Below are 60,948 nucleotides of genomic sequence, written 5' to 3' on the forward strand. Positions count from 1 at the left end.
GGTGTGTTAGTTTCTGCTTTATAACAAAGTGAATCAGTTATACATATACCTATGTTCCCATATCTCTTCCCTCTTGCGTCTCCCTCCCTCCCACCCTCCCTATCCCAACCCTCTAGGTGGTCACAAAGCACCGAGGTGATCTCCCTGTTCTATGCGGCTGCTTCCCACTAGCTATCTATTTTACGTTTGGTAGTGTATATATGTCCATGCCACTCTCTCACTTCGTCACAGCTTACCCTTCCCCCTCCCCATATCCTCAAGTCCATTGTCTAGTAGGTCTGTGTCTTTATTCCTGTCTTATCCCTAGGTTCTTCATGACATTTTTTTTCTGAAATTCCATATATATGTGTTAGCATATGGTATTTGTCTTTCTCTTTCTGACTTACTTCACTCTGTATGATAGACCCTAGGTCCATCCACCTCATTACAAATAGCTCCATTTCGTTTCTTTTTATGGCTGAGTAATATTCCATTGTATATATGTGCCACATCTTCCTTATCCATTCATCCGATGATGGACACTTAGGTTGTTTGCATCTCTGGGCTATTGTAAATAGAGCTGCAATGAACATTTTGGTACATGACTCTTTTTTTTTTTGCTTTATAACAAATTTAATCAGTTATACATATACATATGTTCCCATATCCCCTCCCTTTTGCGTCTCCCTCCCACCCTCCCTATCTCACCCCTCCAGGCGGTCACAAAGCACCGAGCTGATCTCCCTGTGCTATGCGGCTGCTTCCCACTAGCTATCTACCTTACGTTTGGTAGTGTATACATGTCCATGCCGCTCTTTCACTTTGTCACAGCTTACCCTTCCCCCTCCCCATATCCTCAAGTCCATTCTCTAGTAGGTCTGTGTCTTTATTCCTGTCTTACCCCTATGTTCTTCATGACATTTTTTTTTCTTAAATTCCATATATATGTGTCAGCATACAGTATTTACCTTTCTCTTTCTGACTTATTTCACTCTGTGTGACAGACTCTAGGTCCATCCACCTCATTACAAATAGCTCAATTTCATTTCTTTTTATGGCTGAGTAATATTCCATTGTATATATGTGCCACATCTTCTTTACCCATTCATCTGATGATGGACACTTAGGTTGTTTCCATCTCCGGGCTATTGTAAATAGGGCTGCTATGAACATTTTGGTACATGTCTCTTTTTGAATTATGGTTTTCTCAGGGTATATGCCCAGTAGTGGGATTGCTGGGTCATATGGTAGTTCTATTTGTAGTTTTTTTTTTTTTTTTTTTTTTTTTTTTTTCCATTTTTTTTTAAGTTTATTTATTTATTTTTTTAATTAGTTTCTGCTTTATAACAAAGTGAATCAGTCATACATATACATCTGTTCCCACATCCCTTCCCTCATGCATCTCCCTCCCTCCCACCCTCCCCATCCCACCCCTCCAGGCGGTCACAAAGCACCGAGCTGATCTCCCTGTGCTCTGCGGCTGCTTCCCACTATCTATCTACCTTACGTTTGGTAGTGTATACACGTCCATGCCTCTCTTTCGCCTTGTCACAGCCCACCCTTCCCCCTCCCCATATCCTCAAGTCCATTCTCAAGTAGGTCTGCGTCTTCATTCCCGTTTTGCCCCTAGGTTCTTCATGACATTTTTTTTTTAAATTCCGTATATATGTGTTAGCATACGGTATTTGTCTTTCTCTTTCTGACTAACTTCACTCTGTATGACAGACTCTAGGTCTATCCACCTCATTACAAATAGCTCAGTTTCGTTTCTTTTTATGGCTGAGTAATATTCCATTGTATATATGTGCCACATCTTCTTTATCCATTCATCCGATGATGGACACTTAGGTTGTTTCCAGCTCCGGGCTATTGTGAATAGAGCTGCAATGAACATTTTGGTACATGTCTCTTTTTGAATTATGGTTTTCTCAGGGTATATGCCCAGTAGTGGGATTGCTGGGTCATATGGTAGTTCTATTTGTAGTTTTTTAAGGAACCTCCATACCGTTCTCCATAGTGGCTGTACCAATTCACATTCCCACCAGCAGTGCAAGAGTGTCCCTTTTTTTCCACACCCTCTCCAGCATTTATTGTTTCTAGATTTTTTGATGATGGCCATTCTGACTGGTGTGAGATGATATCTCATTGTAGTTTTGATTTGCATGTCTCTAATGAGCAAAGATGTTGAGCATCCTTTCATGTGTTTGTTGGCAGTCTGTATATCTTCTATGGAGAAATGTCTATTTAGGTCTTCTGTCCATTTTTGGATTGGGTTGTTTGTTTTTTTGTTATTGAGCTGCATGAGCTGCTTATAAATTTTGGAGATCAATCCTTTGTCAGTTGCTTCATTTACAAATATTTTCTCCCATTCTGAGGGTTGTCTTTTGGTCTTGTTTATGGTTTCCTTTGCTGTGCAAAAGCTTTGAAGTTTCATTAGGTCCCATTTGTTTATTTTTGTTTTTATTTCCATTTCTCTAGGATGTGGGTCAAAAAGGATCTTGCTGTGATTTATGTCATAGAGTGTTCTGCCTATGTTTTCCTCTAAGAGTTTGATAGTGTCTGGCCTTACATTTAGGTCTTTAATCCATTTTGAGCTTATTTTTGTGTATGGTGTTAGGGAGTGATCTAATCTCATACTTTTACATGTCCCTATCCAGTTTTCCCAGCACCACTTATTGAAGAGACTGTCCTTTCTCCACTGTACATTCCTGCCTCCTTTATCAAAGATAAGGTGACCATATGTCCGTGGGTTTATCTCTGGGCTTTCTATCCTGTTCCATTGATCTATCTTTCCGTTTTTGTGCCAGTACCATACTCTCTTGATTACTGTAGCTTTGTAGTATAGTCTGAGGTCAGGGAGCCTGATTCCTCCAGCTCCATTTTTCGTTCTCAAGACTGCTTTGGCTATTCAGGGTCTTTTGTGTTTCCATACAAATTGTGAACTTTTTTGCTCTAGTTCTGTGAAAAATGCCAGTGGTAGTTTGATAGGGATTGCATTGAATCTGTAGATTGCTTTGGGTAGTAGAGTCATTTTCACAATGTTGATTCTTCCAATCCAAGAACATGGTACATCTCTCCATCTATTTGTATCATCTTTAATTTCTTTCATCAGTGTCTTATAATTTTCTGCATACAGGTATTTTGTCTCCTTAGGTAGGTTTATTCCTAGATATTTTATTCTTTTTGTTGCAATGGTAAATGGGAGTGTTTTCTTGATTTCACTTCCAGATTTTTCATCATTAGTGTATAGGAATGCCAGAGATTTCTGTGCATTAATTTTGTATCCTGCTACTTTACCAAATTCATTGATTAGCTCTAGTAGTTTTCTGGTAGCATCTTTAGGATTCTCTATGTATAGTATCATGTCATCTGCAAACAGTGACAGCTTTACTTCTTCTTTTCCGATTTGGATTTCTTTTATTTCCTTTTCTTCTCTGATTGCTGTGGCTAAAACTTCCAAAACTATGTTGATTAAGAGTGGTGAGAGTGGGCAACCTTGTCTTGTTCCTGATCTTAGTGGAAATGCTTTCAGTTTTTCACCATTGAGGACATTGTTGGCTGTGGGTTTGTCATATATGGCCTTTATTATGTTGAGGAAAGTTCCCTCTATGCCTACTTTCTGGAGGGTTGTTATCATAAATGTGTGTTGAATATTGTCAAAAGCTTTCTCTGCATCTATTGAGATGACCAATGGTTTTCTACTTCAATTTTTTAATATGGTGTATTACGTTGATTGATTTGCGTGTATTGAAGAATCCTTGCATTCCTGGAATAAACCCCACTTGATCATGGTGTATGATCCTTTTAATGTGCTGTTGGATTCTGTTTGCTAGTATTTTGTTGAGGATTTTTGCATCTATGTTCATCAGTGATATTGGCCTGTAGTTTTCTTTCTTTGTGACATCCTTGTCTGGTTTTGGTATCAGGGTGATGGTGGCCTCCTAGAATGAGTTTGGGAGTGTTCCTCCCTCTGCTTTATTTTGGGAGAGTTTGAGAAGGTTAGGTGTTAGCTCTTCTCTAAATGTTTGATAGAATTCACCTGTGAAGCCATCTGGTCCTGGGCTTTTGTTTGTTGGAAGATTTTTTTTTTTTTTTTTTTTTTTTTTTTTTACTTTTTATTTTATATTGGAGTATAGCCGATTAACAATGTTGTGATAGTTTCAGATGCACAGCAAAGGGACTCGGCTATACATATGCATGTACCCATTCTCCCCCAAACTCCCCTCACTATACAGACTGAATTTCAAGGTAAACCAATAGCTGATAGGGGAAAGTTTTTTTTTTTACTTTTTATTTTATATTGGAGTATAGCCGATTAACAATGTTGTGATAGTTTCAGATGCACAGCAAAGGGACTCGGCTATACATATGCATGTACCCATTCTCCCCCAAACTCCCCTCCCGTCCAGGCTGCCACATAACATTGAGCAGAGTCCCCTGTGCTATATAGTAGGTCCACTGGTTATCCTTTTTTTTTTAAGTTTATTTATTTATTTTTTTAATTAGTTTCTGCTTTATAACAAAGTGAATCAGTCATACATATACATCTGTTCCCACATCCCTTCCCTCATGCATCTCCCTCCCTCCCACCCTCCCCATCCCACCCCTCCAGGCGGTCACAAAGCACCGAGCTGATCTCCCTGTGCTCTGCGGCTGCTTCCCACTATCTATCTACCTTACGTTTGGTAGTGTATACACGTCCATGCCTCTCTTTCGCCTTGTCACAGCCCACCCTTCCCCCTCCCCATATCCTCAAGTCCATTCTCAAGTAGGTCTGCGTCTTCATTCCCGTTTTGCCCCTAGGTTCTTCATGACATTTTTTTTTTAAATTCCGTATATATGTGTTAGCATACGGTATTTGTCTTTCTCTTTCTGACTAACTTCACTCTGTATGACAGACTCTAGGTCTATCCACCTCATTACAAATAGCTCAGTTTCGTTTCTTTTTATGGCTGAGTAATATTCCATTGTATATATGTGCCACATCTTCTTTATCCATTCATCCGATGATGGACACTTAGGTTGTTTCCAGCTCCGGGCTATTGTGAATAGAGCTGCAATGAACATTTTGGTACATGTCTCTTTTTGAATTATGGTTTTCTCAGGGTATATGCCCAGTAGTGGGATTGCTGGGTCATATGGTAGTTCTATTTGTAGTTTTTTAAGGAACCTCCATACCGTTCTCCATAGTGGCTGTACCAATTCACATTCCCACCAGCAGTGCAAGAGTGTTCCCTTTTCTCCACACCCTCTCCAGCATTTATTGTTTCTAGATTTCTCTTTTTTTTTTTTTTAAATTAGTTTCTGCTTTATAACAAAGTGAATCAGTCATACATATACATCTGTTCCCACATCCCTTCCCTCATGCATCTCCCTCCCTCCCACCCTCCCCATCCCACCCCTCCAGGCGGTCACAAAGCACCGAGCTGATCTCCCTGTGCTCTGCGGCTGCTTCCCACTATCTATCTACCTTACGTTTGGTAGTGTATATATGTCCATGCCTCTCTTTCGCTTTGTCACAGCTTACCCTTCCCCCTCCCCATATCCTCAAGTCCATTCTCAAGTAGGTCTGTGTCTTTATTCTCGTTTTGCCCCTAGGTTCTTCATGACATTTTTTTTTTAAATTCCGTATATATGTGTTAGCATACGGTATTTGTCTTTCTCTTTCTGACTAACTTCACTCTGTATGACAGACTCTAGGTCTATCCACCTCATTACAAATAGCTCAGTTTCGTTTCTTTTTATGGCTGAGTAATATTCCATTGTATATATGTGCCACATCTTCTTTATCCATTCATCCGATGATGGACACTTAGGTTGTTTCCAGCTCCGGGCTATTGTGAATAGAGCTGCAATGAACATTTTGGTACATGTCTCTTTTGGAATTATGGTTTTCTCAGGGTATATGCCCAGTAGTGGGATTGCTGGGTCATATGGTAGTTCTATTTGTAGTTTTTTAAGGAACCTCCATACCGTTCTCCATAGTGGCTGTACCAATTCACATTCCCACCAGCAGTGCAAGAGTGTTCCCTTTTCTCCACACCCTCTCCAGCATTTATTGTTTCTAGATTCCTTGATGATGGCCATTCTGACTGGTGTGAGATGATATCTCATTGTAGTTTTGATTTGCATTTCTCTAATGATTAATGATGTTGAGCATTCTTTCATGTGTTTGTTGGCAGTCTGTATATCTTCTTTGGAGAAATGCCTATTTAAGTCTTCTGCCCATTTTTGGATTGGGTTGTCTGTTTTTTTGCTATTGAGCTGCATGAGCTGTTTATAAATTTTGGAGATTAATCCTTTGTCAGTTGCTTCATTTGCAAATATTTTCTCCCATTCTGAGGGTTGTCTTTTGGTCTTCTTTATGGTTTCCTTTGCTGTGCAAAAGCTTTGAAGTTTCATTAGGTCCCATTTGTTTATCTTTGTTTTTATTTCCATTTCTCTAGGAGGTGGGTCCAAAAGGATCTTGCTGTGATTTATGTCATAGAGTGTTCTACCTATGTTTTCCTCTAAGAGTTTGATAGTTTCTGGCCTTACATTTAAGTCTTTAATCCATTTTGAGCTTATTTTTGTGTATGGTGCTAGGGAATGATCTAATCTCAAACTTTTACATGTCCCTGTCCAGTTTTCCCAGCACCACTTATTGAAGAGGCTGTCCTTTCTCCACTGTACATTCCTGCCTCCTTTATCAAAGATAAGTTGGCCATATGTCCGTGGGTTTATCTCTGGGCTTTCTATCCTGATCCACTGATCTATCTTTCTGTTTTTATGCCAGTACCAGACTGTCTTAATTACTGTAGCTTTGTAGTATAGTCTGAAGTCAGGGAGCCTGATTCCTCCAGCTCCGTTTTTCGTTCTCAAGATTGCTTTAGCTATTCGGGGCCTTTTGTTTTTCCAAACAAATTTTGAAATTTTTTGTTCTAGTTCTGTGAAAAATGCCATTGGTAGTTTGATAGGGATTGCATTGAATCTGTAGATTGCTTTCGGTAGTAGAGTCATTTTCACAATATTGATTCTTCCAATCCAGGAGCATGGTATATCTCTCCATCTATTTGTATCATCTTTAATTTCTTTCATCAGTGTCTTATAGTTTTCTGCATACAGGTCTTTTGTCTCCTTAGGTAGGTTTATTCCTAGATATTTTATTCTTTTTGTTGCGATGGTAAATGGGAGTGTTTTCTTGATTTCATTTTCAGATTTTTCATCATTAGTGTATAGGAATGCCAGAGATTTCTGTACATTAATTTTATATCCTGCTACTTTACCAAATTCATTGATTAGCTCTAGTAGTTTTTCGGTAGCATCTTTAGGATTCTCTATGTATAGTATCATGTCATCTGCAAACAGTGACAGCTTTACTTCTTCTTTTCCGATTTGGATTTCTTTTATTTCCTTTTCTTCTCTGATTGCTGTGGCTAAAACTTCCAAAACTATGTTGATTAAGAGTGGTGAGAGTGGGCAACCTTGTCTTGTTCCTGATCTTAGTGGAAATGCTTTCAGTTTTTCACCATTGAGGACATTGTTGGCTGTGGGTTTGTCATATATGGCCTTTATTATGTTGAGGAAAGTTCCCTCTATGCCTACTTTCTGGAGGGTTGTTATCATAAATGTGTGTTGAATATTGTCAAAAGCTTTCTCTGCATCTATTGAGATGACCAATGGTTTTCTACTTCAATTTTTTAATATGGTGTATTACGTTGATTGATTTGCGTGTATTGAAGAATCCTTGCATTCCTGGAATAAACCCCACTTGATCATGGTGTATGATCCTTTTAATGTGCTGTTGGATTCTGTTTGCTAGTATTTTGTTGAGGATTTTTGCATCTATGTTCATCAGTGATATTGGCCTGTAGTTTTCTTTCTTTGTGACATCCTTGTCTGGTTTTGGTATCAGGGTGATGGTGGCCTCCTAGAATGAGTTTGGGAGTGTTCCTCCCTCTGCTTTATTTTGGGAGAGTTTGAGAAGGTTAGGTGTTAGCTCTTCTCTAAATGTTTGATAGAATTCACCTGTGAAGCCATCTGGTCCTGGGCTTTTGTTTGTTGGAAGATTTTTAATCACAGTTTCAATTCAGTGCTTTTGATTGGTCTGCTCATATTTTCTTTTTCTTCCTGATTCAGTCTTGGCAGGTTGTGCATTTCTATGAAGTTGTCCATTTTTTCCAGGTTGTCCATTTTATGGGCATAGAATTGCTTGTAGTAATCTCTCATGATCTTTTGTATTTCTGCAGTGTCAGTTGTTACTTCTCCTTTTTCATTTCTAATTCTATTGATTTGAGCCTTCTCCCTTTTTTTCTTGATGAGTCTGGCTAATGGTTTATCAATTTTGTTTATCTTCTCAAAGAACCAGCTTTTAGTTTTATTGATCTTTGCTATCGTTTCCTTCATTTCTTTTTCATTTATTTCTGATCTGATCTCTATGATTTCTTTCCTTCTGCTACCTTTGGGGGGTTTTTTGTTCTTCTTTCTCTAATTGCTTTAGGTGCAAAGTTAGGTTGTTTATTCGAGATGTTTCCTGTTTCTTAAGGTAGGATTGTATTGCTATAAACTTCCCTCTTAGAACTGCTTTTGCTGCATCCCATAGGTTTTGGGTCGTCGTGTTTCCATTGTCATTTGTTTCTAGGTATTTTTTGATTTCCTCTTTGATTTCTTCAGTGATCACTTCATTATTAAGTAGTGTATTGTTTAGCCTCCATGTGTTTGTATTTTTTACAGATCTTTCCCTGTAATTGATATCTAGTCTCATAGCATTGTGGTCGGAAAAGATACTTGATACAATTTCAATTTTCTTAAATTTACCAAGACTTGATTTGTGACCCAAGATATCATCTATCCTGGAGAATGTTCCATGAGCACTTGAGAAAAATGTGTATTCTGTTGTTTCTGGATGGAGTGTCCTATAAATATCAATTAAGTCCATCTTGTTTAATGTATTATTTAAAGCTTGTGTTTCCTTATTTATTTTCATTGTGGATGATCTGTCCATTGGTGAAAGTGGGGTGTTAAAGTCCACTACTATGATTGTGTTACTGTCGATGTCCCCTTTTATGGCTGTTAGTATTTGCCTTATGTATTGAGGTGCTCCTATGTTGGGTGCATAAATATTTACAATTGTTATATCTGCTTCTTGGATCGATCCCTTGATCATTATGTTGTGTCCTTCTTTGTCTCTTCTAATAGTCTTTATTTTAAAGTCTATTTTGTCTGATATGAGAATTGCTACTCCAGCTTTCTTTTGGTTTCCATTTGCATGGAATATCTTTTTCCATCCCCTTACTTTCAGTCTGTATGTGTCTCTAGGTCTGAAGTGGGTCTCTTGTAGACAGCATATATATGGGTCTTGTTTTTGTATCCATTCAGGCAGTCTATGTCTTTTGGTGGGAGCATTTAATCCATTTGCATTTAAGGTAATTATTGATAAGCATGTTTCTATCCCATTTTCTTAACTCTTTTGTGTTTGTTATTATAGGTCTTTTCCTTCTCTTGTGTTTCTTTCCTAGAGAAGATCCTTTAGCATTTGTTGTAAAGCTGGTTTGGTGGTGCTGAACTCTCAGCTTTTGCTTGTCTGTAAAGGTTTTAATTTCTCCATCAAATCTGAATGAGATCCTTGCTGGGTAGTATAATCTTGGTTGTAGGTTTTTCTCCTTCATCACTTTAAATATGTCCTGTCAGTCCCTTCTGGCTTGCAGAGTTTCTGCTGAAAGATCAGCTGTTAACCTTATGGGGATTCCCTTCTATGTTATTAGTTGTTCTTCTCTTGCTGCTTTTAATTTGTTTTCTTTGTGTTTAAGTTTTGAGAGTTTGATTAATATGTTTCTTGGCGTGTTTCTCCTTGGATTTATCTTGTATGGGACTCTCTGTGCTTCCTGGACTTGATTAACTATTTCCTTTCCCATATTAGGGAAGTTTTCAACTATAATCTTTTCAAATATTTTCTCAGTTCCTTTCTTTTTCTCTTCTTCTTCTGGAACCCCTATAATTCGAATGTTGGTGCATTTACTGTTGTCCCAAAGGTCTCTGAGACTGTCTCAGTTCTTCTCATTCTTTTTTCTTTATTCTGCTCTGCAGTAGTTATTTCCACTATTTTATCTTCCAGGTCACTTATCCGTTCTTCTGCCTCAGTTATTCTGCTATTGATCCCTTCTAGAGTATTTTTAATTTCATTTATTGTGTTGTTCATCATTGCTTGTTTCATCTTTAGTTCTTCTAGGTCCTTGTCAAATGTTTCTTGCATTTTCTCTATTCAATTTCCAAGATTTTGGATCATCTTTACTATCATTATTCTGAATTCTTTTTCAGGTAGACTGCCTATTTCCTCTTCATTTGTTAGGTCTGCTGGGTTTTTGTCTTGCTCCTTCACCTGCTGTGTGTTTTTCTGTCTTCTCATTTTGCTTACCTTACTGTGTTTTGGGTCTCATTTTTGCAGGCTGCAGGTTCGTAGTTCCCGTTGTTTTTGGTGTCTGTCCCCAGTGGCTAAAATTGGTTCAGTGGGTTGTGTAGCCTTCCTGGTGGAGGGGACTGGTGCCTGTGTTCTGGTGGATGAGGCTGGATCTTGTCTTTCTGGTGGGCAGATCCACGTCTGGTGGTGTGTTTTGGGGTGTCTGTGGACTTATTATGATTTTAGACATCCTCTCTGCTAATGGGTGGGGTTGTGTTCCTGTGTTTCTAGTTGTTTGGCATAGGGTGTCTAGCACTGTAGCTTGCTGGTCGTTGAGTGAAGCTGGGTGTTGGTGTTGAGATGGAGATCTCTGGGAGATTTTCACCGTTTGATATTACTGGAGCTGGGAGATCTCTTGTGGACCAGTGTTCTGAAGTTGGCTCTCACACCTCAGAGGCACAGCACTGACTCTTGGCTGCAGCACCAAGAGCCTTTCATCCACATGGCTCAGAATAAACGGGAGAAAAAGTAGAAAGAAAGAAAGAAAGAGGATAAAAGGAAATAAAATAAACTAAGGTAAAATAAAATAAAGTTATTAAAATAAAAAAATAATTATTAAGAAAAAAAAAATTTAAGCACAAAAACAAACAAAACAAAACAAAAAAACAGACGGATAGAACCCTAGGACAAATGGTGAAAACAAAGCTATACAGACAAAATCTCACACAGAAGCATACACATACACACTCACAAAAAGAGGAAAAGGGGAAAAGATCATAAATCTTGCTCTCAAAGTCCACCTCCTCATATTGGGATGATTCATTGTCTATTCAGGTATTCCACAGAAGCAGGGTACATCAAGTTGATTGTGGAGATTTAATCCGCTGCTCCTGAGGCTGCTGGGAGAGATTTCCCTTTCTCTTCTTTGTTTGCACAGCTCCCGTGTCTCAGCTTTGGATTTGGCCCCGCCTCTGCATGTAGGTCGCTGGAGGGCGTCTGTTCTTTGCTCAGTCAGGACGGGGTTAAAGGAGCTGCTGATTTGGGGGCTCTGGTTCACTCAGGCTGGGGGGGAGGGAGGTGTATGGAGTGCCGGGCGAGCCTGCGGCGGCAGAGGCCGGCGTGACGTTGCACCAGCCCAAGGCATGCCGTGCGTTCTCTCGGGGAAGTTGTCCCTGGATCACGGGACCCTGGCAGTGGCGCGCTTCACAGGCTCCCCAGAAGGGAGGTGTGGAGAGTGACCTGTGCTCACACACAGGCTTCTTGGTGGTGGCAGCAGCGGCCTTAGCATCTCATGCTCGTTTCTGGGTTCCGTGCTGTTAGCCGTGGCTCGCGCCCGTCTCTGGAGCTCCTTTAAGCAGTGCTCTGAATCCCCTCTCTTCGCGCACCAGGAAAGAAAGAGGGAAGAAAAAGTCTCTTGCCTCTTCCGCAGGTCCAGACTTTTTCCCGGACTCCCTCCCGGCTAGCCGTTGTACACTAACCCCTTCAGGCTGTGTTCACGCTGCAAACCCCAGTCCTCTCCCTGCGCTCCGACTGAAGCCCGAGCCTCAGCACCGGCGCGTGAGCAGACAAGCCTCTCGGGCTGGTGAGTGCTGGCCAGCACCGATCCTCTGTGCGGGAATCTCTCCGCTTTGCCCTCCGCACCCCTGTTGCTGTGCTCTCCTCCATGGCTCCAAAGCTTCCCCCCTCCGCCACCCCCAGCCTACGCCCGCGAAGGGGCTTCTAGTGTGTGGAAACCCTTCCTCCTTCACAGCTCTCTCCCACTGGTGCAGGTCCCGTCCCTATTCTTTTGTCTCTGTTTATTCTTTTTTCTTTTGCCCTACCCAGGTACGTGGGGAGTTTCTTGCCTTTTGGGAGGTCTGAGTTCTTCTGCCAGTGTTCAGTAGGTGTTCTGTAGGAGTTGTTCCACGTGTAGATGTATTTCTGATGTATCTGTGGGGAGGAAGGTGATCTCTGTGTCTTACTCTTCCGCCATGTTCCCCCTCTCCTGAATTGTGGGGTTTTATAGCATATGTAGCTTTAATGCATATAACAAATATGCCCAGAGAGGATAAGAATGGTGGAGATGTAAGTAAGGGCCAGATTTTGACAGATTTTCTGTGTACTGAAACAAGGTTGGAATTAGCGTGAAGACCAGGGAGAGTCCCTGCAGGGTCTTGATCTTGGGTCAGGTTTGATTTGCCCTTAGAGGGATCACTCTGGGTCCAATCCAGATGTGACTCTCTGAAATATACCAGTACGTGGCCCACTTTTCCTTTGAAGAGCATCAGAGAATAGAATGAGGATGTACAGCACAGGGAACTCTGCTCAATATTCTGTAATAACCGGCTAGTGTTGGAGGGTCTCCTGCAGAGGAGGGTGTGGCTGTGTCTCACCGTGAGGACAAGGACACTGGCAGCAGAAGTTCTGTGAAGCACTCCTTGGCATGAGCCTTCCCACATTCCGCCATTAGCCCCACCAAAAAAAAAGCTGGATCTTTTTTTGTATCCATTCAGCCAGTCTATGTCTTTTGGTTGTAGCATTTAATCCATTTACATTTAAGGTAATTATTGATACATATGTTCTTATTGCCATCTTGTTAATTGTTTTGGTAGGCCTTTTTTCTTCCCTTCCTCTTTTGTTCTCTTGTGTTTTGATGACTATGTTTAGTGTTGTGTTTGGATTGCTTTTCCTTTTCTATGCGTGTATCTATTGTAGTTTTTCATTTGTCGTTCCAGTGAGGTTTTGATACAGCCAGCCATATATATATACTTATTTATTTACTTATATACTGGTCTCTTAATTTCAAATGCATTTCCAATATACTGCATTTGTACTCTCCTCTTCTCATGATTGTTGGTTTTGATATCATATTTGTGTGTGGATGATTTCCTACCTTTGCTGTATGTTTGCCTTTACTGGTGAGCTTTCCCATTTGTAATTTTCTTGTTTCCAGTTGTGGCCTTTACTTTTCCATCTAGAAAAGTTCCTTTAGCATTTGTTGGAAAGCTGGTTTTGGTGGTGCTGAATTCCCTTAGCTTTTGCTTGTCTGTGAAGTTTTGATTTCTCCATCAAATCTGAATGAGAGCATCGTTGGCTAGAGTATTCTTGGTTGTAGGTTTTTCCCTTTCATCAGTTTAAATATGTCATGCCACTCCCTTCTGGTCTGCAGAATTTCTGTGGAAAAATCAAAAGATAACCTTATGGGGATTCCCTTGTATGTTATTTGTTGCTTTTCCCTTGTTGCTTTTAATATTTTCTCTGTATTTAATTTTTGTTAATTTGATTAATATGTGTTTTTGTGTATTCCGCCTGAGGCTTATCTTGTATGGGACTGTCTGTGCTTCCTGAGCTTGAGTATTTCCTTTCCCATGTTAGGGAAGTTTTTGGCTATTATCTCTTTAAATATTTTCTTAGTTCCTTTCTCTCTCTTCTTCTGGGACCAGTATAATGTGAATGTTGGCTTCTTAGACTGTCTTCATCTCTTTTGATTCTTCTTTCTTTATTCTGTTCTGCAACAGTGATTTCCACCAGTCTGTCTTCCGTCTCACTTATTCATTCTGTTGCCTTATTTATTCTGTTATTGATCCCTTCTAGTGTATTTTTTATTTCAGTTACTGTATTGTATTTTTCAGTTATTGTATTGTATTGCATTATTCATCTCTGTTCTTTAAAGCTTCTAGACCTTTACTAAACATTACTTGTATCCTCTCTGTCTGTGCCTCCATTCTTTTTCCTATATCTTGGATCATCTTTACTCTCATTACCCTGAAATGTTTTTAAGTTAGATAACCTATCTTCACTTCACTTGGTTGTTCTTCTTGGGTTTTATCTTGTTCCTTTGTCTGGATCGTATTTCTCTGCCATCTCATTTTGTCTAACTCTCTGTGTTTGTGGTCTCTGTTTCTCAGGCTGCAGGATGGTAATTCCTTTTGGTTCTGGTGTCTGCCCACTGGTGGGTGAGGTTGGTCTAGAAGATTGTGCAGGCTTTCTGGTAGGCGGGACTGTTGCCTGCCCACTGGAGGGTGGAGCTGGGTTTTGTCCCTCTGGTGGGCAGGGCCATGTCAAGGCGTGTGTTTATAGGCAGATCTTGGCTCAGGATGACTTTAGGCAACCTGTCTGCTGATGGGTGGGACTGTGTTTCCACCCTTTGGTTGTTTGGCCTGAGGTGTCCCAGGACTGGATTCTGCAGGCTGTTGGGTAGGGCCAGGTCTCTGTGCCAAAATGACAACCTCTGGGAGATCTCACACCAATGAGTCCCTGGGGTATCTGCCACCAGTGTCCTTGCCCCCACAGTGAGCCACAGCTGATCTCTGCCTACCCAGGAGACCTTCCAGTACCCACAGGTAGGTCTGACCCAGGCTCTTATGGAGTCAGTGTTTTGTCCTGGGTCCTAGTGCATGTGCAACCTTGCATGTGTACTCCAAGAGTGAAGTCTCTGTTTCCCCTAGTCCTGTGGAATTCCTTCATTCAAGCCCCCCATCCTTCAAAGTCTATTGCTCTCAGGGCTCCTCCTCCTGATGGCAGACACCCAGGATGGGGATGCTGATGTGGGGCTCAGAAGTCTCACTCCTGTGGGAGAATCTCTGAAATATAATTATTTTCCTGTTTGTGGGTTGCCCATCTGGTGTATGGGGTTTGATTATATTGTGTAAGTGCCCCCTCCTGCCATCTCATTGCAGCTTCTATTTGTCTTTCTGTGTTGAATATTATTTTTGGTAGGTTCGCGTCTTTTTTGTCAATCATTGTTCAGCAGTTAGTTGTGATTTTGGTGTTTTCTTTTGAGGAGGTAAGATCAAGTCCTTTTACTCCACCATCTTGTCTCTTGTCCTACACGAGTTTTTTTTCAATAGTAAATACTACCATACTACACTATCCATGGTTGATTGTATAAGTGAATGCAAAACTGCAAAATGGGAGGGCTGAATATAAGTTTTACTTGAATTTTCCACTGGGTGGAGGGTTGATCCCCTTAACCCCTACACTGTTCAAGGGTCAAGTGTCAATAATGAGTCAAAATCTAAAGCATAATGGAAAAAAATGAGTTCCAAATGATTACTAATGTTACAAATAATTTGTAGTAAAATTTGTCGAGTATGTATGAATAAAAATAAAATGACCATTTAACACTATACCTCAAATTAATTAATTTAAAGAAAAAAACTTTTAGAAGATAGGAGAATTTCTTTATAAACTTGACATTGGGAAAATATTTAAGATATAAAAAGTACTAACCTTCAGTAATTACAAAGTAAAAATGGGTAAATTGATCTATATAAAAAATTTGTTGGGTAAATATGAATAGAGGTGAAATTCTGATTATCAAAGATACTATTAAGATAGTGGAAAGGAAAGCCACAGGGTGGGAGAAGATATTTGCAGTAACTGAGAAAGGGTTTCTATCTAGGAGATATGTGTGTATATGTATAAATCATATCTATGTTATCTTATATGTCATTGGGAAGGCAATAATTTGAAAATATACATTAAATTGACAAATCCCTAAAAATATAAATTAATGAAATGTATCCAAGAAGTTTGAATTTTGCTATAAACAAATAAACTGATTCAGTTTTCAAAAACATTTCATCAAGGAGAGCCCCACGCTCATAAAGCTTCACTGAACATCTCTACAAAATAGTCAAAGAACATTATATAATGTCTTCTGGAGAGTAGACACTACTGATCTCTTTTATGGAACTAGCAAAACCTCGATGCCAAACCCAGTGAAGACAATTTGGGAAAGGAATATTTCAGGCTAATATCACGAATATTGAGGTAAGTCAAATCATTCATAAGGAAAAATATTATCTCAGGGCTAATTTGGGTTTAGGAGTAGGTGGCATTTTATTCAAAACCCAATTGCTATAACACAATACATTGATTGATGAAATGATTATTCAATTAAAGCAAAACAGAATAAGCAATTTCTGACGTTCACCCTCATTAATTAAAATTCTAGCAAACTAGAAATAAACAAAGAATGTCTTTAATTTGATAAAATGTCTCCATAAAAATCCCCAAGCAGAGGCTTCCCTGGTGGCACAGTGGTTGGGAGTCCGCGTGCCGATGCAGCGGACACGAGTTCGTGCCCTGGTCTGGGGGGATCCCACGTGCCGCGGAGTGGCTGGGCCCATGAGCCATGGCCACTGGGCCTGTGCGTCTGGAGCCTGTGCTCCACAACAGGAGAGGCCACAGCAGTGAGAGGCCCGCGTACTGAAAAAAAAAAAAAAAATCCCCAAGCAATCATTATATGCTGAAACACACAATGTTTTTGTTTGAGAACAAAAAAATACAAGGACACATGGATAGCCATAATCACCATTTGTCTTCAGTATTATACTAGAGATTTTACCCAGTGCAGTTAAGCAGGACTCAGAAGTGAAAGGCATAAGGTCAGGAAAAGAGGAAATAAAACTTTGAATATATGAGATATTATAGTGTACACAGAGAATGCTCAAGAACCTGCAGATCAATTATTACAATTAATTAGTTTGACAAATTTGCTGGGCACAAAATCAACTTAAACTTTAATCATATTTCAATATATACTGTAATACTGTTGGAAAATGAAATTTGAAAAGGTTAAAATTTAAAGCATGAAAATTACCAAGTAACTAAATATAAATCTTAAAAAAGATGTGCAAGACCTCTTTGGTGAAAATTATAGAATTATATTAAGAAGACCTAAGCTTAGAGATAGTCTATGTTCATGTTTGGAAGAGAAAATATTTTAAAAATGTCAGTTCTCCAAAAAGTGATCTATAGATTCATTGCACCCAAGAGGTATTTCATAGAACTTAATTGATTCTAAATAGATGTGGAAAAATCAATGGCCCACATTAGCCAGGACAGTCTTGAAGAATGAGAATAAGATGGGAGGTCTTGCTTTAGCAAATGAAGTCATAGTAATGACAATAGTGTGCTGTTGATGAGGGCAGAGAGACATAGAATAAGGGACAAGAAATAGAGATCCAACACAGATATGGACACTGATACACACATATTGAACACTTGGTTTATGATGGAGGTTTTATGGCAGAGAGTGTGGGAAAGACTATTTTCTTTTTTTCTCATCAATAAGTGGTGCTAGGACAATAAATATCTCTATGGTGTCCTATAAGAACACATATTTATACATGAAGAAAAACCCTGACCCTTATTTCACACCATGCTCAATAATCCATTTTAGGTGGATTATAGATCCAACTGTGAATAAGTATTTGAAAATATAATGCAACAATATCTTCATGATAGGTAAATATTTTAAATACATTACATAAAAGTATTAATCATCAATAAAAGTATTGATGACTTTGACATTAAAATAGAGAGAAACAAAAGCCAGAGGTTAGGGATTAGAGAGAACATTTGGGTGGAGAGGGGATATATGACAGTAGAGAGAGGTATATATGCTTTTATTTTCTGTTTTTTTTTTTTTTTAATAACAAATTTAATCAGTTATACATATACATATGTTTCCATATCCCCTCCCTTTTGCGTCTCCCTCCCACCCTCCCTATCCCACCCCTCCAGGCTGTCACAAAGCACCGAGCTGATCTCCCTGTGCTATGCGGCTGCTTCCCACTAGCTATCTACCTTACGTTTGGTAGTGTATATATGTCCATGCCGCTCTTTCACTTTGTCACAGCTTACCCTTCCCCCTCCCCATATCCTCAAGTCCATTGTCTAGTAGGTCTGTGTCTTTATTCCTGTCTTACCCCTATGTTCTTCATGACATTTTTTTTCTTAAATTCCATATATATGTGTTAGCATACAGTATTTGTCTTTCTCTTTCTGACTTACTTCACTCTGTATGACAGACTCTAGGTCTATCCACCTCATTACAAATAGCTCAATTTCATTTCTTTTTATGGCTGAGTAATATTCCATTGTATATATGTGCCACATCTTCTTTATCCATTCATCCGATGATGGACACTTAGGTTGTTTCCATCTCCGGGCTATTGTAAATAGGGCTGCTATGAACATTTTGGTACATGTCTCTTTTTGAATTATGGTTTTCTCAGGGTATATGCCCAGTAGTGGGATTGCTGGGTCATATGGTAGTTCTATTTGTAGTTTTTTAAGGAACCTCCATACCGTTCTCCATAGCGGCTGTACCAATTCACATTCCCACCAGCAGTGCAAGAGTGTTCCCTTTTTTCCACACCCTCTCCAGCATTTATTGTTTCTAGATTTTTTGATGATGGCCATTCTGACTGGTGTGAGATGATATCTCATTGTAGTTTTGATTTGCATTTCTCTAATGAGTAAAGATGTTGAGCATCCTTTCATGTGTTTGTTGGCAGTCTGTATATCTTCTATGGAGAAATGTCTATTTAGGTCTTCTGCCCATTTTTGGATTGGGTTGTTTGTTTTTTTGTTATTGAGCTGCATGAGCTGCTTATAAATTTTGGAGATTAATCCTTTGTCAGTTGCTTCATTTGCAAATATTTTCTCCCATTCTGAGGGTTGTCTTTTGGTCTTGTTTATGGTTTCCTTTGCTGTGCAAAAGCTTTTAAGTTTCATTAGGTCCCATGTGTTTATTTTTGTCTTTATTTCCATTTCTCTAGGAGGTGGGTCAAAAAGGATCTTGCTGTGATTTATGTCATAGAGTGTTCTGCCTATGTTTTCCTCTAAGAGTTTGATAGTGTCTGGCCTTACATTTAGGTCTTTAATCCATTTTGAGCTTATTTTTGTGTATGGTGTTAGGGAGTGATCTAATCTCATACTTTTACATGTCCCTATCCAGTTTTCCCAGCACCACTTATTGAAGAGACTGTCCTTTCTCCACTGTACATTCCTGCCTCCTTTATCAAAGATAAGGTGACCATATGTCCGTGGGTTTAACTCTGGGCTTTCTATCCTGTTCCATTGATCTATCTTTCTGTTTTTGTGCCGGTACCACACTGTCTTGATTACTGTAGCTTTGTAGTATAGTCTGAAGTCAGGGAGCCTGATTCCTCCAGCTCCATTTTTCGTTCTCAAGATTGCTTTGGCTATTCAGGGTCTTTTGTGTTTCCATACAAATTGTGAAATTTTTTGTTCTAGTTCTGTGAAAAAAGCCAGTGGTAGTTTGATAGGGATTGCATTGAATCTGTAGATTGCTTTGGGTAGTAGAGTCATTTTCACAATGTTGATTCTTCCAATCCAAGAACATGGTACATCTCTCCATCTATTTGTATCATCTTTAATTTCTTTCATCAGTGTCTTATAATTTTCTGCATACAGGTATTTTGTCTCCTTAGGTAGGCTTATTCCTAGATATTTTATTCTTTTTGTTGCAATGGTAAATGGGAGTGTTTCCTTGATTTCACTTTCAGATTTTTCATCATTAGTATATAGGAATGCCAGAGATTTCTGTGCATTAATTTTGTATCCTGCAACTTTACCAAATCCATTGATTAACTCTAGTAGTTTTCTGGTAGCATCTTTAGGATTCTCTATGTATAGTATCATGTCATCTGCAAACAGTGACAGCTTTACTTCTTCTTTTCCGATTTGGATTCCTTTTATTTCCTTTTCTTCTCTGATTGCTGTGGCTAAAACTTCCAAAACTAGGTTGAATAAGAGTGGTGAGAGTGGGCAACCTTGTCTTGTTCCTGATCTTAGTGGAAATGGTTTCAGTTTTTCACCATTGAGGACGATGCTGGCTGTGGGTATGATATTTGAACAAATAAGACTGTGATACATTTCACAATATCCATAGCTACTTACATCTACTTTGGACTGTTTTATTACATTTCCATAAGTTACAATTTTTTTCTTCTCTGTGATGTTGGGACATTAGATAGGGTGTTTCCCATATCTTCCCTGCGCTCCAGATACCACCAACAATCCAAATATTCTGGGCAGGCAGTTGTCAGATGGTGCTGGATCACTTCCCCTTCCCTCTTTTGCTGCTTCTTTGGTCAGAAATCAACATAGTTGGTCTTGGCTTTCTAGGAGACCAGTGTACTCCTGAGGCATTCTGGACATCATCAGGGCTGTTTTAACATCACTCTAAGAAGGACATTTTGGAAGCTCCTTGGGGAACTTCTACTGATGAGCTTGCGTTGCCACGACCATTGTCTTTTCACCGCACGTGTAAAGAAAGACAAATGAAATGGAAACACAACACTCCAAAATCTATAAGATGCAGCAAAAGCAGTCCTAAGAGGGAATTTAATGCAATACAGGCATTCCTCAAGAAACAAGAATCATCTCAAATAAGCAAAGTAACCTATCATCAGAAACATCTCAAATAAGCAAAGTAACCTATCATCTAAAGGCATTAAAAAAAAAAGCCCAAAGTCAGCAGAAGGAAGGAAATAATAAAGATCAGAGAGGAAATAAATAAAATGGAGACAACAAATAATGGGAAAAAAATCTATGAAACCAAGAGCTGATTTTTTTGAAGGGATAAACAAAATTAATAAACCTTTAGCCATGCTCACCAAGAAGAAAAGAGAGAGGCCCCAAGTAAACAAAACAAGAAATTAAAGAGGAGAAATAACAACTGACATCACAGAGATACAAAAAATCATAAGAGAATACTACAAACATATATGTGTCAACACGTTGGTTAACCTAGAAGAAATGGACAAATTTCTAGAAAGTCACAACCTGCTAAGACCAATTCAAGAAGAAACAGATAATTAGAACAGACTGATCACTAGTAGTGAAATTGAATGTCTAATTAACAAAACTCCCAGCAAACAAAAGTCCAGGGCCAGATGACTTCATAGGGGAATTCTACCAAACATATAAGTAAGAGCTTATACCTATCCATCTCAAACTATACCAAAAAATTAAAGAGGAAGATACACTCCCAAATTCATTGTATGATGGCACCATTACCCTGATACCAAAACCATACAAAGGCACTACAAAAATAATTATAGGCCAATATCTTTGAAGAATATAGATGTAAAAATCCTCAACAAAATATTAGCAGACCAAATCCAACAATATATAAGAAGCATCATACAATGTGATCAAGTTGGATTTATTCCAGGACACAAGGATCATTCAACATTCACAAACCAATCCATGTGATACACCACATTAAAAAAGAACAGGTAAAAATCAAATGATCATTTCAATAGACGCAAAAAAAGCACTTGACAAAATTCAACATCCACTCATGACAAAAACTCCTAGCAAAGTGGGTATACAGGGAATACATCTCAACATAATAAAGGCCATTTATGACAAACTCACAGTCAAGGGTGCCCATATATGGGGATATATGTATACTTATAGCTGATTCACTTTGTTGTACAGCAGAAACTAACACAACATTGTAAAGCAATTATACTCCAATAAAGATATAAAAAAATAAAGGTGTATCAGAAAGAATAAAATTAAGGAATAAACTTAACCAAGGAGGTAAAAGACCTATAGAAAACTGTAAAACATTGATGAGGAAATTGGAGATGATACAAAGAAATGGAAAGGTATCTGGCACTCTTAGACTGGAAGAATTAATATTGTTAAAATGACCTTACTACCCAAAGCAATCTACAGGCTAATGCAATCCCTATCAAAATACCCATGACATTTTTCAAATAACTAGAAAAAATAGTCCTAAAATTCATATGGAACCACAAGAGACCCCAAATTGCCAAAGCAATCTTGAGAAAAAAGAACAAAGCTGGAGTTGTCACTCTCTCTGACTTCAGACTGTACTACAAAGCTACAGTAATCCAAACAGCATGGTACTGGCATACAAACAGGTACATAGAAGAATGGAATAGAATATACAGGCCATGCACCTACAGTCCATTTAACCTAGGAAATAAACTCATGCACCTATGGTCCATTAATCTACAACAAAAGAGACAAGAGTCTACAATGGAGAAAGACACTCTCTTCAACAAGTGGTGCTGGGAAAACTGGACAGCTACATGTAAAACAATTAGATTAGACACTTCCTCACACCATAAACAAAAATAACTCAAAATGGTTTAAAGACCTAAATGTAAGACCTGAAACCATAAAACTCCTAGAAGAGAACATAGCCAGAACACTGCCTATTGCAACAATTTTTTTTGGGTTTATCTCCTAAGGCAAAAGAAATAGAAGCAAAAATAAACAAATGGTACCTAATTAAATGTAAAAGCTTTTGCATAGCAGAGGAAACAAAAGAAACTAAAGAAAGGGCAACCTATGGGATGGAAGAAAATATTTGCAAATGATATGACTGACATGGGGTTAATACCTAAAATATATAAACAGCTCATACAGCTCAATACCAAAAAACAAACAACTGAATCAATAAATGGGCAGAAGACCTGAATAGACATTTTTTTCCAAAGAAGACATACAAATGGCTAACTGGCACATGAAAAGATGCTCAACATGCAAATCAAAACAACAATGAGATATAACCTCACACCTGTCAGAATGGCTATCAACAAAAGGAACACAAATAACAAATGTTGGAGAGGATGTGGAGAAAAGGGGACCCTCCTACACTGCTGGTGGGAATGTAAGCTGGTGCAGCCACTATGGAAAACAGTATGGAGTTTCCTCAAAAAGCTAAATATAGAACTTCCATATGACCCCGTGATTCCATTCCTGGGTATATATCCAGAAAAATAAACAAAAACACTAATTGAAAAAATACATGCACCCCAGTGTTCATAATAGCACTATTTACAATAGCCAAGATACGGAAGCAACCCAAGTGCCAATTAAGCAAATGGATAAAGAAGATATGGTATGCATGTACAGTGGAATATTACTTGGCCATTAAAAAGAATGAAATTCTGCCATTTGCAGCAGTGTGGATGGACCTAGAGAATATTATGATTAGTGAAATAAGTTAGAAGACAAATACTATATGACATTTATATGTGGAATCTAAAGAATAGTACAAATGTATGTATATGGAAAGTAGAAACACACTCACAGATACAGAAAACAAACTAGTGGTTACCAAAGGAGAGAGGGAAGCTGGGGGTGGCATTTAAGGGTATGTGATTCAGAGGTACAAACTACTGTGTATAAAATAGATAAGCAACAAGGATATACTGTACAGCACAGGGAATTATAGCCGTTATCTTGTAATAACTTTTAATGGAATATAATCTGTAAAATACTGAATCACTATGCAGTATACCTAAAACAAATATAATAATGTAAATCAACTATACTTCAATAAAAAGACATAAATAAAAAAATCTAAAAGCAAAAACAAATAAATGAAAATGTATCTAATTAAATCTGATTTTTCTATAAAAAAATAAGCAGAAAAAAATCTTAGGGCCCATGATCCTTTTAAACAACAAACAGTATTAAGCGCTGTGGTAGAGAAGATCTGGCAGCTTAGCAAAACCAATTTTCTTTTCTTCCAGGGGACATAGGTGAACTCCACTGGCCAGTCTACCTTGAGGGTAGGTGTGACTCTGTCACTGTTGCAGGAAATGTGATATGAATGAAATGCTGTGAGCCTCTTCCAGAGCTGGGCTGTAAACTCCCATGCCTGACCATCTAGTTTCTTCCCTTTCCAGGATTTGACACAGATGAACAGAGGGAACTTGGAAGCATCTTTAGGGAACTGAGACTGTGTCTCATAATCTTGGGCTGACCATGTAATTTATTACCCAACTGGGACACTTGAGAGTGGAAGGGGGCACTGCTCAGCAGGAATACTCACTTTGGACTGTGCCTGAGCAAGAAATAGACCGCGCCTGAGCAAGAAATATACTTCTATTGTGCTAGCCACGAAATGCTAAAGTTGATCTGTTAGAATTGTCAGGGTTATCTTAACTAACAAGTGCCAACTTACTTAAGCCAGCCTTTTTCTAACATGGAATGTTTTAAAAAATAAAATTGTTTTACTAATGATAAATTTTAAATAGTGAATAAATTAAAAACAGAAAGAAGAAAAATGTCAGCCTTAATCTCACCATCCAACTGACCACTGTTAACGGATGTATTTCCATCCAAATTTTTTACATGTGTATTTTTTTTTTTTTTTTTTTTTTTTTTTTTTTTTTGCGGTACGCGGGCCTCTCACTGTTGTGGCCTCTCCCGTTGCAGAGCACAGGCTCCGGACGCTCAGGCTCAGCGGCCATGGCTCACGGGCCCAGCCGCTCCGCGGCATGTGGAATCTTCCCGGACCGGGGCACGAACCCGTGTCCCCTGCATCGGCAGGCGGACTCTCAACCACTGCGCCACCAGGGAAGCCCTACATGTGTATTTTTAATAGATGTGATTACAGTATATTCAGTTTTGAATCCTATAGTTCATTCAACAAACATTTTCCTCATCTTATTAAAAAATCTATTAGCGAAGATCATTTTAGAATCTCTTCATATTTAATAAACAGGCATTTAAGTTATCTAAATCATATATAAATGTTGTAGAAAAATTAGATAAGTGGATGTGCAGGAAGAAAGAAAGGCCTAAAAGGAAAATGTATGTATAAACAAAAATTGACTGCAGTATATGCTGCTCTTAACCTGCTTTTGACTTAAATCTAATGAACATTCTTTCATGTGGCAATTGTAATTCTATATCATGACTTTAAAGTTTCCATAGTGTTCAAAGCTATGAAACTTCTAAAAAGCAAAACCCCAGTTAGTGTTGGACTACTTAGTATTTCTAAGATTTGACTTGTGTAACTTTTTTAGGCATTACCTTCTCCACTTTTCTCGGTGTGGTTGATGGTTAGTTACATCAGGCACCTTTTTTCCTTTTTTTTTTTTTTAAAGATATTTGTGTACAAGGTGTGATAGTGCATTTTCTCAATGTCCATTCTGCATCTCATTATTATCATTTTTGTCAATCCTTCTCAATTACATAAACAAAAATTATTAATATTTTAATTTGCATTAATTAGTGAGCTTTCACTTTTCCCCAAGTGTTTATTCAGTATTTTTATGATTTGCCTATTAATGTTCTTAGCCTAGTTAACTTTCTTTTGTTTTCTCAGCTTAGTTTTTTTTTTTTTTTTACGGTACACGGGCCTCTCACTGTTGTGGCCTCTCCCGTTGCGGAGCACAGGCTCCGAACGTGCAGGCCCAGCGGCCATGGCTCACGGGCCCAGCCGCTCCGTGGCATGTGGGATCTACCCGGACCGGGGCACGAACCCGTGTCCCCTGCATTGGCACGCGGACTCTCAACCACTGCGCCACCAGGGAAGCCCCTCAACTTAGTTTTTGTTCTTTTGTTTTTCTAGCCTAGTTTTCTAGAGCGGTGGATAATGTAGATGGTAATGGCTACATAATATATAATGTGAATGTGCCATATTTTACCATGTCCCTATTTTGGACATTAATACTGATTCTAATTTGAGATCTATGATTAAATAATGGTCTGATGAACATTGATATGAATAACCCCCATAAACACACACACACACACTCTTTAGCTCTTATGTAGGTTAAAGTCGTAGAAATAAAAATCACTAGATCAAAGAGAGAAATAATGTAAATATATCTAGATATCATTTTAAGGAAACACATACCATTAAGGGCAGTCCTGGGTTCATGATGCTACAGTCATCATAAGGTAATAGTTTTTCTTCCTAATGTATCTCGTACTATGGCAAGTGCTTCTATCAGGTGTAAGGGGGAAGTGTGACCCATCAGACACTGTCCCTCAAGGCCACACACCCTTGCCTGCGGTGGTGGATCTGCCGCTGGCTCAGGCTTACACCGTGGGGTTCCATGGAGCTCTTCATGGCTGACTTTCTGGGCTCTCTACATTCCTTTTGTATGACGGCTTCTCCTAAGAGTGTCATCATTTACTGCTGTGACCTGAAGTTGTCCCTTGGCTCATGCCCATCTTACCGTTCTCTTGCTCTCCTCCATGCATGTATTCAGCTCTTTTGTCATCTGTGCTCTGCCAGCTCCAGGGAAGACTTGGCAGATGGATGTAGGGACTGTCTTGTGTAAAAAATAAGTTTTTATTTGCTTTTCACCTTAGTTTTCAATGTGCTGAGTTCTGCTTTTCACATTCATGCTATTTGGTTTTCTTTTCAGTGAAATTCCTTCTATTTACGACGTTGATCTCACTTTATTCAGTGTCTGTCCAGTTATCGTGAATTGGTTGTGTTCTGTCACATCCAATGCACTGGTGGTGGTGTTTGAGGGATACAGGACATCTGGGTCACAGTGAACTGTGTTACCCTCTAAACGTGGCATTTCGTGGATTTGTGGACTGAGGTTCATGCCTCCACATGTAATATAACTAAAGATCAGGCTGTTCTGGTTGCCTCTTTCCTTCTTCCCTCCCTCCCCTCCAGACATGGACTCCACAGAGCACAGATTGGAAACCCCAGGACCTGTGGGTCACCAAGCCTCTTCCAATTTCACGTTGCCCTTGTGGAATCAAACAAGATCATGCCTGTGAAACTCTAATGTGCAATCCAGCTAAAATACAGAGAATTTAATTATTTTCAAGACAAGATTTCTTCCAGATTCCAAATACAGGTCCATCTGTGTCAAACTGAACTTCGAGTGGAAGGAGAGGAACCAGCAGAATTTAGAGGAAATTTCTCATCACTGTACGTTTCCCAATGGCAGAGACAGAGCCTGTTATGTGCTGGTACAGAGAGAGGTCAACATTTGATCTACTGATGGATGGCAAAGTGGTACTTTCCCACCCAGCAGCCCTGGGTCCCTCTGGCTCACAAGGCTGCCATAATCTGGTTGTCAGCAGGGAGAGTCAGGGGTCCAAGGCCAGGCCAGGCTGAAAAGGGCTTAGGCTGCTGAGTGACTACACAGGCCTTGGAGGTGGCTGAGCCCCTGGGGGATGCTGGGTTGGATCCAGGGCCTGAACTGGCCCCACCCAGGTGGGAGATGGGTACTGGCTCCTCTGATAAGCAGCAGGTATTGGCTGGCAAGTGAGGTTTGGAGGGGACAGGCAAAGGAGGAGAAGTCACGTGGGGCCCTGGGAGCTCTGTTAGGGAGGTGAGAGGGAGGCTGGCTCAAAACAGCATGAGGTGGAAGGGAAAGGAGCTGGTGGCCAGGGCACTCAGATAGAAAACAGGGGCTGGTGTGGGACGGTAGGGAGCAAGGTTGACTGAGTCCCGTGTTGGGCCCAGGGCAGAGTGGGAAGATGGGACCCCAGTGAGGCTGAGGGCCATCATGGGAACATCTCAGTCTCCTAAGCTCTAGACGGTCCTGGTTACGGGAGAAGCCTGCCCTCACTGGAGAGAGAGGCCCTGGAAACAGGAAACTGAGTGTCCATGGCATGACCCCCTGACCTCCTAGGTCCCCGGAGTTATTCTCCTTCCTCTGACCTGTTCTTTGCTCTGCCAAATTGAAGAGGGGTTGGTGACAGTGGTTGGCTTAGAGAAGGTAAGAAATTTCTAAGGCCCAGAGAGGACCATTTTGGGGGAGAGAAGATGGTCGTTTTTAATGGACCTCACTTTAGACTCAGACCTGGCAGAAGGCTAAGCACCAAAGAGGCATGATTGAGAAATCAGTGAGACTCTATACAGACAGCATGGGATTTAGGGAGGAGTGAGGGCTGGGGAGAAAGGGGGAAGCAAACCCCAGAACTGACAGTAGAGGGCATCCTGGAGCAGTGTGGTTGCATACTGAGGTGGTTCAATGAGTAAATAGGAATTCAGTCGTAATCACTCTAGAGATCCATTTATTGTGGCCCTGTGATCCCACTGCTAACCCCTATGGGATTCTTGCCGCTGCCCCAGAATGATGGTCAGCAGAGAAAAAGGTCAGTCTCAAGCTGCTGTTCGAGGCGCTTCATTGTTCTCTTTATCCAGGGCAGGAAGTGTGAGACCTTGGTGAAGACTCCTGGAGATGTCCCGTTTTTTCTTCCATAGGAGAAAATACCCTGGACCACGTTTCTGCACACGAGGGGCCCGCCGGAGTCACCCTGTGGGTAGAGAAAGGAAGGGCTGAGTGGGCCTCCTTCTGGTCCTGTCTTCCCTGCCACCCCAGGCTGGGTGGTCTCTGTCAGGGGCTGTGAGGAAGATCTGGGCCAGAGGAGGCCTGGTCACCTCCCTCGCTCCTGGGGTCCAACCTGCCTCTGACTGTTCTTTGCAGCTCGACTCAGGTCTACCTTTCTGTCAGTCCTCATGGAAACTCTGGTGATAACGCAGCTATGGGATGACTGATCCTTTCTCACCCCCAACCCTGATCCACTCAGGGGAGAGAATTAAATTTTGGATTAGTGGACCTGGCTGACCAAGCTCTCAGGCTGAGGATGAGGATATGGCCTGTCCCCTACCCAGACCTCCCCAAGATCCTCTCCCCGGGGCCTGTGTGCTTAGATGCGAGGAACCTGACCTTGAAGGCAGCCTTCACCTTCCTCGGGTCCCCCACGCAAATCTGGGTGGCCTGGCTGTAATAGCCTGGGAAGAGGGATTTGCACACTGGATCCTCTTGCACCGTCAGCTCTGCCTCCTGCAGGGTGGTGGTTTGAGTGCCCACGGCCACCTGCCCCCAGCCGGCCACACTGCACGCCTTTCCTGGCTTCACCGGGACCTTGCCCCTGGGCAGGCTGAGGGGCCTCACAGCTGCAGTCCCCTTGGCTTTTCTCTCCAGCTGAGGGAAAGAGGCAAGAGTCCTGCTCAGCCAAAGGCCTCTGGGCTTGGGTGCCATGATGAGGCTGCACTGACCACCACCCTCACCTGAGCCACTGGGACTGGTCAGGCAGCCAGATGGGAGGGAGGAAAGGGACAGGTGGTAGTGGAGGGGAAACGATCTGTCCTCAAGAGGGCAGGAGGAGTGGGGAGGTTTCCTTGCCTGCAGTAACATGATGTCATTGGAGTAGTTCTTAGGATTGTAGTCTGGGTGGGGGACGGCTCGTCTCACTGGGATCATCTGCTGGGTCCTCTCCTGTTTCTTGATGTTGTGGGCCCCCAGGGTGACGTTGATTAAACTGCACAGAGAGCAGAGCAGGAGTGTGGGGCCTCTGTGCCCTGTGCTTCTCAATGACATGAAGGCAGGGGACCTGGGAGCTTTCTCAGGCAATATGGAGAAATTACTCTGAGTTTGGATTTTGACTCTGTGCACGCTTTCATCCTCCACTGATGCTCTATCTGACCCATGTGGGCCCTCGCTTCTCAACCTTGCCTCTTGCTCTCACCTCTGACCTCAAAACTTACCTGCCCCATTTCTCAGCTTTTCGTCACCCTAGTGCGGCTCTTAAGATGGCTTGTTTGATGAGGTCTTGTGGTCCTGAGTTACCACGATCTCAGGGTGAGGGAGGGGTTCCCCTGGGTTCAGCCCCAGGGGAGGGGCCGGGGTCCCTGTTCGGGGTCTCAGGAGGGGTAGGCTGGCTACTGCCCCTCACCTTCCTCTGCAGTGAGCAGCCGTCAGAACAAAGTTCTTTTGCACGAGGACACCGCCGCACCTCTTCCAACTCTCCTTAACCAGAAACTGAACAAACACCATGTAGGGGCGGGAGTGGGGCTTGGCCTCATGGCCCCCGATGATCTCCTCTGAAAGAAAAGGCTGGAAGATGGGGTGATGGGAGAGGTGTGGTCAGGATGGAGGCTCAGGGAGGTGGCGGTCAGGGAGGTTGACAGCGCCTTGCAGACACCGGGGGAGGGTCCCCCAGGTTCTCATTGCAGCAGGATAACCTTTTCTGAACCTCAAGCCTCAGAATCTCCCTCTGAGAAAGGGGTCAGTCAGTGCTTGTTCTCCAGGTCCTGCATCAGACACATGTGCAGAGGGGGGTGGGTCTGCCTTCCCGATGGTGGAGGCCCAGAGAATCGTGGACGGGACTCCCTGATGAGCCCTCACTCCCGCTGAGTCTCTGGGACCCCTCTAAGCCTCTGCTAACATCTTGATTTGTGCCATTTTCTAATAATTACCTATGAGCTTATGGAATTGGATTTTCTAAAATCCTCAGGTCCTTGGGCCTAACACAACCTCGGATCTCAGTAAATGTGTTTTGGCTGCAAGAGTGAATAGCCTCCAATTAGCTTTAGGCTGAGGTTTGGTGGGGATAGTGCTGGTGGAATTCAAGGCCATAGGGATGGGGGGAGGGCACTGCCAAAGACAGTGGGGCAGCCGAGGGCCTGGGAGGTCGAGGAGATGGGGCAGAAAATGAGCTGTTTGGGTCCTGGGGCAGAGTCAAGTCGCCCAGAGAGCTTTGGGTGTCATCTAGCCACTTCTGATCAATCACCCCCTGGGTTCCCCTCCTGGGCAGGAGTGAGGGGTGGAGGGCACTGAGAAATTTCATTGGTTCTTAAGCTGGGTCCACTGACAATTCCTATACAAAGTGGGTTCACTTGAGCTGCCTATTCCTGGGTTGAAGTGAGGGATTTTAATTACCTGTGTTTTGTAGCTTCACATCCTCTGCCAAATACGCAACCCACTTTCCCTGCTGGTGAGAGAGAGGCTAAGACCCACTCTTCCTTTCTGCCATCCATCCTCGCTGAGTGTCTATGCAGCATCGAAATTGTTAGTCTGGGTTTGGGATGGGAGCTGGGGTTGAGAAAGCTGAGCTGGGCAGAAGGGTCAGGACTACAGTAGGTTTAGTGAGATGGGCTCTGGCCTCAAGAATGGGGATTGTCACTCACCAGTCCCAGCCCGGTGGGCAGAAGAAAGGCCATTAGGAGCAGGAGAGGCTGCATCTTCCCCGAAGTTTGGCCCAGGTTGGAGCTGCTGGTGTTTCTTCCTTCCGGACACAAAACACAGGGGAAGGAAGGAGGGCAGGCTCAGTGCACACACAGACCTCCCAGACTTGTGCTCCCCCCACCCCCGAGCCGGGTGTCAGCATGCAACGTGGTCATCCACATTCTCTGCCGTGGGTTAAGTGAGAACGACACTGTCACCACACTTGTACTCCCACCACTGAGTCACAAAACAAGAAGAAAGAACAAGGAAGTGAAGGCTGTGGTTCAGCCAGCACAGGGGCTGGGTCCCAGAAGCCCCTCAGTGACTGAATCAAGAATATCTTCATTTTTCGACTCTTGGTTCTTTTTCGATTCTGGTGAAATCCTGAATAATTACACAATAGGCTAGGTCCTATTGTGTAATATGAGAGACACAGCTCCTGCCCTCGAGAGGCTGGCTGTCAGCTGGAGTAGACCTAGAATCTGTGGGTAGAGAATAAGATGGCAAGGACTATGGTAAGGGGGGTCTGCTTGGTGCCATTGTGAGGTAGAGGCTGGACTTGGTTTAGGAGCAGATAGACCTGGACACACCCAGGTACCCCACACAGCAACCCCATTTCTTATGTTGCCACCATCCCAGCCTCATATTTTTGAAGTGTTTAGAATTGCTTCTTTAAATGTAAACATTCTCCAACAAAGAGAGATTTTCCTTTTTTTTTTTTTTGGTGTTTTTTTGTTTTTGTGTGTTTTTTAAAAAATTAATTAATTAATTATTTTTGGCTGTGTTGGGTCTTCATTGCTGCATGCAGGCTTTCTCTAGTTGTGGCGAGCAGGGGCTACTCTTCGTTGCGGTGTGCAGGCTTCTCATTGCAGTGGCTTCTCTTGTTGCAGAGCAGGGGCTCTAGGCACGTGGGCTTCAGTAGTTGCGGCTCACAGGCTCTAGAGTGCAGGCTCAGTAGTTGTGGTGCACAGGCTTAGTTGCTCTGCAGCATGTGGGATCTTCCCGGGCCAGGGCTCGAACCCGTGTCCCCTGCATTGGCAGGTGGATTCTTAACCACTGTGCCACCGGGTAAGTCCAAGAGAGCTTTTCTTATCCCACAATCTTGAACAAAATTCCTAGACTTGATATTCACTTGACCAAAACAAACCATCACTGGGCCTATTGGAAGTGAGTGACTGATTGGGTTGTGCTGAAGTATTTAGCACCCCTCGAGCTGAGATGGGGGCTGTCCCACTCAAATCAGGGTGCCTGTGAGTGAGGAGAGGCTTCCTCTATAGAAATGCTGCTTACTGGTGTGCACTGAAGAGGAAATGGATGCTGGTCATCCTAATAATTACTACCCACTAAGTATTCTCTGTCCAGAGAACCAGGTCTCTGATGGCCCTGGGCATAGTAATCCTAAACATTTGCAGATGATCCCACCACTCTCACCAGTATGAGGACAGAAGGAAGAGTGATGGCGGGGAAGGCATGAGGAGTTCTCTACAACCCAACCCCAAGTCAGTTGAAGAAACAGCATTCTATGGACCTATAGAAAAAGAGAGGAAGGAAACATGCTTAAGCATGAATGATGATTATCTTGGGATGGTGGAATTCTTGGTAATTTTAATTTTCTTATATGTTCTGTATTTAATTGTCTTTCTATGATGAATATGTTAGTTTCTATGATGAATATGTTAGTTTCTATGATGAATATGTTATGATGAATATATGTTACTTTTATACCCAAAACACATTTTGCCAGAGATGAAGCTCACTCACCATGCAAACATTCAGCCAACCAGTTCTTCTCTTCAGCCCAGCTGTCTCTAAGCTGCATGTTTTAAAAATGAGGTTGCTTTTCTGAATATGTTCTTATATTAAAAATTCAGGGGCTTCCCTGGTGGCGCAGTGGTTGAGAGTCTGCCTGCCGATGTAAGGGACACGGGTTCGTGCCCCGGTCTGGGAAGATCCCACATGTCGCAGAATGACTGGGCCTGTGAGCCATGGCCACTGAGCCTGTGCGTCCGGAGCCTGTGCTCCACACCGGGAGAGGCCACAACAGTGAGAGGCCCGCGTACCGCAAAAAAAAAAAAAAAAAAGATGGAAGAGCGCCTTCAAGTTCACTTGGGGCTGAGGGAGGATGTGCCGTCAGGACACAAGAGGTTGCACAGGGTCCTGGGCTCAGGACTCCAGGACAGAGCTGGGACAGGTACTTGAGCTAGGCCTGGGAATACTGAAGCCCCTCCTGAAACTCTCTCAGCCTTCAGAGCTCTGGCTGCTCTGATGTGGAGAGGGAACTCTGCATGGGGAGCATTACACATTTCTAAAGCCTCCCCACATTTCTGTTTCTGGGGTTGAGAAGTGCCCCCCTCAACCCCAGAGCTTCTCAGGTGGTCCTCCTTCCAAATCTGGATTCTCCTATGTTGCCACATTGGCACTGGGATAGGGTGGGGCAGGGGAGTGGGTGTGGGTTAGGAGGACGGCATATGGATGCGATAAGAGGGTCCTCGAGGGGAGGGTCGTGTTCTCCTGAGGAGGTGTCTCCCTTTTCTGATGGAGCCCATGGTCAGCCTGGCAGGGGGAGCTGGCACTGGGGACGAGGGAATGGAGGGAGCTGGCTGTCAGTGCAGCAGGAATTTTTTTTTTCTTTCTTTCTTTTTTTTTTTTTTTTTGCGGTACACGGGCCTCTCACTGCTGTGGCCTCTCCCGTTGTGGAGCACAGGCTCCGGACGTGCAGTCTCAGCGGCCATGGCTCATGGGCCCAGTCGCTACGTGGCATGTGGGATCTTCCCGGACCGGAGCACGAGCCCATGTCCCCTGCATCGACAGGCGGATTCTCAACCACTGCACCACCAGGGAAGCCCTGCAGCAGGAATTTTTATTCTAGAGCTGGAAGGGTGGGTGGTGTGTTGGAGGGGGAAGCCCATAACAGATCATAAATGTGAACGGATGGTTGCCAGACACAGTAGGTGCCTAACGAATGTGTTTGAATGAATAAAATAGGAATCAATGATTTTTGCTCAAGAGATGAAAGTTTATTAAGTTCCAGGCAGTCCCCCCTTCACCCCCTTTTGGCCCAGTGCCATTCTGACCTCTACCCCAGAGGAGATGGAGGGATCCATCCCAGGGGCACGTTAGTCTAGTCCCTGCAGTTTATAGTAGCTCATTGTTTTTTGGATCCAGTACAGAAAGCTCGAGGCTCTGGTGTAGACATTTGGAGGTGTCCCATTCTCTTCTCCAAAGGAGACAATGCCCTGGGCCATGCCATTACACACAGGGGGGCCCCCAGAGACGCCCTGTGGGCAGAGAGAGGAAGGGCTGAGCCGGACCTTCTTCAGGTGTGGTCCTCCGTGCCGCCCCAGGGTGGATGGTCTCTGCTGGGGGCCCTGGCTGATATCAGGGGCTGTTGGTCCTGAGGATTCAGCCTGGCCTTGACAATCTCCCCTTCTCCTCCCCAAGGAAGCCTCTGCCCATATGTGGTGGTGGGACAGTCTCCATGCCCCCAGGGAAACAGGTCAGAGACTGTATAGGAGAAAAGGCTGGGGACACAGGAATATGATTAGTTCCCACTGCCCCAGACCCTCACAGCTTGTCTGTGCCCAGGGCTTTGCATGGATAATGCTTGGGATCTCACCAAAAAAGGACCCTTCCTCCTTCTTGGGTTCCCTACATATCTGGGTAGTGGTGTTGTAATCCTTGTAGCGAGAGATGCATTCCTCATCCCTTTGGACTTCAAGGTCTACCTCCTGCAGTCTCTCTGCCACTGGATTGTTCATGCCCAGGTGCCCCCAGCTGGCCACACTGCACACCATCCCTGGCTTCACCAGCTCCCTCCTCCAGGGCAGCCTGATGGGGCTCACAGCCGCGGTCAGGTAGGCCTTCCTCCTCAGCTGAAGGCAGAGGAAAGGCATTCTAACCTACTTTTGGCCCACAGAGGCCTATGGGACAGTTATGGGGTTGCATTCCTCACTGCCCTGGGACAACTGAAGGGGTCGTACCAGAAGGAGGGACAGGAATGAGGTCATGGGGGATTCAAAACCCTGGGATGAAAGTGTGCAAGAACCAGTGCGGCCACGTGCCCTACCTGCAGTAACATGATAGCGTTGACCCACTTATTATGATCATAGCGTGGGTGGGGGATGGCTCTTCTCACTGGGATGACCTGCTGGGTCCTCTCCTGCTGGTAGATGTTGTGGTCCCTCAGGGTGACGTTGATTGAGCTGCACCGAGAGCAGAGAGGGAGGTGGAGTCACAGGAGATACAGCCCAGGAGCCATGAGGAAAGAGCACAGCTTGGGACAGGGCGGGACTGGAGGGGAGAAAGTTCTAGGTATGGGACCTGGGGCTGAGCATCTCCGTGCTGCCTGCTTCCTGGCAGCCCGGGCTGGGTGCAAGTTCCTGGAGTCCACTTAGGGTGTTCAGTCCTGCACAGAGCTTGACTGTCTCTAAGGAAAACCAGGAATTTCTCACATCTGCACTCTGGACTCCAGGGTGCAACCTCGGCTTCCTTCCATCCCACCTTTGATCAGTCCCTTCTCTCCACGGGCCACTCGCATTGACTTGTTCCTCTCTCCCCAAAGCTCACCTGTCCTCTGAAGAGCTCTCCTATGTTACTTTGTGGCCCAGGTCTGCAGCCCCTGAGAAGAGGGTTCCCTGTGAGGGGTCTACAGAGGGGTGGGGGCCCAGGTGCTGCTCCTCACCTTCCCCAGCAGTGAGCTGCTGTCAGCACGAAGTCCTCATGCACAAGGAGACCCCCACAGATGAAACTTTTCTCTGAAACATGGTACTCAAGAAATGCCATGTAGGGATGAGAGTGAGGCTTGGCCTCATGGCTCCGATGATTTTGCCTGAAAGAAGGATTGCAGTCTGCCCGCTGTGCTCATGGAGCCAAAGCCTGGAGAGGGGAGATGGGAGCAGATTTGCTGGTCTTTGAGGGAATTTGACCAGAGTTCAGAAAGTTCCTAGAGATGGACCAGGGCCAGGATATGTATGAGTGTAGCATCTGAGCAGGGTTGCTCCAGTGCAGGATGGGACTGGACCTCTGATGGTGAGGACAGTCACTTACCTGCCTCCCCACTGGGGGACAGAAGGAGGGCCAGCAGGAGCATCTCTCCAGGAAGGCTGCCGAGATCTGAGTCGCCGCTGCTTCCTTCTGGTCCTTTAACCCCGAGGGTCCCCTCTGGTGTTGTGACCTTTATCAAATGAGGTTTTTCTGAAAGTCTCACAGCTCTGTCTGATCAAGTCCTGAGGTCTGAGTGGAACATGAACTGTCAGTCACCACGGAAGGACCCCATAGCTCTCAACTCAGCGCCACCACAGCAGCAGAAAACAAGAAAGGCAGCTCCAAGTAGGGGTAGTTGGAGATGTTGTATCAGCCAATAGCAGGTCCCTGAGCCCTAGCAACCTGGGTCTCATGATGATAGATTCAAGAATATCTATAGACCCCACCTCCCAGCAGGAGGAGTGTTGCTGTCATGTAAGGAGAGCGTGTGGGATGGGAGATACACAACGGCAGTCATAGCAAAGCAGAGTCTGCCACATTGCTTTAGGGGTCTGGAGAGTTAGTCAGAGCCATTGAAACCACTGATCCGTCTAAGCCTAGGTCAGTGTCTTTGGATAGGTTGGGGTCTGCTCTGTCCAACCCACGTGCAAAGTTTGCCTGTCCCCAGAGTTACTCTTTTTAATGAATTACTGATACCACATTAAGTGAGAATGGATGCTAGGCAGCCAAAGCAGAATTCCCACACCACTATCCAGAGAATTGCATTCTGATGTCCCTGTACTATTTGCTCAACAAATTATCCTGATCATGTCCCCATAATGGAAAAGAAGGAGAGAGTCATGGAATTGAAAATATTGTTGGTTCTAAATATCTTGATCCCAAGTCTCTTAAAAAGCAACAAAACCTTAAAGAAACAAAGCACACTCAGTAGGGATTCTGGCAGGGGAGCCACAGTAAATGAGAGTGTGGTGTCCAAGCCAAGCCTACGTGGGGTGGGAATGTGCCCACTCCAGGCCTCTCTCCTGTGTGGACACACTCCCTACATGGGCTCGGACACCCTGCACTGGGCAGCCTGGATGAGTAATTAGAATACATGTGAGGCAGGGAGAGGATGCCCAAGTCTGTTGAAGAAGGTGTTCAAACAGGGACTGGCTATTAGGTGGTATCGGAGCTCAAGGGAGATTTAAAGGCCTTCATGGAGTCGGGGCGGTAGAGGGGTGGGGAGTCGGGCGGGATGTGTCAGAGCAGGATAAATAGGGTGAGTTGGGCATTGGTATGAAGGGGCTGCCTGACGTGGATCACCAGAGCCTGGGTGGGGGGATCAGGGGAGGCACTTGGAGAAGATGAGTGAGAGATCTGTTATATAAATCTCTGTGGGATTAATCAAATAAGTCAACATATGAAGCTAATGAGCCAGGTTTCTCACTGTCTGAGGATTAGATGGTATTGGTGGCATCAATGTTAATTCCCTGGGTTTGATCGTAGGACTGTGGTTATGTAAGAATGTCCTTGTTTGTAGGGATTACACTCTAAAGTATTTGAGAAGTTGATGGAGCATCATGTCAGTAACTTTACTCGCAAATGGGTCTGGAAGACAAAAGTTTTGTTTTTTTTTTTTTGCGGTACGCGGGCCTCTCACTGTTGTGGCCTCTCCTGTTGCGGAGCACAGGCTCCAGACGCGCAGGCTCAGTGGCCATGGCTCATGGGCCCAGCCGCTCCGCGACATGTGGGATCTTCCCGGACCGGGGCACAAACCCGTGTCCCCTGCATCGGCAGGCGGACTCTCAACCACTGCGCCACCAGGGAAGCCCGAAGACAAAAGTTTTTGTATTGCAGTGGCAACTTTTCTATAAGCTGGAGATTATTTCAAAATTAAAAGGAAATCTGTATCTTTCATATATACAAATAATAACCACTTTGAAGATATAATTGGGAAGAAAATCTGTTATAGTAGCAGCAAAAGAAGATGAGGGGCTTAGGAAAACCTTAACCAGAATTGTGAAAAACCTATTTGTGCAAAATGTTAAAGAACTTCTGAAAAACACAAAAACAGACTTTAGAAACAGCAAGATATTCTTAGTTCTCACATATGACAGATCTACACCAAAAAGGTACTGATTCTCCCAAAGCTAATATATAAATGTGATTATAAAAATAATATATATGGGATGGGGAGGGTGGGAGGGAGGGAGACGCAGGAGGGAAGGGATGTGGGAACAGATGTATATGTATGACTGATTCACTTTGTTATAAAGCAGAACCTAATAAAAAATATATATATAAAATAAAAAAAATAATTAAAAAATTAAAAAATCATAGGTATATTGGGAATTCCCTGGCAGCCCAGTGGTTAGGACTCTGCACTTTCATTGCCGAGGGCCCAGGTTCAATCCCCGGTTGGGGAACTAAGATCCCACAAGCCACATGGCGTGGCCAATAAATAAATAAATAAATAAATAAATAAATAAATAAATAAAAATAATATATATGATGTGATTTTTAAAAAACACACCCAATTTTTTCACTTGGTGTTACACAAGGTCTAGATTGTTTCTAAAATTTGTGTGGAAAATAAGCATGAAAGAATCACTAGGGAAATTGTTAAAAAGAAAAAGGAATAGTACAGCAGAGGGTTAGCCTATCAGATCTTAAGAACGCCTATAAAAATTCTTTCAGAAAAACAACGTGGTGTTGTATCATGAACAGAGAGAGAGACTAGTGAAACACAATGGAATAATTCAGAAACATTCACAAGTATATATGGAAATGAAGTTTATAATAAAGTAGCAATTCAAATCATAAGGGAAAAGATGGACTTTTAATAAATGATTTAGGAACAACTGGATAGTCATTTGTAAAGAGATTACATTGGAGCAGTATCTTACGGAAACCACCAGAATAAAGTCCAAATAGGTTAGATATTTGTATACTGAAATACACAAAATAAAACCATATATTGCCTAGAAATAAACATAGGTAAAGTCCTTTAGAAAATGAGAGTGGAGAAAGCCTTTCTAGCAATGACTCTAAATTCATACACTTTAAAAGAAAGACTGATAAATAAGTTATGATGTGAAAAAATAAATTTTAAAGTTTGTATATCAAAGAAGAGTGTAAGAAAATTCAAATTACATGCAGCAAACTTGTAAAGAATTATTGCAACCTATGTCACAATTAAGGAGCTAATCTAATATTCAAAGACCTCTAAATCCAGAAGAAACAGACCAAAAACCTGAGAGAATGGACAAAAGACCTGAGCGTTTACAGTAAAATAAATGTAAAAAATAATAAAGTCTCAACTTCACTCTTATTCAGATAAATAGAAATAAGAAAAGGAAAAAAAAGAAAATAATTATTCTACTCTATCTCATCTCTCAGATGGCCAGAAGTTCTAAAGTTAAACAGCATATACCATGGGTAAGGCTTTTTTTAAATTGGTGTTGCAGGATACATCTTTTTTCCCCCCATAAGTTTACTTTCCTCCTATCCATGTCTTTATATTTAAGATGTTTCTCATTAAACAGCACAAAGTTGAGTCTTGCATTTTTATCCAGACTAACAATCTGTGTCCTTTGGAGTATTTAATCTAGTTACATTTAATGCAGCTACTGACAGGGTTGGATTGAAAAATATCGTATTGCTATTTGATTTCTATTAATGTGATTTATTCTTTGTTCTTTTGCCCTACTTTTCCTGCTATATTTTGTTGTATCTCATTTTGTCTTCTTTATTGGCTTTTAGTTATATATCTATATATTATTTTAGCTATTACTCTAGGATTACAATATGCCTCCTTCGCATATTACAGGCAACCTTGAATTCATGCTATACCATTTCATATATGAACATTGTAATGATACATTTTCATTTGTCTTCCTTCTCACCCTTTGAGTTCTTTTTGTCATACATTTCACCACTATATGCCATAAATACTAAAGCATTTTTTGCCTTGAAGTCAATAATCCATGTAAGAAATTGATATAAATACTTTTCCACTTAGTCACTTTTTAAAAATTAGAGTATAGTTGATTTACAATATTATATTAGTTTCAGGTGTCTGTATTTTTACAGTTTATACTGACTCTAAAGTTATTATAAAATATTGGTTATATTCCCTTGTTGTACATTACATACTTGTATCTTATTTATTTTATGCCTAGTCATTTGTTCCTCTTAGTCTCCTTCCTCTATCTTCTTTCTCCCATTACCCTCTCCCCTCTGGTAACCAGTAGCTTTTTTCTCTGTATCTATGAGTCTGTTTGTGTTTTATTACATTCGTTCATTTGTTTTATATTTTAGATTCCACGTGTAAGTGAAAATGTACAGTATTTGTCTTTATCTGATTTATTTCACTAAACATAATACCCTCCAGGTCCATCCATGTTGTTGCAAATGGTAAATTTCATTGTTTATTTTATGGCTGAGTATATTCTCTTGTGCATATGTATATGCCACATCTTCTCTATGCATTCATCTGTGGATGGACACTGAGATTGATTCCATAGCTTGGCTTCTGTGAACATTGGTATAACTTTTTGACCTAGTTTTTTTGTTTTCTTCAGATATATACCCAGGAGTGGAATTGCTGAATCACATGGTAGTTCTATTTTTAGGTATTTGAGGAACCTCAGTACTGTTTTCTATAGTGGCTATACCAATTTATATTCCCACCAACAGGATACCAGTTTTTTCTTTTCAACACATCCTTGCTAACATTTGTTATTTCTTGTCTTTTTTGACAATAACCATTCTGAAGTGTGAGGTGATATCTCACTGTGATTTTGATTTGCATTTACCTGATGATTAGTGATGTTGAACATCTTTTCATGTATCTGTTGGCCATTTGCATGTCTTCTTTGGAAAAATGTCTATTCAGATGACTGCCCATTAAAAACCTTTTTTAATTGAAGTATAGTTGATTTACAATGTTGTGTTAATTTCTGCTGCACATCAAAGTGATTCAGTTATACATATATATATTCTTTTCATATTCTTTTCCATTATGATTTGTCACAGGATATTGAATATAGTTCCCTGTGCCTTGCCTATTTTTCAATTGGGTTTTTTTTTTATAATGAGTTGTGTGAGTTATTTATATATTTTAGATATTAATTGCTTATCAGACATATTACTTGCAAATACTTTCTCTTATTCAGTAGGTTGCCTTTTGGTTTTGTTGATGGTTTCCTTTGCTGTGCAAAAGCTTTTAAGTTTAATTAGGTCCCATTTGTTTCTTTTTGCTTTTGTTTCCCTTGCCTGAGGAGAAATATCCAAAAACCCCCAATATATTGCTGAGACCTATGCCAAAGAGTGCACTGCCTATGTTTTCTTCTGAGAATTTAATGGTTTAAGGTCTTTAATAAATTTTGAGCTTATTTTTGTATATGGTGTGAGAAAATGTTCTAATTTTACTCTTTCACATGTAGCTGTCCAGTTTTCCCAACACCACTTTTTTTTTTTTTTTTTTTTTTTTTTTTTCTGTACGTGGGCCTCTCACTGTCGCGGCCTCTCCCGTTGCGGAGCACAGGCTCCGGACGCGCAGGCCCAACGGCCATGGCTCACGGGCCCAACCGCTCCGCGGCACGTGGGATCCTCCCAGACCGGGGCACGAACCCGTGTCCCCTGCATCGGCAGGCGGACTCTCAACCACTGCGCCACCAGGGAAGCCCCCAACACCACTTATTGAAGAGACTTTTCTCCACTGTATTTTTTTTTTTTTTTTTTTTGTGGTACGCGGGCCTCTCACTGTTGTGGCCTCTCCCGTTGTGGAGCACAGGCTCCAGACGCTCAGGCTCAGCGGCCATGGCCCACGGGCCCAGCCACTCCGCGGCATGTGGGATCCTCCCGGACCGGGGCACGAACCCGTGTTCCCTGCATCGGCAGGCAGACTCCCAACCACCGCGCCACCAGGGAAGCCCTTCTCCATTGTATTATCTTGCCTTCTTTGTGGTATATTTATTGACCTTATGTACATGTGTTCATTTCTGGGCTCTCTATTCTGTTCCATTAATCTTTGTGTCTGTTTTTGTGCCAATTTCATACTGTTTTGATTATGGTAGCTTTATGGTACAGTATGAAGTCAGGGAGGATGATACCTCCAGCTTTGTTCTTTTTCCTCAGCATTTCTTTGGCTACTTGGGGTCCTTTGTTTTTGCATATGAATTTTAGGATCATTTGTTCTAGTTCTGAAAAATGGCATGGGTATTTTTATAGGGATTGCATTAAATCTGTAGATTGCTTTGGGTCATAACTCATTTTAATAATATTAATTCTTTCAATCCCTGAACATGTGATAACTTTCCATTTATTTGTTCAACTTCCTTCAATCAATGTTTTATAGTTTTCAGAGTATAGATATTTCACCTTTTTGAGTAAATTTATTCATAGGTATTTTATTTATTTTGATGGGTTGTAATTGGGATTTTTTTCTTTCTATTTCTGAGATTTCATTACTAGTGTATAAAAAAACAACAGATTTCCATATATTCATCTTGTATCCTGCAACTTTACTGAATTCATTTATTACTTCTAATAGTTTTTTTTTTTGGTGGAGTTTGAGTTTTCTATATATAATATTATGTAATCTGCAAATAGTGACAATTTTACTTCTTTCATTCCTATTTGGATGCTTTTATTTCTTTTTCTTGTCTGATTGTTGTGGCTAGGACTTCCAATACTATGTTAAATAGAAATTGTGAGTGTGGGCTTTTTTGTCTTGTTCCTAATCTTAGAGGAAAAGCTTTCAGCTTTTCACTGTTGAATATGATGTTAGCTGTGGGTTTGTCATAAATGGCCTTTATTATGTTGAGACATGTTCACTCTATACCAACTTTGTTGAGAGTTTTTATCATGAATCGATGTTGAATTTTGTCAAATGCTTTATCTGCGTCTATTGAGATGATCATATGATTTTATTCTTTGTTTTGTTAATGTGGTGTAGGATTGATTGTATTGCAGATAAGGAACCATCCATCTGTCCCTTGAATAAATCCCACTTGATCTTGGTGTATGATCCTTTTTTTTTTTTTTTTTTGTGGTACGCGGGCCTCTCACTGTTGTGGCCTCTCCCGTTGCGGAGCACAGGCTCCGGATGCGCAGGCTCAGCGGCCATGGCTCACGGGCCCAGCCGCTCCGCGGCATGTGGGATCTTCCCGGACCGGGGCACGAACCCGTGTCCCCTGCATCGGCAGGCAGGCTCTCAACCACTGCGCCACCAGGGAAGCCCTGTATGATCCTTTTAATGTATTGTTGAAGTTGGTTTGTTAATATTTTATTGAGAATTTTTGCATTTATGTAGGTCAGGGATTTTCCTTTTTTGTATTTTCTTCCTTCCTTCCTTCCTCCCTCCCTCCCTCCCTCTCTCCCTTCCTTCCTTCCTTCTCTCTCTTTCTTTTCTTCTTTCTTTCTTTCTCTCTCTCTCTCTTTCTTTCTCTTTCTTTCTTTCTTTCTTCTTTTGTATTTGTCTGGTTTCAGTATCAGAGTAATGTTATACTCATGGAATGTTCATGAGTGTTCCCTCTTCATTATTTTGGAATAGTTGAGAAGGATAGGTGTTAACTCTTTAAATATTTGGTAGAATTCCCTTGTCAAGCTGTCTGGTCCCAGACTTCTGTTTACTGGGAGATTTTTGATTTCTGAATCAATTTCAATTCTAGTTATTAGCCTGTTCAGATGATCTATTTCTTCCTGATTCAGTCTTGGAAGATTGTATGTCTCTAGGAATTCATCCATTTCTTCTAGGTTGTCCAATTTGTTGGCATATAACTTTTTTGCAGTATTCTCTTATGATTGTTTGTATTTCTGTGGTATCAGTTGTAGCTTCACCTATTTCATTTCTTATTTTATTTATTTGGGTTCTCTCCCTTTTTTTCTTAAAAAAAAGAAAAAAAAAACACGGGCAGTTTTCAGTATGCTGCCTTGGTGCGGGGACTGGGAACAAGTCTGTGCACTCTTCAAGAGTGGAGTCTAGGGAGAGCCCTCCAGTAGGCCCAATGATTTTTAAACCAGCTAATGGGTCTCACTTTTTCAGTGTCAGACCCCAGGGCTGGGGTGCCTAATATGAGGCTCAAACCCCCTCTCTTCACAGTGAAGATCCCTGAGTCTGTGACATCCCCTCATTTTATGGGTCATCACTAGGGATAAAGGTCTTGCCTAGATATCATCTCCTCCTCTTCCCAGACTCCCTGTGTGTGCATATGTGTGCTTTGATAACATTGGTTGTAGAAGAGCTATTCTGCTAGTCTTCAGGTTATTCTCAGCAAGAGTTGCTCTATATGTAGTTGTAGTTTTGATGTGTTCTTGGGGGCAGGTGAGCTCGGGGTCTTCCTACTTCACCATCTTGAGTCCATATTTTACACTTTTATTTTTCCCTTCCTGCTTACAAATGGGGGGATCATCTCCTTTCAGCCTGGAGACTTCTTTTAGTATTTCTTGCAGTGCAGGTCTGATGGCAACAAATTCTCTTACCTTTGTTTTTCTGAAAATGTCTTTATTTTGTCTTCATTTTTGAACAATATTTTCACTGGACATAGAATTCTAGGTTGAATTCCAGAAATATGTTGCCTATTTTTTCTTTCAATCATTTAAAATGTTATTTCCCTGCCTTCTGACTTCCATTATTTCTGACAAGAAGCTTGTTGTGATTCTTGTTTCCCCTCAAGTAATGTAACTTATTTTCCCCTCTGCCTATGGTCAACTGTTTCTCTTTATCTTTGATTTTCATTAATTTGACTATTACAGGCTTAGATGTGATTTTCTTTGTCTTACCTGATTAACACAGGTTCATTGAGCCTCTTGACTCTGAGTAAGAAACGTAGTCTAGCAATATGCCTCTGGAAAGAAAGGAAACTTTTGCTGAACTTTTTTCATAGTGAAATGTGTTTGTTGGCCAAAAGGGTATTGTGTGGGATACCAAGACAGGAAATAAACCCTGGAAGTTCTGCAAGTCCACAGTGAGTGCTATTGGCAGAAGTATGGTCATGGGCAGGGAAGGCAGAGCCATCCCTGTTCCAATGCACATTCCCAAGAGAAATTAGCAAAAACTTGCATCCCTTTAGGTCTCTCGACCCAGAGCTGGCTTGGCAGTTCTCTCTCCAACCACACTGGGACCTGAGTCTTCTTGTGGGTCTGGAGGGCAGGAGGGGTGATGGGAGAGGGTCTTGGTGAGTAGAGGCATTTCGTTAGAGGTCATTGTGGAGATGTTTTACTGCATTTCATTTTTTATTTCCATTACAGAGATCTTTAAGCAAGGCAAGAATTGTTTCCTTGAAGGTGGGGGACAGAGGATACTTCTAAGGACAAGAAGATTTGAAGGAATCAGCATGTTTCAGGTACTTACCTGCCTCCATCCAAGTGTGCCCATGAGCAGACAGACCAGCTCACCAGGAAGGTGTTTTGAATACTTGTCAGAGAATGGCTGCCACGGGAGCCCAGAGGCTTGCTCTCCGGGGAGGTAGGTGTCTGATCAGAGGCTCATGTCTTGTCCAGGGATGCCAGGAAGTCATCACAAGGGCAGGGGTTAGAAAACATGGAAGGCTTCTTGCTGGCTTGGTTGTCAGGGAGCCTGGCTCAGTCCAGGCTCTATCCTAACTCTTTGGTGCCTCCAGTAGGTCACTACCCCCTTCTGGGACTTTGTCTCCCTCATCTCTCAAAGGAGAATGAGGGTCTACAACAAAGATTCTTATACCTGTTTTAAATCATAAAACCATTTCCTCAAAATAAATGTAATACTTGAGATGAACATGTATGTGGCTGGGCAACTTTTTAAAATGCTGTGTTTTTTTGTTTCTATATTTTCCTTTTTGTCTTTTTCAATCAAGGAGCCAGGTCCTTAGTATGTTTTAGGGTTTTTTTCAGCTCTAAATCAGAAGCTGTGTGACATCACTGCTCTTCCTTTGTAAAAGTTCCCAGGTCATTAGGAGATTACGCTGCTGCATGCTTTGTGCACAAAAATGGGAAACGGCATGCTTTTGAGGGTTACGTGATCCCAGCGTATTGACCCCATGCCGCAGAGGAGCATGGTGTGTTTTGGGGGCAGGATGGCACCATCACAGAGCTAGAACTGACGCTCACCTCCCAAGCAGTGCTGCATAGCAGTGCAAGACCTTGGATAGATGGCTGCTAGGAGTGTCTGGCGAGGTGAGCCCAGCACAGGGAGATCCTTGCTCAGCAAAAAATCACATACTCTACATGTGGCCTCCAAGCCTTTCCTTTCTAAGTCTGAAAAGTCTAGGTCGTCTTGGACTGTATGGATGCAGCAGTAACCATGATGGCCTAAAGAGCAGAGACGCTTCTCCATTTGTCCAGACCACATGGGCCTCCCTGATTCCAGTTTCATCTGCACAGGCAGGAGCTTGCAGTCATGACAGGGATCATGTTTTTCGTCCATCCAACAGGCTGAGCGTGTAGACTCAGATTCTAATTGCCTTCAAACAAATACTTCATATGGGTTTTCCTACCATCTGAATGTGTGCAATGACATTCCTACCTGCTACTTTTAGAGTAAAAGAAATAAGGCTGCCCTCGTTCATTCTTCCTCCCTCCCTGCTACCCTCTCCCCTAGGGGACAAGGATGCTCCAATGAGCAGAGTGGGATCTTCACATCTAGAAAACAAATGACTTGTTCTAGAGTCTCATGTAATAGCACTTCTACAGAGTGTAACCAGCAATAAAAACAAACACAAATGCTTTATCCCTGTGGACTTCCCACAGGGATAAAGAGATCTAGGCCCCTCAGGTGGAATCATGTCAAGGTGGGAAGGGAGATTAAAGATTCAGATGAAAGTCAACACTGTCAGTTCCACCTGCGCTCAGATGATAGAACCTGTGTTACCGAGTCCACGTGCGCTCTGCTTGCTGCATGATGGGCCAATAAATCAGAGACGAGGTATTGAGGCAAGGTATAGGACTTAATTCGCAAAGCTGGCAGACCGGGAAGATGGCCGACTAAAGTCTCAAAACTAAACATCTTATCTTGGTTTGGATGCCAGTTTCTTTTATAGAATAGAGATGGGAGAGGAGATGAGGAAGTAAGGTAAAAAGGCCATAAGATTGGCAAATGTCCCCTGGAATGACCAGCCTTTGGGAGGGGATGTGCTAATTTCTTCTTTCTTTTTTTTTTAAAAAAATAAATAAATAATTTATTTATTTATTTTCATTCATTCATTCATTTTTGGCTGCATTGGGTCTTTGTTGCTGCACGCAGGCTTTCTCTAGTTGCAGCGAACAGGGGCTACTCTTTGTTGTGGTGCATGTGCTTCTCATTGCGGTGGCTTCTCTTGTTGTGGAGCATGGGCTCTAGGTGCACGGGCTTCAGTAGTTGTGGCTTGCAGGCTCTAGAGCGCAGGGTCAGTAGTTGTGGTGCACAGGCTTAGTTGCTCCGCGGCATGTGAGATCTTCCTGGACCAGGGCTTGAACCCGTGTCTCCTGCATTGGCAGGCGGATTCTTAACCACTGTGCCACCAGGGAAGTCGAATTTCTTCTTTCTTGCAGCCATCCAAAGGTGGACGGGGTCAGGATGTTTCCCTGAACAAAGGCACTTTCGTTTAACATTCAGGCAGAGAGGCAGGGTTCCCTGAGGCAGGCCATTGTGAATAGACAGTATCCTTTTAGTGAACAAAAGCAGCGGAAAGCAAAGGTTAAAGTAAAAGAAGCAGATCCAACATGCAGTCAGATTTGGCTCTTCACTGTTATACCTGTCTTATGTCCACTGTACAACCCCAATGTCTGGCACTTAGTAGGTGCTCAATCAGTCCGTGTGTTGATTGATGAAAAACATTGTGCTTTTCAGTCCTGCTAAAGACAGGGGCCCTTTCTAACTCAAAAGGTCCCAGGGGACCAGCAGGGAATCTCAGCCTAGAGGCCAGCAGTGACTAAAGGGACAGGCTGAAAGGGACTCAGGCTACTGAGTGACCAGGTGGCCAGTGGACCCTGAACACATGGGGGGCACTGGGCTGCATGTGGGGATTGAGCTGCCCTGCCTAGGAGAGAGATGGGGCCAAGGGTTCTGGAGAGACATCCCTCATGGGCCCTGCCTGGTGCCAGCACAGGCCTGGTCCCTCTGATACCCCTCTCTGCCAGGGCATGAGCTGGGTTGGCATCTCAGTGGTGATGCCCTGCTGGAACCCCAGGGTGCTCAGGGTGTCCTGGGTGGGAAGGATATGAGGAAGGGGTCAGCTCAGATCAGTGTGGTCTGGAGGGGACAGGAGTTGGTGGACTCTGAGAACTCGTGGTGGTGAGCAGGGATGGACCAGAGGCAGCCTGGGGACTGAAGGCAGAGCTGGTCCGTGAGCTCCGAGGAGGGCTGGGAGGACACTCAGCCCAGGTGAGAATGAGGAGCTTCTCATGAGACCCACCCCTGCTCTGCGCCGGCTTCCCTGGCTGTGGGAAAGAAACGTCTGCTCAGGAAGGTGCCTCTCCTCCCCAGTGGTGGGGCTCTGTCCTGGAGCTGCAGCCCCAGGCTGTGCCTGCTTGGTGTCCAGGACCCATGGTGTGATCCCCTCCTCTCCGCCATGTAACACAGGGTGAGGAGCCAAGAAGCTCACCCTGAGCCCCAGGACCAGAGAGGTTCATGTTTTCTCCTGATGATGCTCAGCTTCAGCCCTAGCAGGAGGGCAGACCCTGAAAGAGAGGTGTGGGTATGCAGGACCTGGGTAACAGCTTTGCATGGGGTTTATAGGAAGAGATGGTGGGAGGGGGAAGAGGTGGAAGCAGAAAACTGCCAAATTTTGTTGTTGGCTTTCGAAACATAGAGTGGGTGCCTATGAAGAAGGATCAATGAGTAAACGAGAAGCCAGCCCTTCCTGCTCAGCTGAGAGACATTTATTCAGCTGCTGATACCCCAAACCCCCCAGTGTGATTCTGAATCAGCTCCAGGGAAGAAGGTCTGGTTCCACAGTCAGCGGCGTTTCATGGTTTTTTTTATCCAGGGCAGGAAACTTGAGACTTTGGTGCAGGCCCGTGGAGGTGACCCATTTTTTTGTCCATAGGAGACAATGCCCTGAGCCACATTGTTACACACCAGAGGGCCTCCGGAGTCCCCCTGAGGACAGAGAAGGGGAAGCACTGAGCCAGGTCTCCTCCTGGTCCTGCCTTCCTGCCATCCCAAGCCCTCTCTCGGGGGAGGCCACCTTGCATGGCCTCCAGGTAGGAGATCAAAGGGCAGGGCAGGCCCCTGTGGTCCCCTCGGCTGCCAGGCCCTGACCCTGGACATTGTCACTGCTTCACTTCACCAGGTGACAGCACTCTCTCCTCCCCCACGTCTCAGATCCTTTCTCTATCCAGACACTGTGGGACTGTTGGCTCCAAGCTGCTGTTCAAGGACATGGAAGCAGGTTGGTGGGCTGACACTCATCAGGGAGGATGAGCTCATTAAGCCAGGTGGGTTCCAGTTCTGAGGAGGCACCTGGTTTTAACTACTACACACTCAGGAAGCCCAGTTTTCTAACACCTGTGCCTCAGTATGTTGCAAATTCCCCCTTTGAAGGAGCACCAGGTTTAGATTCACCATAGGTCTTTTGTAGGCTTGCAGAGGCCCTAGGCACTCCGAGCTCCGGCTGTTCCCCCTTCTCTTCCTGGAGAGAAAGGTCCCAGCTTAGAGGGTGGGGCAGTTCCCACACTGTTTGGGTCCCCTGGTCCCAGATCTTCTGCAAACACGTGTCTCCCCAGAGCCAGGCAAGGTAGGTGGTCATTCTCACCTTAAAGGAAGCTTTGTTTTCCTTTGGGTCCCCCACACACAGCTGAATGGCACTGTTGTAATAATTGTGTAAGTGGGATGCACACTTTTGATCCTCCTGTATGGTCAGCTTTACCTCCTGCAGTGTGTCTGAGTACGTGCCCATAGCGACCTGCCCCCAGCCGGCCACACTGCACGCCTTTCCTGGCTTCACCCGGGCCTTGCCCCTGGGCAGGCTGAGGGGTCTCACGGCTGCAGTCTGCTTGGCCTTTCTCTCCAGCTGATGGGAAGAGACAAGAGAGTCCAGCTCAGCCAGTGGTCCCCGGGCCTGGACATGGCAATGTTGCTGCAGTGTCTTCCCTCTCACCTGAGCCACAGGGACTGGTCAGGCAGCCAGATGGGAGGGAGGAAAGGGATGCGTGGCAGTGGGAGGGGAAATGATCTGTTTCCAGGAGGGCAGGAGAAGCAAGGAGATTTACCTTTAGTAACATGATGTCATTGGAGTAGTTCTTAGGATTATAGTCTGGGTGGGGGATGGCTTTTCTCACCGGGATGACCTGCTGGGTCCTCTCCCGATCCTTGACGTTGTGGGCCCCCAGGGTGACTTTGACTGAGCTGCACAGAGAGCAGAGCAGGAGGTGGAGTCACAGGAGATACAGCCCAGGAGCCGTGAAGGGCAGGTGACACCAGGGCAGGGCTGCAGCTGAGGGGAAATGCAGGCAACAGGAGGGCCCGGGGGGCTGAACTGTCTGTGCCCTCTGTTTCTTGGCAGCCAAGGTCGGATTCTGGAGCCATTGGTAAGGGCACAGTGGTTCCTGATTGTCAGCCCCAGGAAAACATGTGAAATTGCATTAGTTTGCATTCTGATACCAAGGCAGGCCCTATCTCTAGTCTCTCTTACTTCAGCAATGCCTCTGGCACTGACCTGCCCCTCCCCCCTGCCCTCTTTCTCACCCTCTCAGGAGCCCTCCCAGCTCATGTGTTCCTAGGAGCCTGGTTGCTTCCAGAGAAAAAGGCAGGGCTCCCTGCCAGGGGTTTTCAGGAGGGTGCGGGCTACTTGCGGCTCCTCACCTTCCCCAGCAGTGAGCGGCTGTCAGCACAAAGTCCTCTCGAATCAGGAACCCACCGCACCTTTTTTGGTCATCCTGGTCCCAGATCTGAAGAAAGGCCATGTAGGGGCGGGAGTGGGGCTTGGCCTCATGGCCCCCGATGATCTCCCCTGAAGGAAAAGACTGTTCTGCTTGTGTGCAACCACTGACTGCACCTGGCAGGCATCGGCTTGATGCTCAGAACTGCTGGGCACTGCAGGTCCAGCCTGGCCTGAGGTTGGGGGTGTGAGGGGCCTCAACATCCTCTTCTAGAAAAGGGAAGAGCAGCAGTCTGGGTCTGTGAGACTGTCTTCCACACATAGTTGGAGGTGAGCATACCTGTCTTAGGTACAACAAGGTCCTAGAGGCTTCTGAACATTCCTCTCCTGACTATGCTTTGTTTCAATGAGTTTCTAAGGGCCCTGTCATCCCGTGATGTCTAGGATAGCCTTGCTTCCCAGTGCTCAGGACTTTAGAGTAGGGATCTAGATGTCATCATAGCCTATTTCCCAGGGCCTGACATGTAGTAAGTGCCCAATAAGTATTTGTTAGCTACATGAAGGAATGACCACACCCCTGTCCACCCCCAACCGACACACGCACAAAATGGGCCTCTGGAAAAGGGTTGTTGGTAGGGCCAATGCTGGTGGGGTTCTGGAAAGGAGAGAAGTTCTGGTCTGCCCAACAGTGGCTTCATCCTTGAAAGAGGGGAGTCACTAATGGCTTAGGAAGAAAAACAGATTAAAGACCTAAATGTAAGGCCAGAAACAATCAAACTCTTAGAGGAAAACATAGGCAGAACACTATGACATAAATCACAGCAAGATCCTTTTGGACCCACCTCCTAGAGAAATGGAAATAAAAACAAAAATAAACAAATGAGACCTAATGAAACTTAAAATCTTCTACACAGCAAAGGAAACCATAAACAAGACCAAAAGACAGCCCTCAGAATGGGAGAAAATATTTGCAAATGAAGCAACTGACAAAGGATTAATCTCCAAAATTTACAAGCAGCTCATGCAGCTCAGTAACAAAAAAACAAACAACCCAATCCAAAAATGGGCAGAAGACCTAAATAGACATTTCTCCAAAGAAGATATACAGATTGCCAACAAACATATGAAAGAATGCTCAACATCATTAATCATTAGAGAAATGCAAATCCAAACTACAATGAGATGTCATCTCACACCGGTCAGAATGGCCATCATCAAAAAATCTAGAAACAATAAATGCTGGAGAGGATGTGGAGAAAAGGGAACCCTCTTGCACTGTTGGTGGGAATGTAAATTGATACAGCCACTATGGAGAACAGTATGGAGGTTCCTTAAAAAACTAAAAATAGAACTACCATACGACCCAGCAATCCCATTCCTGGGCATATACCCTGAGAAAAACCATAATTGAAATGAGTCATGTACCACAATGTTCATTGCAGCTCTATTTACAATAGCCAGGATACGGAAGCAACCTAAGTGTCCATCAACAGATGAATGGATAAAGAAGATGTGGTACATATATACAATGGAATATTACTCAGCCATAAAAAGAAATGAAATTGAGTTATTTGTAGTGAGGTGGATGGACCTAGAGTGTGTCATACAGAGTGAAATTAGTCAGAAAGAGAAAAACAAATACCGTATGCTAACACATATATATGGAATCTAAGAAAAAAAAAAAGGTCATGAAGAACCTAGGGGTAAGACGGGAATAAAGACACAGACCTACTAGAAGATGGACTTGAGGATATGGGGAGGGGTAAGGGTAAGCTGTGACAAAGCGAGAGAGTGGCATGGACATATATATACTACCAAACATAAAATAGATAGCTAGTGGGAAGCAGCCGCATAGCACAGGGAGATCAGCTCGGTGCTTTGTGACCACCTAGAGGGGTGGGATAGGGAGGGTGGGAGGGAGGGAGACACAAGAGGGAAGAGATATGGGAACATATGTATATGTATAAGTGATCCACTTTGTTATAAAGCAGAAACTAACACACCATTGTAAAGCAATTATACTCCAATAAAGATATTTTTTAAAAAAAGAAAAGAAAAGAAAAGCAGAGGTGGGGAAGGACTGAGGAGCCTGGGGACTGAGCAAAGGCAACATCACCAACTCCGAGGTCTGCTGAGCAGTTGCTGAGGGAGCACCTGTCTCATCCTAGACGCAGAAGCCAGACCCACTCTGCCCTCTTCAGGGGAATTGATTATTTTCTCTTTTCCAGTTTCCGACCCTCTGCCATCACTTCTAGGAAAGTTCGACTTTCCACACAGCAAAGGTAGGGCTGGAGGAGGGGATAGTACCCACTGGCTTTTCTTGAGAACAACCTTTTCTCTGTCACTCCTGCTGGTGGAGTATCCAGCATCATACTTGGGGATATGAGGTGGGACGGGAGCTGGTGTTCAGAATGTTCCCAGTGGATAGATGGATCAGGGATGTGCAGAAGGGGCAGGTGATCGGTGCCAACTGGGGTAAGAGGTTGGGCCTCCGAGGGTGGGAATGGTCACTCACCTGCCTTTGCCCTGGGGGGCAGTAAAAAGGCCAACAGGAGCAGGAACAGGAGTGGCTGCATCTTCCCAGGAAGGCTGCCCAGGTCGGAGCTGCTGGTGCTTCCTCCTTGCTCTCTTTTTAGCCCCCCAGGAGAGGAAGGAGGTGCAAGTGGGCTCAGTGACCTCTTGTTCCCCTCTGGTTTTGTGATGCTTCATCCTAGAAGGCTTTCTATGAAAGCTGCCTCACCCCCACTCCGTCTACCTGACAACGTTCTCTGGGTGATTGTGTGAGAAACATGTAGTGACCACATGGGTACCCACAGATGATGACTCAGAACAGACCATTTGTTCCAGCCTAGAGCAGGAACCCAAGAATACAGGGCGGGGACTGTAGGATGTGGTATCGACCAGTAAAGGTCCTGGAGCCCAGAAACCTGAGTCCTCAGTGGTTGAACCACCAAGGCCTCATTTCCATGTTGCTAAGTCCACAGGATGATTTATTTAGCAGATGTGAGTTTAGGCTCTTCTCTATGCTATGACCAACCATAGTGCACATGTGTCTCTTTCCCTTAGAGAGCTGACTGTCTGGTGGAAGAGAAAGAAACATCTGTGACCAGAGTGCAACTCGGGAAGGGCTGTGGTTGAGGGATGCACAGGACAATAACAGAGCATGGCCACCATGTACTAAATCTATATAGGCACCCATTCATCATCTTAGCTTCCTTTCTAGGGGACTATTAACATCTTTTTTTTTTTAATTGTAAATGCTCAGAGTGATAGAGTCCATCTCTCTTGTTAATGTTTGGAAACAAACGTTCTGCACTTGGCATTTATTGGCCTAAATTCATGAATCACTCTGACCCTAGAAATTGAATCCAGGGATGATTTAAGCCTAAGTCATTCCTACTTTGGATAGGCTGGGGTCAGTTTCACCCAAACCACATGAACTGAGACAGAGAAAAGGCTGGTTCGCCAAAGGAAGTTCAAATTACTAAATTGCCTATACCATGTGAAGTGGGAAAGCATGTTGGCTGACCAAAGACCAATAATTGTCCTTTTAGTATTCTCTGTGCTGTGTGCAGAAAACCACACTTCTGATACAGCAGGCCTGGCACATTATAGGATGACATTGGCTGAACAAACTCTGCTAATGATCTTGCTAAAACGGAAATGAAGGACCATTCTTTCTAAATAGCCCAAGCCCAGTTCTGTTCAAGAACAACAAAGAATCTCTCAGTGATTAGACTCTGGTGATTTAAGGTTCCATCTTTATATTTCTGTACTTTACAATTTTTCTATGCGGAATATTATGCATCAAAAGACATAATTCCAGGGTAAATATCCTCCTTATCAAAACGAGTACATTTATCAAGCCTCTCTTTTTTGAACTTAGCTTGCTCAGTAGTAGAAATTTTAAAAATAAAATTAGTTTTTTTATCTTAGTGGTAGTATATGTGATTAAGAAAATTTGAGGGACTTCCATGGTGGCGCAGTGGTTAAGAATCCGCCTGCCAATGCAGGGGACACGGGTTCGAGCCCTGGTCTGGGAAGATCCCACATGCTGCGGAGCAAACAAGCATGTGCGCCACAACTACTGAGACTGCACTATACAGCCTGCGCGCCACAAATCCTGAGCCCATATGATGCAACTATTGAAACCCGTGTGCCTAGAGACTATGCTCCGCAACAGAGAACCCACCACAATGAGAAGCCCATGCACTACAACGAAGAGTAGCCCCAGCTCGTCACAACTACAGAAAGCCCACGCACATAGACTGGCTGAATGGATACAAAAACAAGACCCATATATATGCTGTCTACAAGAGACCCACTTCAGACCTAGAGACACATACAGACTGAAAGTGAGGGGATGGAAAAAGATATTCCATGCAAATGGAAACCAAAAGAAAGCTGGAGTAGCAATTCTCATATCAGACAAAATAGACTTTAAAATAAGGACTATTACAAGAGACAAAGAAGGACACTACATAATGATCAAGGGATCAATCCAAGAAGAAGATAAAGCAATTGTAAATTTTTATGCACCCAACATAGGAGCACCTCAAAACATAAGGCAAGTGCTAGCAGCCATATAAGGAGAAATTGACAGTAATACAATCATAGTAGGGGACTTTAACACCCCACTCTCATCAATGGACAGATCATCCAAAATGAAAATAAATAAGGAAATGCAAGCTTTAAATGATACATTAAACAAGATGGACTTAATTGATATTTACAGGACATTCAATCCAAAAACAACAGAATACACTTTCTTCTGAAGTGCTCATGGAACATTCTCTAGGACAGATCATATCTTGGGTCAGAAATCAAGCCTTGGTAAATTTAAGAAAATTGAAATCATATCAATTATCTTTTCCAACCACAATGCTATGAGGTTAGATACCAGTTACAGGAAAAAATCTGGAAAAAAATACAGACCCATGGAGGCTAAACAATACATTACTAAATAACCAAGAGGTCACTGAAGAAATCAAAAAGGAAATTAAAAAATACCTAGAAACAAATGACAATGAAAACACGACAACTCAAAACCTGTAGGATGCAGCAAAAGCGATTCTAAGAGGGAAGTTTATAGCAATACAATCCTACCTCAAGAAACAAGAAACAACTCAAATAAACAACCTAACCTTACACGTAAAGCAATTAGAGAAAGAAGAACAAAAAAACCCCACAGTTAGCAGAAGGAAAGAAATCATAACGATCAGATCAGAAATAAATGAAAAAGAAATGAAGTAAACAATAGCAAAGATCAATAAAACTAAAAGCTGGTTCTTTGAGAAGATAAACAAAATTGATAAAACATTAGCCAGACCAATCAGGAAAAAAAGGGAGAAGACTCAAATCAATAGAATTAGAAATGATAAAGGAGAAGTAACAACGGACACTGCAGAAATACATAGGATCATGAGAAATTACTACAAGCAACTATATGCTAATAAAATGGACAACCTGGAAGAAATGGACAAATTCTTAGAAAAGCAGAACCTTCCAAGACAGAACCAGGAAGAAATAGAAAATATAAACAGACCAATCACAAGCACTGAAATTGAAACTGCCATTAAAGATCTTCCAACAAACAAAAGCCCAGGATCAGATGGCTTCACAGGCAAATTCTTTCAAACATTTAGAGAAGAGTTAACACCCATCCTTCTCAAACTCTTCCAAAAAGTTGCAGAGGAAGGAACCCTCCCAAACTCATTCTATGAGGCCACCATCACCCTGATACCAAAACCAGACAAAGATGTCACAGAGAAAGAAAACTACAGCCAATATCACTGATGAACATAGATGCAAAATCCTCAACAAAATACTAGCACACAGAATTCAACAGCATATGAAAAGGATCATACACCGTAATCAAGTGAGGTTTATCCCAGGAATGCAAGGATTCTTCAATATATGCAAATCAATCAACGTGATAAACCATGTTAACAAATTGAAGGAGAAAAACCATATGATCATCTCAATAGATACAGAAAGAGCTTCGACAAAATTCAACACCAATTTATGATTAAAACCCTCCAGAAAGTAGACACAGAGTGAACTTACCTCAACATAATAAAGGTCATATATGACAAACCCACAGCCAACATTGTTCTCAATGGTGAAAAACTGAAACCATTTCCTCTAAGATCAGGAACAAGACAAGGTTGACCACTCTCACCACTATTATTCAACATAGTTTTGGAAGCTTTAACCACAGCAATCAGAGAAGAAAAAGAAATTAAGGGAATCCAAATCAGAAAAGAAGTAAAGGTGTCACTGTTTTCAGATGACCTGATACTATACGTAGAAAATCCTAAAGATGATACCAGAAAACTACTAGAGCTAATCAATGAAGTTGGTAAAGTAGCAGGATACAAAATTAATGCACAGAAATCTCTTGCATTCCTATACACTAATGATGAAAAATCTGAAAGGGAAATTAAGGAAACTTCTCATTTACCATTGCAACAAAAAGAATAAAATACCTAGGAATAAACTTACCTAAGGAGACAAAAGACCTGCATGCAGAAAACTATAAGACACTGATGAAAGAAATTAAAGATGATACAAATAGATGGAGAGATATACCATGTTTTTGGATTGGAAGGATCAACATTGTGAAAATGACTCTACTACCCAAAGCAATCTACAGATTCAAAGCAATCCCTATCAAACTACCAATGGCATTTCCCACAGAACAAGAACAGAAAATTTCACAATTTGTATGGAAACACAAAAGACCTCAAAAGCCTAAGCAATCTTAAGAAAGAAAAACAGACCTGGAGGAGTCAGACTCCTGGACTTCAGACTATACTACAAAGCTACAGTCATCAAGACAGTATGGTAGTAGCACAAAAACAGAAATATAGATCAATGGAACAGGATAGAAAGCCCAGAGATAAACCCACGCACATATGACCACCTTTTTTTTTGATAAAGGAAACAAGAATACACAATAGAGGAAAGACAGCCTCTTCAATAAGTGGTGCTGGGAAAACTGGACAGCTACATGTAAAAGAATGAAATTAGAACGCTCCCTAACACCATACACAAAAATAAGCTCAAAATGGATTAAAGACCTAAATGTAAGGCCAGACACATAGAACTCTTAGAGGAAAACATAGGCAAAACACTCTATGACATAAATCACAGCAAGATCCTTTTTGACCCACCTCCTAGAGACATGGAAATAAAAACAAAAATAAGTAAATGGGACCTAATGAAACTTAAAAGCGTTTGCACAGCAAAGGAAAACATAAACAAGATGAAAGGACAACCCTCAGAATGGGAAAAAATATTTGCAAATGAAGCAACAGACAAAGGATTAATCTCCAAAATTTACAAGCAGCTCATGCAGCTCAATATCAAAAAAACAAACAACCCAATCCAAAATTGGGCAGAAGACCTAAAAAGACATTTCTCGAAAGAAGATGCACAGACTGCCAACAAACACATGAAAGGATGCTCAGCATCACTAATCATTAGAGAAATGCAAATCAAAACTACAATGAGGTATCACCTCATACCAGTCAGAATGGCCATCATCAAAAAATCTACAAACAATAAATGCTGGAGAGGATGCGGAGAAAAGGGAACCCTCTTGCACTGTTGGTGGGAATGTAAATTGATATAACCACTATGGGGAACAGTATGGTGGTTCATTAAAAAACTAAAAATAGAGCTACCATACAACCCAACAATCCCACTGCTGGCCATATACCCTGAGAAAATCATAATTCAAAAAGAGTCATGTACCACAATGTTCATTGTAGCTCTATTTACAATAGCCAGGATACGGAAGCAACCTAAGTGTCCATTGACAGAGGAATGGATAAAGAAGATGTGGCACAGATATACAATGGAATACTACTCAGCTATAAAAAGAAATGAAATTGAGTTATTTGTAGTGAGGTGGATGGACCTAGAGTCTGTCATACAGAATTAGGGAAGTCAGAAAGAGAAAAACGAATACTGTATGCTAACACATATATATGGAATCTAAAAAAAAAGAAAGAAAAATTGCTCTGAAGAACCTATGGGCAGGACAGGAATAAAGATGCAGAAGTAGAGAATGGACTTTAGCACACAGGGAGTGGGACGGGTAAGCTGGGATGAAGTGAGAGAGTGGCATGGACATATATACACTACCAAATGTAAAATAGATAGCTAGTGGGAAGCAGCTGCATAGCACAGGGGGATCAGCTCAGTGCTTTGTGACCACCTAGAGGGGTGGGATAGGGAAGGTGGGAGGGAGATGCAAGAGGGAGGGGATATGGGGACATATGTATACATATAGCTGATTCACTTTGTTATACAGCAGAAACTGACACAACATTGTAAAAAAATTATACTCCAATAAAGATATTTAAAAAAATAAAATACTTGGAATCATATTACATATTCAATGTAATTTTCTTTTATCCTCACTAAACCCTGCAACATAAGCATTTCCCCCACATTCCTAAATATCTATTAGTCAATATCACCATAGTCTCTCTTCTCTAATTATTAAAAATTTTAACATGTAATTAATTTCTAAAATTGTTGGAAAATTAAAAAAATAATTTAAGCAGAAAGAAAATAATTAAAAATACCTGATTTCCCATTACTTATTGATAATCATCTTTAATGTCTTGAAGTGTGATCTAACATTTTTTCTCATGTATATCTGCATTTTTAAAAATCATAAGGGGATTATGCTAAATACAAGGCTGTGACCCTTTATTAGAATTGAGGTGAAATTCACATAACCTACAATTAACTATTTTAAATACAATTTAGTGGCATTAAGTGCATTCCAAGTGTTGTGCAACCACCTGCTCTCTCTAGTTTGAAAACTTTTTCATAACCCCAGAAGAACATCCCATCCACATGGGTTGACTACTTGGTCATGGTGTATAATCCTTTTAGTGTGCTGTTGAATTCAATTTGATAGTATCTTGTTGAGGATTTTTGCATCTATTTTCATAAGGGATATTGGTCTGTAATTTTCTTTTCTTTTGGTATCTTTGGTCTTGGTATCTGGGCGATCCTGGCCTTATACAATGTGTTAGGAAGAGTTCCCTCCTCTAATTTTTTGGAACAAGTCTGGGTAAGATTGGTGTTAATTCTTCTTTAAGTGTTTTGTAGAATTCACTGGTGTAGAAATCTGGTCCTGGGATTTTCTTTGTTGGCAGGGTTTTATTTATTTATTCAATCTCTTTACTTGTCATAAGTCTGCTTAGATTTCTTATTTCTTCTTGAGTCAGTTTTGGTAGTTTCTGTGTTTCCAGGAATTTGTTCATTTCATCTTGATTATCTAATTTGTTGGTGTAGAAATATTGATAGCATTCTCTAATAATCCTTTTAATTTCTCTGAGGTTGGTAGTAATGTCCCCTTCTTTCATTTCTGATTTTCATAATATGAATCTTCTTTTTTTGTTGTTGTTGGTCTAGCTAAAAGTTTGTCAAATTTGTTGATCTTTTCAAAGAACAAACTTTTGTTGATGCTTTCTATTTTGATTATTTTGCTCTAATCTTTATTATTTCCTTCCTTTTGCTGGCTTGGGGTTTTTTTAAATCTATTTTTAGTGTTGTTAGGCTTAAATTTGTGTTGTTGATTAGAAATCTTTCTTCTTCTTTAATGTAGTAATTTATAGCTATATATTTTCCTCTGAGCATTGTTTTTACTGCATCTTATACATTTTATATGTTGTGTTTTCATATTCACTTGTCTCAAAGTACTTTCTAATTTCTCTTGCAATTTTTTCTTCGACCCACTGGTTACTTAAGATTGTGTTTTTTAATTTCCATGTATTTCCATGTTTGTGAATTTTCCAGTTTTCCTTCTGTTATTGATTTCTAGCTTCATTCCATTGTAGTTGAAGAAGATAATTTGTATTATTTTAATCTTTTTTTTTTTTTTTTTTTTTTTTTTTTGCGGTAGGCGGGCCTCTCACTGTTGTGGCCTCTCCCCTTGCAGAGCACAGGCTCCGGACGCACAGGCTCAGCGGCCATGGCTCACGGGCCCAGCCGCTCTGCGGCATGTGGGATCTTCCCAGACCGGGGCACGAACCCGTGTCCCCTGCATCGGCAGGCGGACTCTCAACCACTGCGCCACCAGGGAAGCCCTATTTTAATCTTTTAAAATGCATTGAGAAATGTTTTATGGCCTAACCTATGGTGTATCCTAGAGAATTCTTTGTATGCACTTGAGAAGTACGTGTAGCATACTGCTGTCAGAGTGTTTTGTATGTCTGTTCTAATTGGTTTATAGATGTTCTATCTACTATTGAAAGTAAGGTATTGAAGTCTCCAACTATTTTTATAAAACTATTTCTCTCAATTATCTCAATGTTTTCTT

General features: G+C 42.4%; 3 protein-coding genes across 4 annotated transcripts; all 3 read right to left on the bottom strand.

Moving 5' to 3' along the window:
* Window positions 1–27,902: 27,902 nt before the first annotated feature.
* On the bottom strand, window positions 27,903–30,972 carry LOC308615133 (granzyme H-like). Its single transcript, XM_081230242.1, has 5 exons — window positions 30,825–30,972; window positions 29,591–29,751; window positions 29,041–29,176; window positions 28,582–28,839; window positions 27,903–28,168 (listed from the first exon to the last, which is right to left on the bottom strand). The coding sequence occupies exons 1-5, from the start codon at window positions 30,876–30,878 to the stop codon at window positions 27,992–27,994; spliced, it is 786 nt and encodes a 261-aa protein (XP_081086368.1). The 5' UTR covers window positions 30,879–30,972; the 3' UTR covers window positions 27,903–27,991.
* A 2,289-nt stretch (window positions 30,973–33,261) lies between these two features.
* On the bottom strand, window positions 33,262–45,019 carry LOC308614067 (mast cell protease 3-like; the record flags this gene model as incomplete). Its single annotated transcript, XM_081228278.1, is given in 9 exon segments — window positions 33,262–33,433; window positions 34,030–34,139; window positions 34,478–34,510; window positions 34,515–34,733; window positions 34,928–35,063; window positions 35,543–35,675; window positions 35,678–35,689; window positions 35,908–36,034; window positions 44,942–45,019. Coding segments are annotated over 9 exon segments (1,020 nt in total).
* Window positions 45,020–48,715: 3,696 nt separating this feature from the next.
* Window positions 48,716–53,203, bottom strand: LOC308615136 (granzyme B-like). 2 transcript variants are annotated; one of them, XM_081230249.1, is made up of 5 exons: window positions 53,119–53,203; window positions 50,588–50,735; window positions 49,996–50,131; window positions 49,539–49,796; window positions 48,716–48,883 (listed from the first exon to the last, which is right to left on the bottom strand). In XM_081230249.1, exons 1-5 carry the CDS (start codon window positions 53,177–53,179, stop codon window positions 48,740–48,742), a joined length of 747 nt encoding a protein of 248 aa, XP_081086375.1. In that variant the 5' UTR covers window positions 53,180–53,203; the 3' UTR covers window positions 48,716–48,739. The 2 variants fall into 2 exon arrangements, with proteins under 2 accessions (XP_081086375.1, XP_081086374.1); XM_081230248.1 differs by lacking the exons at window positions 48,716–48,883; window positions 53,119–53,203 and adding an exon at window positions 49,132–49,415 and having other exon boundaries at window positions 50,588–50,708.
* Between the last annotated feature and the right edge of the window lie 7,745 nt (window positions 53,204–60,948).

This window comes from Mesoplodon bidens (assembly GCF_964165515.1).
Source record: "Mesoplodon bidens genome assembly, chromosome: 3".
NCBI lineage: Eukaryota > Metazoa > Chordata > Mammalia > Artiodactyla > Ziphiidae > Mesoplodon > Mesoplodon bidens.

What these genes read in the sequence shown, in the direction of transcription:
- LOC308615133 (XM_081230242.1), bottom strand. Translation starts at nt 30,878, where the DNA reads ATGCAGCCTCTCCTGCTCCTAATGGCCTTTCTTCTGCCCACCGGGCTG. An exon ending in GCTGCTCACTGCAGAGGAAG is followed by an intron (nt 29,177 to 29,590) that starts GTGAGGGGCAGT and finishes CTCTCTGTGCAG; the next exon opens with TTTAATCAACGTCACCCTGG. An exon ending in ATGACATCATGTTACTGCAG is followed by an intron (nt 28,840 to 29,040) that starts GCAAGGAAACCT and finishes TCTTTCCCTCAG; the next exon opens with CTGGAGAGAAAAGCCAAGGG.
- LOC308615136 (XM_081230249.1), bottom strand. Translation starts at nt 53,179, where the DNA reads ATGCAGCCACTCCTGTTCCTGCTCCTGTTGGCCTTTTTACTGCCCCCC. An exon ending in GCCGCTCACTGCTGGGGAAG is followed by an intron (nt 50,132 to 50,587) that starts GTGAGGAGCCGC and finishes CTCTCTGTGCAG; the next exon opens with CTCAGTCAAAGTCACCCTGG. An exon ending in ATGACATCATGTTACTAAAG is followed by an intron (nt 49,797 to 49,995) that starts GTAAATCTCCTT and finishes TCTTCCCATCAG; the next exon opens with CTGGAGAGAAAGGCCAAGCA.